Source organism: Heloderma suspectum, chromosome 7 (assembly GCF_057233095.1).
Source record: "Heloderma suspectum isolate Gila_16-S chromosome 7, 16-S_ref, whole genome shotgun sequence".
Taxonomy (NCBI): Eukaryota; Metazoa; Chordata; class Lepidosauria; order Squamata; family Helodermatidae; genus Heloderma; species Heloderma suspectum.
This window is the reverse complement of record NC_139464.1, coordinates 43826960-43899048: the sequence shown is the minus strand read 5'-3', so window position 1 is coordinate 43899048 and position 72089 is coordinate 43826960. Positions and strand designations below refer to the sequence as shown.

Here is a 72089-nt window from a genome sequence, read left to right as displayed (position 1 = left end):
CCCAGAGTATGGGTTGTTGTTGAATCATGGCTTGTTGTTACATGTGAACCCTGCACTATGGTTTAACTATGGGTGGTTAACCACAAACAACCCAGGAAGAGAACCCATGGTTTGTTGTTAAGTTGTGAACTTTGCTAAACCATAGTGCAGGGTTGACATGTAACAACAACCAATGAGTCAACAACAACCCATACCCAACCTGTACTTTGGGCTGTCATTACGTGTGAACCAGGTGACACAGAAAAATGGTGCTGTGAGGGGTTTGGGGTGGAACCACAAAATCCCTAGCAAGTTCTTACACTTCCAGAGAGAGGCCCATTTCATAGTTGGAGACACATGCCTGTATAGATTTCAGGCACACAGTTGTGGGGTCGGGATTAGGAGAATGGTGCATATTGTATGACCAATGTCTGCACCTGTGTAACACTGTATATGCTGGTGCAAAAGGATCTGATGGTCTCATTCCAGTCTCAGAATCTTCAGCCAGGGCTAAATCCTAGTTGTTATAGACATCAGTGGCAGTTCTTCACCATGGTCCCCTCCCCATCCTACTACACAGAGGGAGAATATTGGTTAACTGCACACAACACGCAATTCTGCTCCAACTGCAAAATGACCCTGTCAAAAAATGTGGGCTTTATGGCAGGGTGGTCAAAATGCATACCTAGGTGAGATGGCAAAATGGAATACATTGCCAGAAGTCATTCAGCATCTCACACTTGGTTTTATATGCTGCTATTATACCAACACTGGAGAATTCCCTGAGGGCCAGCTCCAATGCATTCCTCACCCTACTTCTCTTGTCTTCTAAGATGCATGGAGAGAAACAAAGGGGGAAATGGCTGTAATGGTAAAAAGGGCAGATGCAAGTGTGACACTGACACATACAGCTTGTAAACCTGCTTTCTGAGTCATGTGCATCAGACCCTCCTTATATGACAAAGACCCAGGTTATATGATTAACAAAATCATGGTATGCATCTCTTGCTGGACACTGCCACTTCAGTTGGGAGGGGGTGGGCAAATCATATTTTTGAATGCATGGCCCATATATTAAAAACACGCGCGTGCGCGCACACACAACGAACATTCCCATACACACAAAGGAGAATCTTTCTTCCTCGCCTGCTAATTTTCTGTGTGGCAAGGCATCCTCCCCTCCCCTCCCCTCCCCTCCCCTCCCACTGCTTCTTGTTTAAATATGGAGAAGCACTCAAGCAATCAATCCCCAGCCTACAGTTTGAAATGTCGAGTCAAGCAAGAATTCACCACACAATTCTGCTGACTGTGTAGCTCAGCCCAAACACTGGCATACAGGGTTCTTTTCTTCCTCTTCCCTTATATCAACCTTCCCCAACCTGGTGCCCTCCAGATCTGTTGGACTATAACTCCCAGAATCCCACAGCCAGCTCTGTGGGAGGGCACCAGGTTGGGGAAGGCTGCCTCATGAGATGTTTTACAAGAAGCTTACACAGTATGACCACCATGTGGAGATCACTTGAAATCTCTGCACATGGCAAGCAGCGGATGCACAATGGCTCATTACATGAATTAGGTAGTTTTACCATGCACCAATAATTCGTTCATAGGAGGATGCTGAAAAATCACCGGGCTTGCATGAAATCAAAGGCTTTTTAGAAATGGAAGAGACCTTGGAGGTCATCTAGTCCAAACCCTTACTCATTGCAGGAATCTTGCAATCCCAGCATCCCTTGCAGATGGCTGTCCAGCCATGACTTAAATACCTCCAGGAATGGGGAGTCCATCACCTCCCAAGAAAGTCTAGGAACATAGGAAGCTGCCTAATGCTGAGGCAGACCACTCTCAACACGGACTGGCCGTCGCTCTTCAGGATTTCAGGCAGGAGGTTTTCCCACTCTACCTGGAGATGCCAGGGATCGAACCTGGGACCTTCTGCATGCAAAACATAGTTTCTTCCACTGAGCTACGGCTCCCCCCCTTCAATAGTTAGGAAATTTATCCTGTTTAGCATATTGATCTAGAGTACATTAACGGCTGACCATATGGTGACAGTCACCACACTAAGCTATTTAAAGTCACCTCTGTGGGCCAGTTCACATGACACAAGGGTGGTTATTAAACCCAAGGGGCAGGTTTGCACAATCACAGAGGGAAAATAAGCCACAGGGGTTGGATGTGAGCTGCCTGATTAGCATAATTACCAGTGCTGGGAACAAGTTGTTGTGATGTCCAAACGCAGTGAGACAAACTACCCAGCAACCCTAGAACAAGACATGGGTTTCAGGGTGGTCCACTATGGCTTATTAACCACTCTCACATCGTGCGAACTGGGTCTGTAGGTTGATAGTGGTGGTGAGGTATCAACTGGCTCTTAAAGTTTCAACATTGTCCCTGAAATTGGCCTTGAGTAAATGGGGAAAGCTTAAAAAGTCGGAAAGCAAAAAAACCCACTAAAAAGGTTTTTTGTGACATTGCACATAGCAATGGACTTTTTAATCTCATTGTCAGCTGATGAACTACAGTGTTGCCCACAGCTGCAATAATAAGCTGGCACCACACACGTGCCTTTGAGATGGCAATATCTGCCTGCAGTGACTTTGCAGCTCCACTTTCATATGTGGAGGTGTATGTGAAATTATGTGATAGTCTTCAACTGGAGAGCAGGGGAGGGGGAACAAAAGCATGGAGTGGGATGTGCAAACTGAGAATACATCTGCAGTCCTGAAATGTACCCTGACACGGTGCAAAGACTTCACAGGCTAGAGCCAGTAGGTGCTGCCTCCTACCTCTCCATGCCTCCTGCAAAGTAAGAACAAAGATCGCAGTGCTGACTAAGTGGGCCCATGAATGGATCTGGGCCCGAGCAAATGCCCGATCCCGCCAAGCCCTGATGCAGGCCGTGAAGGGGCTTTCTGAGAAATACACACCCACCCACCCCTAAAAAAGGAAGTTACCGTGTCAAAGACAATATGGAAACTGAAGGAAAGTTGCAGCTTGATGAAAAATGGAAATACATTTTGGGGGTCATCCCTTTTTACCTGGGAGCTCAGTAACTCCTAAAATCCAGGAGTTCTATTTCCCCTCCTTTCTCCTTAGATCTGAGACGCAACAGAGGCCTCTGTGGAGATGGGAGTGGGATATGTTAAACGTCTGCGTGGGGAGGGGGGATGTGATGGCTTTTGATTTTCACATCTCTTTATTTTACCTCATGAGTCATATCATCATGTTCTCAGGAGCTGAGTAACTGCCGGGTCTATTTTTACTCTTGTTCAGCAGGCTTCCTTTCCTCAGCTGCTACTGCTGCTGCTGCTGCGCATAAGGATGGTGAGTTGGGGGAACGGGTAGGTTATGAGGGATGAGACTGGGTGGTGATGATGATGCTAACTGGAAAAAAGGGGGGAGCTGAATGTCCCCCCCAGTTAGGAAAAAACAATATGCTAATATCCCAAAGGAACAGGATGTGATGTGACATATGTCATAAATAAACATATATATTGTTATATTTGGGTGGCGTGGGAGGGGGAGATATTCCTTTCCAGTGCTATTTGACACTTTGGAAAAATAAAGAAAGGAAAGCAGGACATTTTTCCCCCTTCCATCAAAACAGGAAAGAGATGGTGTGGGGAGAAGGGGACAGGGAAATATATATTATCAAATGCTCCTCACGGTGGGGAGAAAGAGTGCAATAGTGTCCTGAAGCTCATAAGGGGAGAGGGGATGGTTAAAATTATGCATATCTTTGTACAGAATAAGGTTTTTAATCACTTGCTCATAAAAATACTCAGACATCAGGGCACATTGCAAATCAGAGGAAAATTTGTTTCCCCGGAGTGAGAGATTTACATTTTACCTATCCCTCTTTCACTCTTACATCCATGAGGAGATTTATAGAGCAATCCTATATTGCCATCATGCTGTGAAGGGGGCGGGGGGAGATATGCTGCCACTGTACCAGCTGAATAGTCCCTGTATCCTATAAATTTTCATCCCTGTATGGGAGGGAAAAACACATAACTCAGAACATGGCATGAAAATGGCAAGCATGACCCCAGTGTCCCTGGAAACACCTCCAAAGCCCACCTTGTGCCAGCAAGGACACCCACATAGCCAATAAACTCACAACAATGGGGGCATGCCCACAGCACATCACAAAACACATTGCACATCACAAGATGCACAACATGTCACTACAGCCTTCCCTCGCCCTCTATCAGCCCCAGTGGCTCAGCCACCAATGATTCTGGTACCACCAGTGCCCAGGCAGGTAGAGAATTCCCCTGTGCTCCAAAGACAATGCTAGTAAGGAGCAAAACACATGCAAAGGGAAAGATGGAGAGTGCAAATGCACAGCACACCAGCCACAGAACTCCTTGGGCAGGCAGCCTGCAGAGGGCACACACAGCCTCTTCCAAGGACAGGGGATGACCTCGGGAGGAAAAAGCTTTTTTGTGGCCTGTGGAGAGCCACAAGCCTGCAGAGTAACAAGCCATTGTCAGCAGCTTGAGCACAGTCTCTGGGTGTGGATGCACATTCGCTGTTTGTGAGGGAGGGAGAAAAGGGACTGAGAGAGAACCCAGTGTGGTGCCACCTGTAAGTGCAGCTAGTGCTCATGCCTTCAGCTTCCTCCCCCCATGCGGGGAGGGGAAGACTGCAGTGACTGTTGAATATTTGCACTCCTTCCCTCTTGGAGGTTGCAATGGATTTCAGCGAGTGTTTGTTCAGCTGCGTGCATCTGGGCTGTGATGCACCAAGTCAAAAGTGCCAATGTATGTTTGGCCAGGTATGGGAATGGGTAGAGCAAAGGAGAGCTTACCTGCATCCCCCTGCCCGGGCAGGGGCTGCTTCCTGCTGTTGCGGGGGGCGGGAGATGTTAAAGTAATACAATTCAGTCAAGAGACAATAATCACATATGACAAAGAGGAGGAGGGGAGATATTAAATACATTTGCAGCAGTTATATTTTATGGCCTAGATTCCATCCCCCTTCCCTCCATCCCTTTCTTACTTGTGTAGGTTGTTCTTTCCTAGACCTCCCCGCTGTAGAAGTGGGGTCAAGTGGGCTATTGGATGTTTATGTTTGGCGTCTAAAGGCAAGGAACCTGCAAGGGTTTTAGGCAAAGTGTTAGCAATGTGCACAAGTTCCCATGTGTATTATGGACATTGCCTGTTCATGAACAGTGCTTCCTTTTTGTGTACAGTGCCTTTTCTCTCCATTTTCATCACCAGAATTCCCCTTGGTGAGCTTGAAGTGTGGGGTCAGAGTGGTATGGCCCCATGCGGCACGCCCTGTCATCTGAGCTATGGTCTTCATGCATACTATTTGTATACTGGTGGTGGTGTGCATTGATTCAGTGCTGAGCAATGGAGGCTGGTGGCTCCAGTATCAGTGGGGTAGTGAATCCGTGCCGGGTTTCAGTCAGAACTCTAAAGGAGCTATCCAAGGTGTGACACTGGGGGTTGGACTCAATGATCTTATAGACCCCTTCCAACCCTACTGTTCTATAAACTATCAGCTTCCACTGGTGCCGAGTTACACCATACACCAGCGATAGGCAACATGGTGCCTGTGGGCACAGAGACCCACTTCTTTGGTGCCCACCAAAACACCCTACTGCTCCCAATTTTTATTTTAGAAATATTTTTATATTTTCTTACCGGCACCTTGGATTGCTTTAAAGTGAAGTGGAGGCCTCTAGCTGCTGCCATCTTAATTTCCCATGAATGTGTCTGGGTAGGTTACTTGTCCTTTGTGACTGGCTATCCCTACCCATGGCAGCTAATTTATAGTTGCTCCCAGGACAGTTTCTCAAATTCCCAAATGTGCCCAATCCCTGCCGTACACTATGCTCTGCCATGGTGACATGGGTAGGATGGCCACTGATGTGGGGGCAACTGTTTTTTGGTTTTTTTTTTAATCCTTTCCACTGAAGTCAATGGGAGAGAAATTACTTGTGCTGGGTCCAGGCTGATGGAAAGTTGCACTGTCAACAGGGGTGTGGCCAAGTATAGGATATGGCGTAAATGTGCTCCTCCCCTGTGCCATTCCAGTCCCGCCCACAACTCCTCTTTTTTGCCCAGTGGGACAGGGCAATATTGGTGTATCAGGGCAATTTTGTCATACCAACAGTGTATCTCAAGTTCTGCCAGTTCTGAATCCTATGACCCCTCAGTCTGTGTAACACAAGTATAGGATTGCAGTGCTATACACACCTAGCTGGGAGTAAGTCTCTTGAACTCATAAGGACTTACTTCTGAATAGACATGCATAGGATTGCACTATAAGGCAGCATGGTCAAGTTCATGGATGGTATAGTTGCTCCTTAACACTCATTAACCATGAGCACTCCTGGAGGCTCACAATCAAAAGCTATGAAAGGGTGTGCCTTTTCCATGTTTCCAATGCATTTTTATGGATGAAACAGGAATCCTAACCCACTTTAAACAATTTCCAGAGGAGTAGCATGTTAGTCTGTTGCAGCAAAGTGGACATTGTACACTTCATCAAACACATGAAGTGTTAAACTCAAATTGGCAGATTTATATGAACCTGGTGGGGATGGGGGGAGGACATTCTGCCAATGACATTAAGGAGGCCATTCTTGAACAAAGGAATTTCAGAGACAGTTATCATCACAAAACTGCTGAATTACAATTGATCAAGAGATTCAGCACTATTTCTTGTGGTTTGAAAAAGGACAAAGGATCACACTACATATGCTAATCAGCTCACCATTGCAATGACATCTGTGTTATCAATGGCTGTGAATGGCAACCGTTAAGTTAATAATCACTGTCTGTACTTTTTACATTTTGGTTCCCTCTGGCAACACAGTTTACATTCCCCACCCAGCCAGCATTTGTATATAAATCTGCCAATTTGAAGTTGACACTTCACACATTTGATGGAGACAATGACCAGGTTTGCACCATGACCCTCAGTCCACAGTGGCTTATTTAAACCATGGTGGGTTGCCGGGCCTGCTGCCCACCTTTTGAATATTCAAGCGGGCACCCTGGCTTATATTGATATTGCTGTCACTGATGACTGTGGTACATGCAATCATTTTATAGTCTTTGTTCGTACTGATTTGGCAGGTTGTTGTAGCACTTTATGCTGTACCTTGGAAAACCCCAAACAAAGCCCATGGAAGTGGGACCATCTCTTAGATAGCTGTATGCATATTTTGGTGAGACTGTTAGAAGCACCTATTGAATAGTGCCTATGCTGAGCAATATATTCTCCCAACAACAACAACCACCTTAGTTTTAAATTAGCCTTTTTTAATACTACATAATATATATATATGCACTCTTCAATACATGTTCTTATGTAACCCTTGTGGGAGCGGAGGGATCCTGCAGTTTCCTTTAGGTGTGAAATTGCCTAGACTAAAAGCAGCTTGCAATCTGGTCTAGTCGATTTCACATTTCCCTTGAATTCTGCAGGATTGGGGCAAGCAATTGCCATTAGGAAAACAGAGCAGAGAGCCTTCCTTATTGCTCAGCTGCAAAATATTCTCCCCTATTTGTACAGTTCAAGGCTACTGAACCTGGATGTGGGCTGGTGGCACAACAACACCAAAGGGGAAGTCACTTCTGTTACTCCAGAGATGGCCATCACGCTGCCTCGGATTTGCTTTTACCATTATCTTTGCTTTATTGACAGAGTCTCTCAAGAAAAAAGGAGGAGTGTTGTGGTTGAGCCTTGGAAGGGAAAATAAAGGAAGCCATCCAGGTCAGGTGAATGACAGGGAAGCAAAAGATCCTGATGAGGGCCTAGCAGCTTCTGTCATGCAGCACCTCTCCAACTAGGTGGCATCTTTTGCTCCCACATGCAATGAGAATAGGTTCTTTTCCCCCCTCCTTTAATGCCTGAAAAGACTTTTGAGCCCAAGGCCTCTTTTATCCTTCCAGTTCCTGGAATTCAGCATAAAGGCAGCCTCTATTCAAATGCCAAACACTGTTTAATTCTCTAATCCAACTAATACAATGTCAATACTCACCACTCCATTTCTTCCCTCCTTTAAGGCTAAAATGCAGCCTCTGGGTACAATTCTCCAAGCAGCGTCTAGGCTAATGTGAGTAATGAGGTTCACAAGTGTGGTCTGAATGTCATTCTGATTTCTTAGACAAAGCTGGAACATGACCATTAAAAACCAGTAAATGTGCTGGAGGTATACAACTGATAGGCTGATACCAGGGGTAGGGAACCTGGTGCCCTCCAGATGTTTTGGACTACAGTTCTCATAATCCCTGACTATTGGCCATGCTGGCTGGGACTTACGGAAGTTGTAGTCCAAAATATCTGGCCGTCACCATGTTGTCCATCCCTGAATTATCCTAAAGAACCTTCAGTCATTGCTATCCTTGGATAGTGAATTCGTGACATTAGCATTAGAAATGTATTTGTTTAGAAGATTTATACCTGCAATTGAATTATCCTTAAAGTGGCTTACAGTACATTGTGATAATATACACAAACACATGCACATATACACAAAACCAAAACTCACACAACCCAGCAGTTCTTAGTCCCCTGATTGATGGATGGATGGGACTAGAATGTATAATACCAATACATTAAAAATATAATTAAAAATATTGAGATAGTAATCAATATTAGTTTGGTTGCAAGCCTACCTACAGACCACGTACTGTATCTCATCTAGAAGCACTGAAGGATGTTGGTGTTGTCTCCTATGACAAGGGTGAAGGAATGGATAACAGAATTTGCATTTGTATAGCACAGAAACTGCTTTCATTTTACATCATTTTGGTTTAATGATTGCAATAATCTTGCATGATAAGTCAATATTTATTAAGATTCACATACTGCAGATGGGGAAGGGGACACTGCAAGGACGTGGCCTGGTGAGCTCATGTCAGAGGCAAAATTCAAAGCAGGACCTTCCCCCCCTCTTAGCCCCCGCTACATTCCCTATGGGCTAAAGATGTGCAAGCTAATCCCATATAACCACCCACAAGTGCCCTACACAACTATTATTCCCACTTTTACAAGTGGGAAACTAAGGGTACAATATAAGGTTACACTGAGAGCCGGTGTGGTATAGTGGCTAGAGTGTTGGACTAGGAGTCGGGAGACCCGGGTTCTACCTGCAATTCTAGTCCGGGTTCTAGTCTCCACTCAGCCATGAAACTCACTGGGTGACTTTGGGCCAGTCACAGACTCTCAGCCCAACCCACCTCACAGGGTTGTTGTTGTGAGGATAAAATGGAGAGGAGGAGGATTATGTACACCGCCTTGGGTTCCTTAAGGAGGAAAAAAGGCAGGATATAAATGTAATAAAATAAATAAATAAATATCACTTGCCCCAAAAGCCACATGAAGACATATCCTACATCAGACTAAAGGCTATCTAGTTCAGCCTCCAGCTTCATATAGCAGGCAACCAGATGCCTCTGGGAAGCCCACAAGCAGGGTTTGAGGGCAATGGTCCTCTCCGCAGTTGTTCCCCAGCAACTGGTGCTTCAGAAACATACCGCCTCTGAATCTGGAGGATTCATGTGGCTTGTTTCAGAAGGCAGGGAACTTGAACCCAGGTCTCTCAGAATGCAGGGCCACACTGCTTCTCTTTCCATGCCACCTTTGTTTAGACTTTCAGTGGTTAGGTAATTCATGGATCTCAACTGCAGTAAACTGTCAGCTCCAAAGCACACTGCACACTGGAAGTTGCTCTCATTTGTGTTACATTGCTCATTATAAACTGAGCACTCTCCCTTGCATCAAGTGGCTTAACCCCCAACCCAGCACGTGAACGAAGCACTAGGGAGAGAAGAAAGCGGCCAAAACCTTGATCACAGCTTTCTAGTTACGAAGTAGCCTAGTATGGGATTTTTTCTGGCAGGGACAGAACCATGGTTCTATCATAATGGAAAGAAACAGGAAGCCACTCATAAGCCACAGAACTCATTCCATGGAAGTGGTTTAACAGCACAGTACTCAAACTATCATCCAGCACCCCCTAAGTCAGCCTTCCCCCAATCTGGTGCCCTCCAGATGGGTTGGACTGCAACTCCCATAATTCTGACCTTGTTTAATCTTAAGCAAGGTAGCTCTCTCTCTCTCTTTCTCTCTCTCTCTCTCTCTGACCTGATTTGCATGTAACAAGACACTACCATGGGTGAATTTCCCTGTCTTCATGGCAGCGGACACCATTTTGAATATTAGGGGTGTGGCGGGAGTGCACCGTAGTTTCTTCTTACGTCTGAACCCAGTGAAGGTAGGTTGTTGGGGTGGTTGACAAGCCACCCAGAAACCATGGGTTGTTTTAGGGTTGCGGTGGCTTGTCAACCACCCCAACAACCACTCTCACTGGATTAGCCTGTAAGGAGAAACTACAGCACAAGATTTGACAGTGAAAGACAATCTGTTCCCTTTTTCCCATGTTAAATAAATAGCCACTGAAATCTTAAGGAGTCTTTGAATATTATTTACCTCTGCCGCCAGGCACAGCTGTAGGTGGATGGTCTGTTTCCAAACATCCTTTTCCTCATTGTCTGAAGAATCGGTAGGACTTTGCTGCTCTCTAAAGCCATGCTTCTAAAAATTCCAACCCGCATCATCCACGTGTAAATAAATAACCTTCTTCCCATATTAGCTCCCACGTAATTTGGCCGGATATGGAAAAGACAGTGAGCCAAGGGCTCAAAAACACAACCTGAGATTTCCTACATCCTTGTGGCACAATTGCCACCCTTGTTATTAAGCTAGCCCTGGATTCTGCACATACTCCATTTGATATGCATAAAAGAGACTACGGAGTACCACCCACCAGAGAATGCACAATTCCTTATGGTAACATATAGCTGTGATGGCTGCAGAGACTTGCCTAGACTATTCACAATGCAATCCTATGCATGCCTACCCAGAAGTAAGCCCCACTGAGTTCAATAGGACTTACGCCTTGGTAAGTGTGCAAAGGATCACACCCTAAAGGAACAATAGTGCTATTATTTTGGTCTGTCTAAAATGAGAGGGTTGTTAGCATCTTTTTCTAACATGTTAAAATACTAGTAATATAGCCAATTTGAGGATTGATCTGGTCATATGGTAGCCTAAAAAATTAACAAATGAACCTATATTAATTACATATTCTAAACTTGCCTTAAAGCAGGGTGGGGTGCATTATCAACATGTGTTAAACAGGGGTGCAGCCATTTTTTCACAGAGGTGCAGCCATTTTTTCTCATTACCTTGGGAGTAATTGGTGGGAGGAGGTACATGCAGATGGTAGGCAGGTCCAGAGCCAAAATTGAGTGGGTCTACCCCATTTCTCTCTCTTTGACTACCCATTCTCTCTCTCTTTGAGCTTTTCTACACAAGGCATTTATTGTGCGCTAGAGATTCCTTGCTCACAGTTGTTTACGGGTTCTTTAGACAATGTCATGATCATCCAGTTTCGCTTCTGTATTTAAAGAGCACTTTCCCAGCAAAGAAAATGGGGTATTAGTTTTGAAAGCGAAAGAAAAAGTATTTTCCTGCTTGTGTAACTGCAATATTCCACTATAGCACACTGCCATCTAGAGGTTATGTAGTGGAAAAGCAGGAAAGGAAAAGCTCTTTGTGTAGAGCTTGGATCTTAATTCTGCAATGAAACAGAAAGTAGATACAGTGCTTAACAGCCTCATGTAGAAAAGCTCTCCATCCCTGCCAGCAAGGAGGAACAGATTGCTTGCAGAGGGCTTTCTATATTAGGTCAAGGGCTACATGCAGTCCTAGGGCTCCTTAAGTCAGAAGAGCCACAGACTGCTCACCCCTGTGTTAAAACGGACATCGCCTTGGCTTTCAATTGCACTCACAAGCCCATATTAACAGTAAGGCTGTGATCCCACTGATTTTAACTGGACTTTTAAGTCAACATGCAGAGGATTTTTTTAAATGTATACACTGCTTTCCCATGGGAATGCACAAAACAGTATACAATAAAAATACTAGAACTTATCATAAAAACAAGCATAAACATTTGTGTGTGTGTGTGTGTGTGTGTCAATGTAAAAAGAGGTGTGCAACTGGTTTTTACATCCCTTGAGTCAAAATTATAATTCATTATAAATAAATTATCTCCCTTCTTATGGTCCTTTATCTTTAAACAAACTTGGTCTGGACAGCCTTTCAAATAAAGGACGCCTTCAAAGAGAAGACTGTCCTTTGTCAGCCCTTCAAATGGAGAACTGTCCTCTGTAAGGTAGACCACATGGCCACCCTAACTACGACTTGTTTCTTAACAAGTAGGCTGATGTTTCCCATAGCAATCAACCTCTCCTAAGTTCAGTTAACTTGTCAAGAGATGGCAATGAGAAGGATAATGGCTTTCTCCCACAAGAGGCTTTGGCGATTAGTTGCTCTTTAAGCAGGCTGGACCATTACTCAATGGCAGAGCCCCTGCTTTGCATGCAGAAGGTCCCAGGTTCAATCCCCGGCATCGCCAGGTAGTAGAGCTGGCAAAGATTGAATGAGGCCTTGACAGCCACTGCTGGTATGAGCAGATTAACACGGGCTGGATGGACCAATGGTGTGATTCAGTGTATGGCACTTTATATATTCAAGGAAAAGGCAGCCAAAGTCCCTTATTAATTTATTTAGGGTGCAGTCCTATTGGGATGCCCATCAGCCCCCGAACTCAGAGGCTGAAGGGCATCCTATGCAGAGTGGGAGAAGCACAGAGGCAGTCTTCACCTCTGTGCTCCTCCCGCTCTGAATTTTTGCTAGACGGGCTTTTGCTAGACATTCATCTAGCTGGGGCTCTGCGGAGGAAGAGGGAAAGAGGCTGGGGATCCTTTGTAAGCGGCCTCCCCCGTCCCCTTCCCTCCCACAGAACCACCCCATTTTCCTCCTGATATCACATTTGAGACCTTGGAGAGGTGGCTGGCATGATTCTCTCTATGCTGGCTGTGAGGAGGAGTGGGAGGGGGCGGGGAGCTCGGACTCCAGATCCAAGGTCAGAGTGTTGTCTCTGACCTCGGATCCAGGAATCCAAACTATCCTATCCCCCACCCCAATGCTGTCTAGGGGCCACAGGATTGCTCTTCCCCTTGATATTTAGTAACCATCTACAGATTTCAAAGTGGTGTACACAACACATAAACAACATTAAAGCATAAAAACCAACAGAGAGAATATATCATATCTACATATCTATATAGTGGTAGGCTAAACTACATAGGGAAGGCTTGCATAAACAGATGTCTTCAACATGCACCCCAAAATAAAAAGTGTTGGCACAGGTCTAATCCCCGGGGGAAGATTATTTCACATTGTGAGCACCACTGTGTTAAATAAAGGTAAAGGTAAAGGTGTCCCCAACCAGTCGTGTCCGACTCTAGGGTGCGGTGCTCATCCCCGTTTCTAAGCCGAAGAGCCAGCGCTGTCCGAAGACGCTTCCGTGGTCATGTGGCCGGCATGACTGAACACCGAGGTGCACGGAAAGCTGTTACCTTTCCCGCCGAGGCGGTACCTATTTATCTACTTGCAATTTCTTGCTTTCGAACTGCTAGGTTGGCAGGAGCTGGGACTGAAGACGGGAGCTCACTCTGTCACGCGGCACGCGGGTCTCGAACTGCTGTCCTGCTGACCTTCCGGTCTACAGTTCAGCGTCTTAACCACTAAGCCACCGCGGCCCCTACTGTGTTAAATGGCCTTCTCCAAAAAATGCAGAGCAGATCTCAGGAGTATGTGGCACTACCAGTAAAGCCTCACCAGAGGACCTCAAGGATAGAATGGGTCTATATAAGGTAGAAGACGGTCTCTCAGGTAACCAGGTCCTAAGTTATTTAGGGCTTTATATACCCACAACAAAACCTTAAATCTGGTCTGGTAGCAAATACAAAGCCAGTGCCGATCGCTTCTAGGCTTTCCCCAAGCACCTCTATGCCACCACTGCATTTTCCTGCAAGTTAGTCCCCCACCCACCCCAGATGTTCCCCAGAACAGAGGGACTGGGGATGCACATATGCATGGCAATGTAAATCCCCAAATCCTGAGCTGCACTAGATTACATGAAATCACAATGAAACCTTTCAGGAAATGAATGGCTAAGCCAGACAGCGTTGAAGCCTTAAGAATAAGGACATAGGAAGAGCCATGCTGGATCAGACCAAGGGTCCATCTAGTCCAGCAATCTGTTCACACAGTGGCCAACCAGCTGTCCACCAGGAACCCACAAACAGGACATGAGCACAACAGCACCCTCCCGCTCATGTTCCCCAGCAACTGATGTACATAGGCTCACTGCCTCTGGTACTGGAGGTAGCACATAGCCATCAAGACTAGTAGCCATTGATAGCCTTCTCCTCCAGGAATTTGTCTAACCCACTTTTAAAGCCATCCAACTTAGTGGCTATCACTACATCATGTGGTAGTGAATTACTATGCATGATGTGAAGAAGTACTTCCTTTTATCTGTCCTGAATCTCCCACCAATCAGCTTCATGGGATGACCCCGGGTTCCAGTATTTTGAGAGAGGGAGAAAAATGTCTCCCTATCCACATTCTCCACACCATGCATAATTATGCTCTGCTACATGTGGTAATGATGCTGGGGCAGCACATAGAAAGCAAAGCAACTGCAGTGCCCTAACCAGAATGAAATCCTGATGTTGATGCTTGAGTGCCCGCCACAGATGAGCACAGGCAGGCAGGCCACTTAGCCCAGGATGTCTGTGCCCTGCAAAGGTTCGTTTTTTTCAGTGTGAAGTATTTCTAAATCCCAGAGGTATAAAGCTGAAATTAGAGCATGCTCTATAATCCAACATATGTCTGACTATATCTGTGTGACAGAAAAAGAGAATGGGGAGCCTGTAACATGTGTGAGCTGTCTGGATAAGTGTGTCTGAGTGGGCATATTTGGTTGATAGGATGTTTATGTACCTACCTATATAATCTTATGGTGCTTTTGTTTAAACACAACTGAAGAGGTCCCCTTGGACTAAATAACCCCTCTCTGCAACCACCATAGAATCCATTTCCTCCCAGTCAAAATACTTCTTGTTTCAGCTTTGATTACTTCAAATCCAAAAGGGACGACCAAATGACAACTGTGTAAAGGCTCAAAATAGAAAAAGAAGCTGTTGGCAGCAACCTCCTTTTTTAATGGTGAAGTTTCCTCAAGGCTAGGAGAGGGGTCATCACAGGCTGCCCCTGTGTGAAGACAGTATCTCATTGAACTCCTCCTGAAAAGAACACCTAAATAGTAGCACTCTGGGCAAAAGATCTCCACAAGAGCTACAAGATGGCGTCAAAGGCCATTTTTGCAATATAGCCCTTCGTTGTCCTAGGTCTTGTGTGTAAATCAGGGATCTTGAACCTCTTTCAGCCTGAGGGACAAAGTCAATTGTGGAGAAGCTGGGGTGGGGCGGGAGTGCATTCCACTGCTAGGTGGGAGCAAAGGCAGGGAAAGGATCAAAAACACCAAAAATACCAGAGTATTTTAGCTTAAAGCTCTTCCTGCTAGCAGCTAAGCCTTAGGAAAGGCATTTCAACAGAATGGGGAAAAATGCACAAAACCTGGGAAACCACCAAATGATTGGGCAGTTGGGGGGAAAGGAGAGTTGCCATCTGCGGAACATCAGAGGGCCCGATTAGGGCTCCAGGCAGGCCGGATTCGACCTGCAGGCCTGAGACTCAGGGACAAATGACCTGCAGGAATGAGTGGGAGTGAGCGAGTGCACTGGTTGCTTCCACTTTCAATTAAAAAATCTACAATCATCCTCTTTGTAGGTTGCTAGTGTGATATTCAGACCCAGACACACTAGGTTGTTCAGGAGTTAAACAGCCCAGAGTTAATCCAACAACAAACCATGGGTTAACTCTGGGTTGTTTAACCCCTAAACAGCCCAGAGTGTCCGGGTTCAGACATTACACTAACAACCTACGAACACAGCAATCATAGGTTGTTAATTGAAAGCAGAAGCGATGAGCGCGCTGGAGGCGGCTGGCTCCCACTCATGCCTGGGTTAATTAACCCACAATGGCCCATTATGTGCGAACTGGGTCACTGAGGAAAAAAGCACTCAGGATGAGGTCTACAGAGGGAGGAACAGCAAGGCCACAAATAGTTCCTCTTTAAATAATAAAGTGGCTGGCAGCAACCCAACATGGAAACTGCTTCCGTTTGTGAACCCCTACAGCACTGACATCATGCCCAGCCCCAACTGCAATGCAGAGAGATGCTTTATATGCATGCATCTGTGCAAATTTCACAAATGAGATGTGCACTGGACCACTTCTGAAATGGCAATAACCTGCAGGAAACCCTTAGTGTAACCGCAACTTGAATAATGTGTGTTGACTTGCTCAAGTGTGTTGCACTTTGGGTATCTGAACATACAGTAAGTATTCACAGAATACATCTGACTGTGGGTGATCAAGGCCAGCCTTCCCCATGCTGGCTGGGGATGATAGGTGTTGCAGATCAACACATCTGGAGGGCACCAGGTTGGGAAAGTTAAGTGCTTCTCCCCCCCTCAGTAATCCTAATTCTAATCCTCAGTACTTATTATCAGTCCCTGATCTTTCCACTCCCAATGCCTGCCTCAGCCTTTTAGGGTAGACCAGGAGTGGGCACACCTCAGGCTCATAGTACTGACTTTATCCCCCCCCCCCCCAAGAAAACTGCAAGGTCCACCAACCAGAGCCAGGCGCAAAATAGTGGACAGCAACAGAGGGAGAGATGTACACTTAGAACTGAGGAACAGTGTGCCTCTGAGCATGTGTTTAGCTCAGGAATTTTGTTTTCTGTACCAGCACTGAGTTCACAATCCCTTTGCATAAAGGCCAATTCCTGTTTTTCCCTTCCTTCCAGCAGCCTATTTAAATGGGGGTAGGGAGGGAACGCCTTTTTACTTTTGCTGTAATTAAACATTTGATATCTGAAACCTTTGCCCATCCACTGCAAATCACCCAGAGATCTACCTTCTGCCCACCCCTAAGGTAGACTATTAAGGGTGCAATCCTATGCATGTTTAAACAGAAAAAGGTCCTACAACAATCAGCATTTCCCAGCTAGCAGTGCTGGCTGGGAAATGCTGAGAGTTTTAAGACTTTTTTCTGTCTAAACATGCATAGTATTGCACCTTAAGTCTGCAGTCACGTACATAGTAACCTGGGACTAAGCACTATTGAATCCAATGGGCCTTACATCCAAGTAGACATGCACAAGACTGCACTGTAAATGTAGTTATATAAGTTGTACATAGATAGCAGCTGCTCTGAAAATAGTTGCTCTCAAATATAAAGAAACAGCCAGGAAATAGCCATACTAGGCACTATGAATCTCATACGGAGAAGAGCTATAGCTCACAGCTACAGCATACATTTTTATATGGAAGGTTCCATGTTCATCCCCTGGCATGCCCAGCTTAAAGGATCTAGGCCAGCGGTAGGCAGCTTTCAGAGGTCCAGGGGCCATTTTTGTTCCCTGGACACCCCCCACATGGTCGGAAGGCTGCTCTTTAGCACTAAAAGGGTTAAGTTTAGTTTGTTCTCAAGATACATTTGACCTTTCTAGCGCTCTCTAGCACTTTTCGGTTTAAAAAAAGCAGCTGCGTGATAAGGGGCAGTGGGGGGGGGTACAGAGTTTCAGCTATTGGGCGGTATAGAAATAAATAATTTTAAAAAATATGTCCTGGGGCCACATCTTACCCATCCCTGATCTAGGCAGAAGGGCTGGGAAACACCTCTCCCTCAAGAGCCACGGCTAGTGAGAGCAGATACTACTGGGTTAGATGGATCAATAGTCTTGACTCATTAAAAGGCAGGGATGTTGAGCCTTAGGCTCCTGGGCCAGATCTGGCCTACCTGGGGTCCCAATCTAGGCTTCTGCGGTATGCCAGACAACTACACCCCCTTTCCCCAACTGCCAGTCCTTTGGAGGTTTCCTGGCTTTTGTGCAGTTTTTCCCCCATTCTAAGAAGTTGGAATGCATCCCCTAAGGCCTCCTTACTGGCAGCTTTAAACTACAATATGCTGCTATTTGGGGTATTTTTGCCTTCAGCCCGCCCATCACTGGAATACGGCCCCCACCCCCACCCCAGCATCTCCAAAACTGAATTCAGCCCTTGGGTTGAAAGAAGTTCAACACTGCTGGTATAAGGCAACTTATTTATTTATTTATTCATTCATTCATTCACTCACTCATTCATTCAGTGTATTAGTGGCCCTACAATAAATTGTTCTCAGGGCAATTTACATAATTTCTGAGGATCAGCAGAGAAGGATCTTGGAGTTTTGCCAGATGGGTTTGGGACTTAGGGAAGTGACTAGTGTGATAAGAATCATAAGAACAAGGACCTACTATACCCATCTTTTATCACCCTTCTATACATGGATTCAGAACATAAGTAGAGAAAAGTTAACATCAAACATGGCTCATCTAGGTGGGGAAATTGTGTAGTTAACTTTAATAGAAAACAATGACTTTGTCTTGCTCTCGCCTATTAACTAATTGCCCCTGCTTCCCCCAGCAAATATCTGCTTGCTCAACTTTCCAAAGCTTGGATGTTTATTGCATTGTGGAAATTACTATGCAACGAAATGCCTTCCAGCACTGAAAGTAATGCCAAGTGCCAACCCCCATGCAGATCCTGTTGTAACAACTTTTAGATTTCTTTGGCTCTCTTCTCTGTATGCAGATAGATCAAAGATATTAAAACCTCTCTCTTCCTTCAGAAGCACTGAGGTGGCAGAGCTAAAAGAACACAAATTAATTTTCTCTCTCCCTAAAAAAAAAAAGTCTGAGCTTCAAGTAAGAATATTAGGAGCCAAAAACACAGCACAACCCTGCTCTGATGAGAACGACCCTCCTTCATTCATTTTGTCCTGAAGGAACAGAATTTCCCAGGTTCTCCCCTTTGAAAGCAGGGATGTTTCTACATTCAGTGTGTGTTATTGAAGATTTTAAAAAATCTGGTGAGTACTGAATTGTGCCTTATTTCCCCCCTCTTTGATTCATAGCCAAGAGAGGAGTTTCTCAAGCCCTGTCTCCACCCCTTTCTCTTTCCTTTAAAAGAAGGAACAACTGAGATGCTAGCACCTTATTTTCTCGCAGACTGAAACTGAGACCCAAACTAGCTCTCTCCCTGGTGCTGTCTCTCCTCCCACTGGAGCATACCTTTTTCTTTCTTGCTGAAACAGAGTGCAAGAGAGCAGCAGCTCCAGTCTCGAGACTTAGCAAGACTTACATACGCACAGACACAAGCAGGCTGTTTCACCACAGCCATTTGCTCACCTGTCTGCAAACATAACTCATGCCTCAAACCCTCACTCAACCAAAGCTCTTTGGAAAGAAGCCTCAAACAGAAATTTAACTTAACGAAGATATTCAAGCCAAAGGAAGGGGGAGAAGTGTTTTAAGAAGTCAAACAAGACAGAATGAGGGGCATGGAGACCTCAACTCTTCCCCTATAGTTTTCAATGTTTTGAAGCTTTAAGATTTTGGAGGAGTACTGCAAATAATTTTGCTTTTGTCAGCAGACACTTTTGTCCTTAAAAGAAGAACTGATTTCATGTGGACTGCCACACCAAGGAAAATGTTGAGAAACTTCTCATAGCAAAGTACTTGGGGGGGCGGGATGGAGGAAGAATCCCATTTTGGATGGGGATATTTTCCTTTTTTTTCTTCTTTTACAGTCACCTATGCTTTCTCTCCTCTAAGAACGGAGACACAAAAGTAACCAACCGTTATTTTTTCTTTCTCAGGGCCTTTAAAAGTTATTTTACTTAAGAGTGCACATTATTTTTCAGTGAAGAAAAGTTTGTGGGAAGAAATGAGACAGCACAGAACATCCTGTGTGTGATATACAACACAGACTGTAGGCAGAGACTTTCTCACCTCTGTGCCTGAAGTGTGGGAATCTTACTTTTTTTTTTTTTTTTAAGAAGATTCTCTTTCAATGTGTCTAGAACTTCTGGGGATTGGAGTCGGCATGAATTTCGGAGTGCTCTTTGTGTGTCTCTGGTACCTGCCACTCATCAGCAGCGAGGTGAGTAACTAACTGCATTTTCTTAATAAATGAGAAAAGAAAACATACCTGGTGAATGTCAACACTGTGTTAAAAGTATTCAGCAAGTGAGTGAAAACACTCTGTGTAGGTGGTTATCAGCAATATATGCATGCAAAACAGTCATACGTTTACAGACTCCCCCCCACTTTTTTTTTTAATTAAAAAAGCAAGGTAACTCGAGCAGACCTGTGAAATCACTTACACCCTGACCCCTTTTCCTTAAAAGAAAAGAAAAAAAAACATATGAAGAAATCAGACTCACTAAAAAATAAGTTGCTGAACCCAGTTTTAGGATAACAGCCTTACAATCCTATGCATGTTTTACTTGGATGTCCCAGCAAATTCAGAGCGATTTACTTGCCAGCAAGTGTGAATAAGTATACCCATAATCTTATTAGCAGCCAAATTAAAAAGGCATTCTTGAAAGAGGTTCTGCCCTGGTTTGGGGGTGCTGTCCAAATGTAGCCCCTGCAATCTTTTAATTCCCTCTGGCAACTTATATACAAAAAAGAAGGCTTCCTTTTTACAACTCCCCACCTGGTGCTTAGGCATTGTAGAACCCCCATTATGCCAACCAAGTCTTCCAATTATCCAAGTTCATCTTACACCTCAACATCAGTATGATCCTACGTGAATAACACACTCTCCTGGAGTTCTCATTTGCAAAGCAGCTCCTCTTCCTTGGTGGCTAATGAACTGACATCTTAAGGCTTTTTGAAGACTCTCAAAAGGAAAGAAACTTCTTCCACAAAGCATACCATATCAGATTGTCCCAAAGGTTCGCTGAGATAGGTCTTTGATGAAATCAGACAAACCTTCCTGGGAATTCAGCCCAGCTACCTGCTTGCAAGGAGGATGGGAGAGTCTCTGGTAGTTAATGGAGGGCTCTGCAGTATATTATGATGCCGGCGGGGAGTCAGTCTGAGGGAGTCCTGTCTGAATGGGAAAGCGCAGATAGTTCCCTTTCTCTCTCCCTCCCACGATAAGAGGTCAGACTAAAAGGAGATGGATATTGCAGAGTTTTGGCTGGCAGCTGAATTCCAAACAGGGGTTACTAGCCGAGGATGTAGTTTCCCAGCTGTTCCAACTTGGAACTGCCGCAGGAGGAATCCTGTATCAGTTCCAAACTAATGCCCAAGAGGAAAGAGAGGGACTGCGGCGGGGGGGGGGGGGGAGGCTAGGGAGGACCTCTTAAAGGGCCACTGCTGCTTTATTTCCCTTTGATTTTAGACACTGTGCCTGCCAATCCTACATTAGTTGCATTTGATGCTACAGAGTTTAAACCGAAGCCCTTTGTTTTTGGTGCTATCCTGGAGAAGGGATACTGTCACTTGACCCGCACAACCCTCTCACAATGTATGCTGATGTGGGAAGCAAGGGCTCCAATCCCCATTTCTTAGTAAAAAAAAAAAAAAGCATGGTAAACATTCCAGGCTAATAAATGCAGCATATAAGGCTGTGATCTCAAGCATGTGCTTGATTTCGTCAACCTGCCGAGGTAACTTAAAGGAATCTAATCTATGCATGCAACTATGTGCAGATCTGAAACGGTAAGGAGAAAGCCCAGCAATAGCGGCACAGCAGGTTGTCTGGAAATGTACAGCGAGGACTGAAGCCATCCAAGTCGGGAGACTTTTTTTTCCTTTTTGTTCCTCCTTGCCGGACTCGGGGCATGGGAGAGACTCACATAAACTGTCTGCGATTCCACGCCGCCCTTTTCAAGTAAAAACAGGAGGGCGGGGTGTCAAGGGAGGATTTCATATCAAGCCTTCATTGGTGCCAAGGTGAGGAAGCCAAGGCCGGAATCCTGCCACTGGTGATGCAACAAGAAAACAAAGCCCCCCTGGAGCAGGTGTGGCCCCACCCTGTCTCCCTATTTTAAAGAGCAACCCCTGGGGCGCCACGCCGGATGACTTGGCTTATTATGGACACCATTTGTTTAAAAATAAAGTGCTAGTTCCTCAGGAGGAGGAGAACGTCTGGGAGGGAGCCAAGGTCTGGGAGTCCGCCAAGCCTCAGGTTGTTGTGCCCACAAACCTGGGCAAATAATTCTTCTTTTGTTCTCTGTGGCGCGCGCGCGCCCTCGCGCGAGGGGAAAGGAGGCGGCGAAGGTGCGTCACGCGCGCCTCCCGCCCCGAGGTGGTCGCAGCAACAGAAATCCCTAGGCCCGCCTGCGGCTTACCTAGTCGGAGGAAGAGGAGGGCGCTGCCCAGGCGCTTGTTGGGCCCGCCCTCTGGCTGCTCAGACGGGGCCAGGCTAGGCTCCTTTTCGCTTTCCCTGCGGTTAAACCAAACGAAGGGTTTTCCCGGGGCTGGCGGAGTCTTCACAGGGAGAAGCAGTAGGAAGGCTCTCAGGCTGGTTTCCTTGCACCCCAGCTCCTGGTGAGCGGGTTCTTTCTAATGCTGTGTAGGCCAATACGGGTTGTTGTTGCTATTGCTACTTCCTGTCTTCCCCGCCATACATACACACACGCACCCGCCCTCGGAAGATTCCTGTATTTTAATAGCATCGCGACAGAAATTCAACGGCTGCAGCTTTTCTGAGCGTGGAGGTGTAAGTCCAGGGAAACGTTCTAAGCCTGGCAGGATGGCCGCCTGTGGAAAAACCTGTGAACGTCGTGCCGTTGAGAATATAATTGAGGACCAGTACTAGAGAGTGTTGGATTTGGACTTGGGGAGCCCTGAGTTCAAATTCCTGTTCAGCTATGACGTGCCCTAGGTTAAGCATGGGCAAAAAGTAGATCTCCAGATGTTTTGGGCTTCAGCTCCCAGCATTCCTGGCCATTGGCCATGTGGGCAGGGGTTCCTGGGAGTTGGAAGTACAAAGCATCTGAAAATCTACCTTCTGCCCAGCCCTGCTCTAGGTGACTTTGAGCTCGTCATTACCTCAGCTAACCTATCCAGCAGCTATAAAAGGGGTTATCCTGCCCTAAACTCCTAGGAGGAAGGATGGTATACCCTTATTGGTAAATAAACCCTTACCCATATCATGCTCCAGAACTGTTGCACTTCTATATACCTGCAACTCCAGGATCGCATCCCTGCAAAAGGAGTCTCTCCTAGTGTCTCCTAGTTTGCATTGCAATTATGCAGGCGTTATCTATATGCACATCATAAGCTTTTGTTGGCTGGTACAACACTCTTTTTTGTACTGAGCAGTGACATTTTTAATGCTATAAAATATAAGCACTAAAATTGCAATCCTAACCACACTTACTAGGGAGTAAGCCCCACTGAACAGAGTGAAGCTTGCTTTCTCTGTATCTGAAAGTTAGCTTCTTTTTCCATCCTACCTGATGTGGAGGGTTATGCAGTTCAAAAGCTTGCATAGTGTACTTTTTCAGATGAAACTGATGTAGATAACAATATCATTACACCCACCATCCTACAGCAGGGCTTGTCAGCAGTACACAAAGTCTGCTTCTTAGGATACGCTTTGTTCTCAGGTTTAGATAGCGGAGTACAAAACATGTACGTATAGCATCTATTATAAATGGTGTGTTTATTTAAATTGTAATTTTCTGCTTTAAAATGTGCCTACTACTGTATGCCAAAGAGAAATATGTACGTGTTTTGTACTTGGGTATCTGTACCTGATGAACTTGAGCACACTCCGGGAGAGAGCGGAGGACAGGAAGGCCTGGCGTGCTGTGGTCCATGGGGTCACAAAGAGTCGGACACGACTTAACGACTGAACAACAACGATCTGTACCTGAATTTGTTGTTGTTGTTGTTCAGTCGTTCTGTCACTCATAAATTAATACCGTCTAGGTTAGCTCATGACAAGTGAGAATTTGTCTCACTGTGGGTAATGGGAAGAATAAACACTTAAAATGTTGCCCATTTTCTAATTCTAAGATTGACTCCATTAGATAATTACATAAACTACCAATTCTGCCTCATAGTTATGCAGGTGCTATTTCAGCAGACATCTGTATGAACTCTCAAACACCTGCATGTAGGCACCAAAGTATGTAAGACAGTTAATGGAGATAAGTAAAGGCACAGTGCCTGCCCTGAGGAACATACAGTTGTTCCTGAAACATGATATAACAAGTCAGTCTTGTCCACATCAAAAGACAAAAGATTGGGGTATGCTGTGGAGCAAGGGAAAGGAGAGAAATTCTCAGAATACCAGTGAAACTAAGTTTGTATAGTAAGGCGCACACTATGATGGTTCACCTAAATTAAAGTGAGGTACGGCTGTCTGTGCATCCCATAGACGTGCAGGAATGTCATCCTCTTCAAGGAGAATATATCCACTCACACAAAGGAATGATGCAAACATTGTATACAAGGAGGCTTCTCCAAGCAGGAATAGACACAGCTGCTTAAATCATGTGAGCTCAAAGAACTTGGGGATCTATCTCATGCTATTTCCAGGGGCACAACCATTTCTGAGGCATATATACATCAGGGATTGGTTTTGGCCACCACCATTTCTGATTCCGACTCAATTGCTGTGCAGTTGAGAACCAGCCATCCATGGGATGCAAACCTGAAACCTGCTGGATGGTGGTCGTGGACTCTTAACTGGATGACTCCCATGTGAGATGATGGTTAGAGATTCCTCTAAATTAAAACCAAGTATCTAGATTACGGGTGCTTCCAGACAAGGCTTTTATCATGCCATTGCCCTGTCTCATTCACAGAATTTTACCATGGGTGGGGGTGTCCAGACAATGTCTGCCACTTGTAACCCTCCCACGTTTTCTAACTGCTTCTTCCATTGTTTTTCTGACCGTGGAAAATCCAATAAGGAGAAAAAAAGACAGAATAGATGCATGGTGCCTTCTAGCTAGTAGCACTAGCACCCTTCAATCGGGAAGCACCCTGTATTCTACCTAAACAGTGAAGATGGTTCTTTTGTAGCCTCACTTTCTCCAGTGTAACCAAGGGGACTTTTTCAATCTCTGCTTCATAGACTTACTTAAGGAAGTCCATCCAATGGAGTTGTGCTCCATCACCTACCTCCTGCAGGCCCCAGTGCTCTGCTGTTGCTCATCAGGAGTTCTACTGCTATCTTGCACAGATGGTAACCATAGGGCATCCTTGCATTACTCCAGCTTCCATGTATGGACTACAGTTTCTACTGCACTTCTGTTTCAAGCTACCTTGCCTGTAATGATAGCCACCAGATCCCCCCAGGAACCCACCAGGTGGCACATTGGTTGTAAAACCACAGCAGCATCTCTTCTTTCCTAACAGGGCCCTGTTATGGAGCTTCTCAGTCATTCAGTACCCAACAACTAGTTCTGTGGGTCTTGGCCATCCACTCTCTGCTCTTTTCTTTGGCTTCCTGCTCTGCCACTTGGCTGGTGTATTGGGACAAGGTCTGGGCCCATTCAAGTTGCTCTGTTGGAAGTCTTCCTTCACTCCCTTGCATGGGGCTCTGCAGATCCTAAGATCACTCCTTTTGTTTGCATATGTTGCACAACTAGCAGTCAATAACACTGCAGAGATATGAGGGGATGCAAATGATCTTAAGCACTGAACTAGTGACTCTTCTCCTGAATGGGAGTTTGATGCAATATATTTGAGTGAGGGGTGGATGTGGGGTGTAGGAAACTCCCTTCCATTAAAATGCCCACAAAACTGATTTCCGTTCTTCATTTCAGTATGGCCACAAGAGAGTGGGTGGGTGTGAAGCCTTCCTTCCCCTGGCTGTTTCATTGTTACGCAGGCCATAAAAGGAAGCAGTTGGATATGTGGGCTGCGCTGTGGTTATATACATGTGGCCAATTGTGTTTCTTCCCAAAATAGTAAACATTTTTCTCTCTCTGACAGATCATATAATCTGGGTTTCAAAGGAAATGTTCCCCATGCCATTTGGCCTAATCATACATGGTATAGTCATCAACCTGCATGTACATTGACATGCTTGCACACATGCTGCATTATCACTTCGATCTGAGATTAGGTTGCAGAAATTCCACCTCCCTGGCCCAAGATTCGTCTCCTTCCTGAAGATGGCACCTGCCTGCTAGGAAATCATTGCGTCCTTTCAGCATGGTGAAGGAGTCTTTTGCTCTCTTATAAAAATCAATGGTGTGACCACACTTGGAATACTGTGTACAATTCTGGTCACTGCACCTAAAAAAAGATATTGTAGAGTTGGAAAAAGTGCAGAAAGGGGCAACTAAAATGTTATCATGCAGAGGAGAGTAAGAAACATAGTTTTTACATTTGTGGGTAAGGATTCAGGGTCTTTACCTATCTAATGGCATTTTTCTATGACTACCATGTAGCTTTTCTAAAGGCATTTTTTATGTATGGATGGTAGGAAAAAGTGTTTATTGTTAAGCAAGAGTTCTAAGCCGTGCAGTTTATCCTTAATCCAGATCCTTTGTAATCCCTATTCTAGGGGTTGGTGGATCCCAAAAGAATACTGTATATCTACTGGTAGATCTCTGGGTTATTTGCAGTAGATTAGCAAGGATTTGTGACTTCCAGTTGCTTAGCAATAGCAGCAACAAAATTACTCGTCCCCATCTTAAATTATACTGCTGAAATGAAGAAAACACAGGGTAACTAGGAGTAGCTTTTTATGTGGAAGGACATAAAAAAGTGAGCTCAGTTCTAGTACTCGGAACAAATTCCTGGACTTAGAATTCTTTAATTCTAATTGTATGTGTTTTGCATCAGGCTGTGGTTGGTGGATCTTGGCATTCTAGTAAAAGAACAAAGTCGATCCCACAAGCCTGAAGTCTGCCCACCCCTGCCCTATTCTATTCTGTTCTATACGTGTGTGTATGTGTGTGTGTGTGTGTATATATATATATATATATATATACACACACACACACACACACACATATAGGCAGATGGGTGAAATAATGTTCAAATAGCATTGACAGACATGGGACTAAGTAGATATGACTTTGGTTCATATCAAACCAAATATCAATGTAAATGGTTGTTTTGGATCCAAACTCCTTATCAATGAATGGGAGCAGATAAAGTATCAGAGCAATCAGACTGTGTGAGCAATCCTAAAGTGAGGTGGCATCCAAAATAGAAAAGCAACGTGTACATGTATCTGTCTCTCCATCAGCTGATACATGGGTCCAGGAGAGAATGTTATTATTTCAAGGACCCATCCATGTGCATCATGCTGCTGGGGAAGCCGTCCACTTCACTTTTATTTGCAGTCTGCCACTGCATGAAGGGTGGAGACTGGAGCAGTCGTCTTGTGGTTATCTTGGGTGGTGAGGGGTGAAGATTAGCATGTAAAAGATGAACTAATGCCAGTGGAAGAATCCAAACTGAAGGACTCTTATAAAGACAGCACTTTCAATGGCATTTCTCTGCTTGTGAAGAACAGATTCAAGGTGTAGTTGAGGGGATTCCACTGACTTGTGAGAGGGATGTTCTTTGTCAGGGTTTTAGAAGTGACCACCCACCCACTGCCGGGTGTGGAAACGGAAGGGTTAAAGGCATCTTCCCAGCCACAGAAGCAGCGGCCCTTGGGGTTAAGTCAGCTTGTGTATCTCTTGCTAGGTTCTGCTGGGACTCGTTGATGTTACTCCATGCTGAGGAATGTCACGGTGTTTCCCCACCACCACCCCCAAGCACAATCTTGAGAGAGAAGAAACATCTTTACTATTATTTTTCTGCTTTGCTCTCCCAGTCTTCCAGGTGTTCAGTATACACCCCACCCTGGTACAGCACAGAGACATAACACTTAATCACTCTACGGCACAGATTCCCAAAAAGCTGGTTGAGACCTTGTGGGTGGGCTTCCAGGTTGGTGATACTGATGGTATCAGCTTGGCATGCTGGGCAGATGAAACCCGGGTAGTATTTTCTGGATTACTTTTTGCATAAATCCCGCATAACACGCACACCACACACTTTGTTCTATCATGTTATTTTCCTGTGAGGAAAGGAAATGCATTGGCTTAACTAGAATCCACCCCTTTCCAAAATATAATGGGAAATAGAGTAGCACAAAGGATAGGATGGATTTCAAAACTGGGAGCTGGCCCCTGCTCTAAAGGCTACTGTTCCTGGTAAGCTACCATGTAGGGGGAAAGGAGCCATTGCCATGAAGCAGCCCTTCCCTCAACTTGGTGCCCTGCAGAGGTGTTGGACTACAATTCCCATTACCCCATCAGTGTAGCCCATGGACATACTGGCTGGGGATCATGGGAGTTTTATTCCAACACCTCTGGTGGACACTAGGTTGGGGAAGGCTGCCAGAAGGGAAGGCATTTGCCCTGTCTCTCTTATTGTCTCTTTATCACTTCAGTAATGAGGTGACCCAGGAATTCCATAAACTCTACCAATTTCTTGGAACAGAAAAAGGGGTAGGAGTAGGGAGTTAGGGCCTTTCCTGGAGCTTCTGAATCAGAAGAGTTTCCCTTCTATGGCATTTCCCCTGGCATGAGTTTAGAACTCAGGAGGATATTTAGTGTCCAAATAAAACAGAATGCAGAAATGCACGTGGTGTTCCCCTCTGAGCCATTTATAACTTCTTCCCCTCTGCCCAGTTTCATAATCTGTGAGAATTAAATATAAGTTGTGAGAATTAAATATATTAATCAGAATAATAATGAGGAACCACTGAGTATATACAGAGTTACTATGGAGAACATTCTATAGCTGCAGGGCTCATGCTTTTGATTAGTTTCTCATGGGAACGCCCCAGTGTTCTGCAGCATTTCCACTTTACACGGATCCAGTGAAAAGGCGTGGCTCCCAACTCTTTCCTTGTCCGTTTCATACCTGCAGGGTATTAAACTGGCTGCCTTTCCTTGCCTATTTTCACTACAGCTTGGCAGACTCCATCCTAGGCTAGCGATGGCACTCGAAAGGAGGGGGAATAGCAAATGCAGGTCTGACCCTATCATTAGGCAGAATGAAGTGGCCATTTCAGGCACCTGATTTTGGGTGTCATGAAAGGACAGCAATTTGTTAGTTAATTAACATATTGTTGTATTTTTACTGCCAGGGAGGGGGAGAGGTGCTTGAGGAGATTTTCTGCCTCAGGTGTTAAAATAACTTGGCTGGGCTTTGATATTATGCTGCTTGACTTTGGTGGTGTTGGGGGTGCCATTTGCAGCCTCATGCAGCAAAATGTCTTGGCTGGAGACATGATGGTGTCTTAGGGTTTATGCTTTTTATGGATACCCAGAGGCTGGTGTTCAAGTGGCCTGGCAAAGGCGTGTCTATAGAAAAATTACCTTAAGGCTGAAATAGCAGTAGGCATTGTAGGAGAAAACTTGGCTGAATGGTCCGGAGCTATATAGTTCTCCTAGAACTGGGGAAACAAAAATAATGATTATAATAAATATATGACTGAATTGAATAGAGTAGTTTGCAACAAAGGAGAGAAGACAGATAGTAAAAACTAGTGGTCCCACCTGTCTGGTTTTAAGCAGATCTGTTTTAGTCCCCCATTCCCACCATCTGTTACCCTGTAGAGCTTGTTGTTACTGCAGCCTCAATGCCTGTTATAAGTTTGCAACATAACATGTTTGCTCAAATGAGGAGCAAGAGTTGAGGAGAAAAATATCTCTGGGCAAAATTTTACTTGAGAAGTTGCCATTGCTTTGCAGAGCAGCTGCTCAGGTGTGTAGATCTTCCACTTCTATCATGAGTACAGGTAACTGTACTCAAGTCTTGAATTAGAAACTCAAGGTTCAAAGCTGGGACCTACCTGGTAAGCAACCTAAAGGCCTCTTCAGAAACAGAAGGGAACAGAGATATCCAACATCAGCCCTTGTGACTGGCAGGCAGTCCAAACTTCTGGATTGGCCAGGGCAGATGTAGTTACTAGGAGCACAGCTTCCTGCCAGGGCTGGCTCTGCCATGCAGCAGGGTGAAGTGACCAGTTTCAGGCAGCACCATTGTCAAGGGTGACAGTGTAGCACTCTTATTGGCTGCTTCTGGAAAAACATTGGCATGTGCCATTAAAACAGTCTCCCCCAACCTTGCTGGGAATTATGGGAGTTGCAGTCCAACACATCTGGAGGGTGCCAGATTGGGGAAGGCTGCACTAAAACTTCCCATGCAGCTGGCCTGGGTGAAGGGAGGCAGAAGCTGCAACAGCTACACTGCTGCTGCATTTGGGCAGAGGGGAGGAGGAGCTACATTTGGGCAGAGGGAAAGAGGAGCTGCATACATCAGTGCTGGAAGTGACCTTGGCATGCTTCAAGGGAGACAGCAGGATGTTTGAGAGAGAGAGAGAGAGAGAGAGAGAGAGAGATGGGGCAGTGGGGACAAAATATGCAACACAATTCTGTGCAGATCCACTCAAAAGTAAAGCATTGCGTTCATTTGGACTTTCTCCCAGGTAAATGTGCATATCCCAAGATTGCAGCCTAGAAAGAATAAGGTGGTTGAAGGGAATAAATGAAGAGAGGAGTTTGTGCCTGAATAGTGCAAGATTTTTAAAGCAGGAGTGGGCCGCATGTGGCCCTCTGTAGCATTTTATGTGGCCCACACGCCACTGGCAGGCTCTGCCCAGGTAGGGAGAGAAGAGTTCTGATCAGTACAAGGGAGGGGAAGGGTAATCCAGCCCCCACCCAATCCCAAGGAATCTCCCCCCTCCCCACACTGCTATTAAGTTTAGGGCTGGGGCTGCTGGTGGGCAGGCCCATGTCCCTCTGTGCCCCTCCACCCACATACTCTGTGCCCCCCAGTCACACACATTCACATCTCTCCACACACCTACTTAACTCAGTCTTAGCAGTCCCCGCCCATGTGGCCCCAGGCAGATTATCCACAAGGCAATGGGGCACTCAGAAGTAAAAGGTTGCCCACCCTTGTTTGAAACTGTTGGCTCCAATACGGGGGGCATTTGGGCTCTGCTTAAGATAGTAAAATGCTCTGGAGCAATACCACCTGCTGCCCTCACCTGGTCAGGAGAATGGAACCTCTGCCTGCTATGGCTTAAGAAGCCCTTGGCCCTGGCTCAAGCCCTCCGCTGACACCACTCATTGCAGGGCCCCTGGGCTGGAGAACGCATGTGCCCCGTTTGCTTCCCAGTATTGTCTTCATCCCTGGCAGCCATGTCCATGGGCGATTGCCGAAGAAGTGTGTGTGTTCTTGTACGTGTGTGACTGCTGGCTTGTGTCTAGTGAGCATACAGCACTGCATGCCAGTACATACTGTGCACTGAGGAAACCATGCGATTGGGAAGGGAGATGAGGAGATATAAAAACCACTGGCCTAGGTTTCTGTAGCCTTGCAGCAATGCAAGGCCAGCCCCAAGGCACTTGATAGCTATCCTGGCAAGAGTCTCCTTTGATCTACCAAGCAGTTAAAAGGAGATCATTAACCTGATCCAGACATATAACCTTACCTTCATAGAAGCTGAGCAGAAAATAACTCCTGCTACCCTGCTTGGCCTGTGGACAGGCACCTCCTTCTTGCCATTCCACCTTTCTCCCAGTCACTTCATAGAATAAGGTGGATAAGTGGCTTGTTTGTACTGGGTACCTTTCCTTAATCGGTTTATGAGTGTCTGTTTGTCTGGAATGTGTGTGTACAATTGCCTGCACATGGCACCTCTTCTGAACTGGACTCTGTGACATCCGCTCACCAAGACAATTTGAAGCGAACCAGTGTCCTGCTTGATAAATGCAGTGAGCCCTACATTTCACATGTGAAGCCAGTCTCTAGAGGTGCACACACTTCAGACCTGATCCAAAGCTTGTTTACTAGGAAGCAAGTGAGTCCAAAGGTGCTTACTCATGTGAAAGGGCGCTAGGACTTCAACCTTCAGACCTGCTCCAAAGAGAATAAAGCATCATTGTAGCCCAGGCCTACATGTCCCTCTGTGAGGCAGAGGATAATGAACTTTACAAGCTGGGTGTGTTGACATGCTTTGGTCTACCTGATAACATCTGACAAGAAAAACTTGGCACCTAAACCCACCTCTCTAAACAGGGAGTGGAGCTAATTCCTATAATCAGTTTTTCGGCATGTCGCCCTCCCATGACCTGCTTTTGCAATTCCTCTGGTAGAGCATTGATCCATAAAAGCTTGTCCAGTTTTCCTTCCTCCCCTTCTATCATGGGTGCATATGCCCCCCTCTTCCCAAAGTCACACAGCCCTGCAGCACTTGCCCAGCTCTATTCCATCTCTCCTTCATGTCTTAAGTATCAGGAAGGGCCAGAGGCATCTGTGTCATTGCACTGTTAACTCACAACTGCTTTTCCTGACAGGTGCAACAGTTTCCAAGCAGTCCCAATTTTCAGTTCTAATCTCAAGTTGCAAAAGCCTAGGCTTTGCGAACAGTTCTTTTCCAAATTGAGCACACTGGTACAATTTGAGGGGCATTCGGAGCAGGACAGGGAACATTTTGCTGCTACATCACTCCTCTCAACCCTGTCTGCTCCAGTTGTTCCATATACCACCATTTTCCCACTTGGCAACTCCTGGTTCCTGAGGGAGAGGACCCTGTGGTTTCTGAACATATCCCACTACCAACTTAAAATGGCTTAAGAGTCATTTATTTTTCCCCAGGGAACCTTAGGAACTGCGGTTTTGTGTGCAGTCTGGAGACTTTCAGCAAATAATTCTCAGAAACTCAATTATAATTCCCAGCATACTCTGAGGGGAAGCCATGATGGTTTACTTTAGTTGTGACTGAGGGTTGGCTCTTCATCTCTACGGTGCCCACAGATAACACAAACAAGCCCACAAGTATGCTGCAAATATTCTTATTAACCCAACCCAAGATAAATACAACAGGTTCTTTCCCTCCCCTCCATTACAAAGCTCCATGTCAGTAATCCCTCATTCACCTCAATGCTTCTCCTACAGCTGTTCAAGCAACCTGTCCAACCATCTTGCTCCCATCCTTTTCCACTGCTTTGTGGGCCTACTGTTTATAGACTAATTGATTACATTTATATCCCAGGTTTTCCCCTTCCTAAGGAACTCAAGGTGGTACACATGCTTCTCCCCCCCCCCTACATTTACCCTTTTAATCCTCACAACAACCCCTCGAAGTAGGTTAAGCTGAGAGACAGCAACTGGCCCGAGATCACCCAGTGAGATTCATGGCAGAGGGGGGATTTGAACCTTGGTCTTCCTCATCCTAGTCTGACACTTGGAGCCAAGTTCTTCCACCGCCCTGCTGCTGCCTCCAGCTCCCTACCTGGGCCTCCCACCCTCCTTCTTCATCAGCTTACAGTATGTCATTGCAGGAGAAAACTGGTCTCCGCACAGTTTTTTCTCAGTCAGGAAAGACAAAAGAGAACACAATGGGCCATGAATAAACATTTATGGAGCAGTAATTTTTCCTTATTGTTTCTGCAGTTAAGTTTTAACTAGGGCTGATACAATATAAGACAGTTTGGGTTGGGCTAACTTTGGGGATTGTTATCTTGGATACAGGGGAAAAAAACCCTATTATTAAAGAGAAGGTTGAAATTAACTTACTGTATGTTTTAATTAAAAGAAATGGTGTCACTTGCATAACAGAAGTGATGAAGTTCAGTGGTAGAGCACATGCTTTGCATGCAAAAAGTCTCAGTTTCAAGTTCCTGGAAGGACACCTGCTTGAATCCCTGTTGAGCTGCTGCCAGTCAGTGTAGACCACTGGTGGGGCATCTCAGGTCCAGGGTCCTAATCCAGCCTTCCAGGGTTCCCCAGATGTCCCCCCCTTCCCCCCTTCCCCCCCCAACCACCAATTATTTGTTAGTTTCCTGGCTTTTGTGCATGTTCTTCCCCATTCTAAAAGGTTGAAATGCCTCTCCTAAGGCTTAGTTACTGGCAGGAAGAGCTTTAAGCTACAATATGCTGATATTTTTTGCCCAACCCCTTTTGCCTTTGGACCCACTCACCACTGCAATGCAGCCCCAAGAGCTTCCCTGAAATGGAATTTGGCTCTCAGGCTGAAAGACCTCCTCCACCCCTAGTGTATACAGTACTGAGCTAGTTGATCAATTCTGTGACTCAGTATAAGGCATGTACCTTACCGCCATTTTGCATATGAAATCTCCGATTGGCTGATGAGAGGCTGCCCCATGATGTCTGAACCTGGAAACTATGGGTTAATCATGGGTTAAACAACCCACAGTTAATCCATGGTTTGTTCTTAGGTTAGCTGTGGGTTGTTTAACCCATGATTAACCCATAGTGTCTGGGTTCAGATATGGAGGTTGAGGTTGCATATGCAAAATGGCACACACTGCAGCAAGTCATGAGTTAATTGATTAATTAACCCATGATTTGCTGCCATCACTTGCAAACAACCCCAGAGTGTTTTATTTTGTTGCCAATAGTCGCAATCCACCAGGAAGTTCTCCTGTGCAAGCCTTAACTGAAATGAATGGAAACTGATTGGAAGCACAATCATGTTCTTCCATAACTCCCATTCATTTCAGTTTGGGCTTGTGCAGGAGAACTTCCTGGTGGATTGTACCTGATGTTTTTGAGCATGCTTCAAGTACAACTATCCAGGATAGGAAGCTGAATTACTTCCCCTCGATTCTAACCTTCGTTCTGTCTCCTTTATTTCTTCCTTCCAAAAGACCACCAGAAAGACTATTTTTTAAAAAGGGAGCTGATTCAGTTATTTTTTTTACTGGCTTCATTACAATGAACAACCGATTTCTGCCTCTCCCTCCCAACGCTCAAGATGAGGACTGATTAGTGCATCCCAGTCATCCCCTTGAAGGGTAGCCTTTGGATGTAAAAAATATTAGGACATTTGAAAATGGAAGAGTGAAGATGTCATTTAAGCAACTGTTACAACATTACAGAACATTTAATTAACTTTGCAAACGTTACATTGGTCTATTTTATGACAACAAGAGCACTCTTCACTGCTGCTGTTTGCATCAGAATTTTATATCAACCTCCTACCCCCCAGACAGCTCTCTAGTTACCCCATGTTTCCTCATGCCTCTCCCACAGTGCTGAAAAAGAAAGCTGGCTTGTGATACAGAGCTGAAAACTATGGAGTGGCACAAATCTATACTAGTGGAATGCTATTATAGCCAAAATAATCACAGTCTGCCCTAGAAATGGTTGTATGCTTATGTGTGTTTAACAATGGAATGGCAAACCTGTGGTGGTTTAGTAAATGGATCTTGGAGGATATAGTAGATAATCTCTCCTTGAAAATCTAGATCAGTTGAGCATGTCCATCCACATCTTAATCTCTTTCTTGCCTAATGCTTGCTCTGTAGTTACTGAATACACAAAGTAAGCAATTAGCATTTCTCGTGGGGCTGATCTGGATTCCAATTTTGTGGCATGTGAACTATCTTAGATGTGAATGTGCCACATATGCTGATGTTACACCAAGAGCTGCTCCGTACATGCCATTTGTTCTATACAGTCATCTCTGTGTACACTCCTGTATGCTGAGACACGTGAAATTCACAAGTATCTTATTTTCTCTGTGATTACAAAAGTTTGGGAGCTACCATACTGAGCCTCCAAAGCATATATCACTGTGGCAAAGTAGGCACTCCTGTTGTTTTCACACCCAGTGATATATGTGGTGTATATGTTTCTGCATAGAACAAATAATGTGTGAAGTGGTCCTTAGGGGAAAACCACCTATCAAGCGCAACCACGCATATTAGAGCCCTGAGAAATATATATATATTTTTAGAACAGCATTTTCGAGAGGGGTAATTTAGAATGGAGCAGGTGAGAGGCAACTGTTAACCCTTTCCCACCTGCCATTTCCTCACTCCAAATCTCCACCCAAGTGACTCTCCTCTGCATGAAGCTTCAGCTGTGTGATTACATGAGTTTTGAATTGTGTGGGTGGAGGGAGAGTGGAATGTGGGAAAGTAACTTAGGGAGAGGGCTGGTGTTACTTGGGGTTAAGAAATGACTGGGAGAAAGGGTTACATCCCCGGCTGATAATTCTATGCTCTCAGGCACCCTGCCTTGAAGCTGCCTTAAAAAAAAAAAAAAATCACCAGGATTCATACATGTGCATTTGCATATAAAGTGTAGTTAACTCCTTAGTTAAAGGAACTCTGGAATACAGGTCAATTGACACTGCAGTCCAGCATTTGATAAAATTGTGTGTGTGTGTGTGTGTGTGTATAAAACCAGTATCATCACCAGCCAGCGGACTGGAGGATGCTGGGGGTTGTAGTACAGCCCCCAACCAGGTTGGGCAAGGCTTGGAAGGACAGATACTGAAGCTGAAGCTCAAATATTTTGGCCACCTAATGCGAAGAGAAAACTCTGGAAAAGACCCTGATGCTGGGAAAGACTGAAGGCAAAAGGAGAAGGGGATGGCAGAGGATGAGATGGCTAGATAGCATCACCGATGCAATGAATATGAACTTGAGCATGCTCCGGGAGACAGCGCAGGACAGGAAGGCCTGGCGTGCTATGGTCCATGGGGTCACGAAGAGTCGGACACGACTGAACGACTGAACAGCAACAAGCTTTGTGTGATGCAAGTTGCTATGTTTGGGCTTTCACTGCCAAACAAAAAGAAGTCATGTTGTCAAAGAAGAGTCAACATCCCTTTCCCAGCTTTAGTTTTAATAGTTATCATGGTCTCCATATAATGGTTCAAAATTATAAAATCAGCATAAGGGGAGGAAAAACTGAAGAACATCTTCAAACGTAATTAACTTGATATCAGAGATGCATACATTAAGGCTGAAATACTCAATATCCTTACAAAGGAGTAAGCCCCATTGAACACAGATGGATTTACATAAAACATGCGTAGGATTGTAAAAGGAGTTCCCAGATAACATGTTTGTGAAGCAGTCTCAAGATCTGCCTGTTAGCAAAATGTTCAGAATTCTTGGGTGTGTAATCCCTAAAGGTCACCAGGGTGCTTCCAGATGAAGCTTTTATCATGCAATCGCCTGCCTCATTCATGGAATTTTGCCAAGGGGTGAGGGGTGGGGGTAGACATCTTAATCTTCTGCTTGTAACCCTCCCAGGTTTTCCCATTGCTTCTTCCACCTTTTTTTCTTTCCCCCCAAAACCTGTGAAGGTGGAAAAGACAGAAAAGCTGCACAACGTCTTTTGATTAGTAGGGCTAAGAGCAATCCATCTGGAATCACCCCAAGCGTCATCCTTTTTTTCTTCTGCAGAGATTCTGTCATGGAGAATGGTGGGCCCTTAGAGGTTTCTAATCTCGCGCTTTGGAACACGTGTGCACATTTTGTCCCACTGTTTGGCTGGCTCTACTTCTTCCAGTCCCTTCCCCTGTAATAAATGTAAAGCAGCTCATACAAAACTGGCATATGGCAATACAAAACCTATTTAACACTTAATCTCTCTCTTTATTGTCTGGCAGGGAGACCCCATCCCTGAAGAGATATATGCAATGCTGAGTGACAGCTCGGTGCGCTCCATCAGAGACCTCCAGCAGGTCCTGCGGATAGACTCCGTAGGTAAATCTCCTCAACGATGAATGCTGCTCTTCCTTAAATCCCAGGCAAAAGCAACAGTAAGACAAGAACAAATACATGTGTATGCCACTCAGGCCAGCATCAAGGGTAGGCATGGTTGGGCACCTGCCAAGAGTCCCCTGGCGTTGCTCCTCCTCTTCGCCATTGCACTCTGCTTGTTCACCTGCCTCTCGCTCTGGCTCAGACAATGGTGGTGGTGAGAAGGATGAGCAGTAGATGCCACTGCTGACTTGCTCATTGGCTCTCTGCCTGTCAAGCAAGCAAGTGGTAGCAATGATGCGGATGAGGAGCAACAGCAGCTGATGACAGTGGTGGTGAGGAGGCAGACTCACTGAAGGAGGGGGCGCATTGATGGTATCTTGCTCATCGGCCCACAAAAACCTTGAGCTGGCATTGTGTGCCACCAACAGATATTACTGTTGGTGTTCTCTCCAAAGTAAGTGACTGCTTTGTTCTCTAGATTTAGGGTGGACAATGTAAGACCGCAGGCCATATCTGGGCAGCCAAGGCCCACCCCCACTCCACCCCCATAGCTCACAAAGCAGGTGTGTGGTAATTCACTCACAGGACGGTCATGCAGTACCTAGTACGTAGGTACTAAGTACCTAGTCGTAGCCTATACCGGAAATACCCAGAGGATTCATGGATGTGGAAACTGTGCTTTTGCATGGATATGGAACTGTGCTTTCTACCCAGGAACATTTTGGCATGTAACACCAGAGGTCCTTAGGGAGGTGGTGGAAAGCAGCAAAGCCATGGCTCCTAACCGCTGGAATCTTCATTTTCCTCTTTGTGGTTGCTGAGAAATGTTATCACAACAGTATTCACTAGGAATTGCCAAGGGCAAATCTAGATGAAGGAAATGTTTAATAGGGTGTAATAAAATGTACTGCTGTTATAGATAACATTTTTGAAACACAGCTGAACGTGTAACCTATTGAACAAAGATGTGGTTCACCAGCAAATTTAGGTGTTGCAATATGGCTCTCTACCTAAATGCCTCGGCCTTCTTCCTCTTGACAACTTGCCTGCTTGCCGCTACCTTTTTCTCCTGATTCCCCCTCCCCTTTTCACATCCTGTCTTCTCCCCCATTCCTTCAGAGCTGCCGTAGCATAGCAGCTAAGAGAATGAGCTGTGAACCAAGAAATCCTAGGTTTAAAAATCACCTCAGCCATGAACTCATTCGGTGGGCCTTAGGCAAGCAAACATTCTCTCAGCCTCAGTTCACCAATCTTTGAATAATAAAACTGGTTTACTGTACAATAGGAGTGTTGAACCTTAAGCCTGCAGGCAAGATCTGATTGGCTTAGGATCCCAATCCAGCCCTCTGAAGTTTCCCAGATGGTCACGCTCCTTTCCCCTGACCACCAATTGTTTGGGGGTTTCCTGCTTTTGCAGAGTTTTTTCCCCATTCTAAAAAGATTGAAATGCCTCTCCGAAGGCTTAGTCTCTGGCAGCAGAGCTTTAAACTAAAATAATCTGGTATTTTGGGCTCCGCCCACCATAGGAATGTGGACCTCCAGAACTTCTCTAAAATGGAATTTGGCCCTTGGGCTGAAAGAGTTTCGACAACCCTGCTGTACAAGTTTGTTGTAAGGATTACAGAAGTGCTTTTGGACACTCAGGAAAAATGGTATACAAATGCTAAGGCTGTGGTTCTAAATGTGCTTGCTAGACAGCAAGCCTCACTGAACTCAGGCGGATTTACTTCTGAATAAACTTATTTAGGATTGCAGTGTATGCGTTATTACCTTCAGTCTTACATAAGCAGGCACCACTCTTAGGCTAAGGAAAACCCAATGTGTAAGGCTACTTTAAATCAGGCCTCACATGCAGAATGTTGGGATGTGCCTGCAGGGGGGCAGGAGTGAGGAATATAGGAGCAGGAGAACATAAGACCTCAGTACGCTTCTCCAACTAATTAGCAAATAGGTCTGTTTTAGTGTCCCATCCTGTCCCCTCCCCCCCCCCCGCACTCAAAATTATTACTAACACTAAACAAAAATCTGTTTTTTAGACTTGGGAAGAGGTTTTCAGGAGCCTGGGAATTCCATCAGATTCTGCACTACAAATTAGATGTCCATGATTCATGGTGCAGTTTCTGCCCTGTTGGTTTTTCTACTCCTGATCTCTCTCTCTTGTGGAAAAGGAAGAAATGAGCAACATCAGGCAGCATGGAGATGGTAGATTTACTGCTTGTCTGGATAATGGATCTTTCCTTGGCTGTGTGGTGGCGTTCTGGGGATACCTGCGCATAGGACTGAGGTCACACAGTGGCACTCAGATTGAGGAGATTTTGGCACGTGCAGGAATGTGAGCACGCGTCATGGCCACCGGGTTGGCCCTGGAATGTATTTATAAACGCTTTCTTCGTAAATTCCATTCTACTTCAACCTCTGCTCCCGCCTGTCCTCTCCCCCCGCACCCTGCCTTCTCCCTTGTGTTTGTCTGTTTGTAGCTTTGTAATCTTTGCCGAGACGCTATCTACGGGGGAACAGAATTTCCTGCTTTTGTTTCCTATGCCAGTTGGACCACTGGCACATTCTCAAAAGCATTCCCGCTCCCTTTCAAAATGCCTGTGAGGGGAGGAGGGAAAGAGAGAGGGAGGGCACCAGCTGTGTTCTGCTATTGTTTCCCTTAGAGAAAAGCAGCTAGGCCTCTCCCCACACTTCACTCCCCCCCCCTTTTCTTTTGGACTACACAAGCCACACAATGGTGTGGCTTCCAAAATTAGCAGCACTGGCTTTTCCAAAGTTGGGCCTGCCACCCCCTTCATCAGTAGCTGTACTGCCCTATCAAAGAGAAGGACACCCCTGGGGAAAAGGGGAGGCGGGAGGGGGGGGTGTTGAGTAGAGAACTCTTGTTTTTCAATAGAAGATTTGTTTTGAGTCAACAGCACTGCTATTTTTTCCTTGTCTATTTAACCTTTGCGCAAAAGCAGCCCCCACCCTAGCCTGATAAAATTCCAGAGAATGGGGGATGGAAGAAGGTTGGGGAAGAGCCTGTCAGGCCTTATGGCATGAATAAGTGATACATCTTTGTTCCAGTGATTAATCTTGCGCGTTCCCTCGAGAGATGTGTTGTTTTAAGGCGAATTTGGAACAACTGCTTTTCAAGATAGTTTCAGCCCATATACTGGAGATTACATCTGAAGCCTTTGAGCATCACAGTATCTATTGTGGCCTCACACCCCTCCTGACCATGCCCACATGGAATTAGTTTGGTGATACCTAGTCTGTGCATCTGCCGACCGCATCCCAAACTATGTAGGCAGTGCTGTCTGTATGGAATCTGATGTGGAAAAATTGTGGCTGTGATTCCTTTGGCCTTAAAGATATAGCTAGTCGTGCATTGTGGGAAGCTTGTCTTCATTTTGCCTGTTCTACAGAAAAACACAAGCCTTCAATTCCCTGTTCCTCACAATCCAAATTAATCCCACAGTACTGACATCTGTCCTGCTTCTTATTACAAGTCAAGTAGTTCATAGAAGGAAAGACCTGCAGCTGACGAGAACTATCTTCAAATACTTAAATTCTAGAGGGGCTGTTAGCCCCAGGGACGCCTGGGGAGATGTGACAGGAATGGCTTCATTCATCATTCCCTATGGGAAAACATTGGGGTGTGTTTATAGGGAACTCAACTGAAAGCTGGCAGGAATTTCCATCACTCACAAACTAACCTCAGTGCCTAAAATGTAATATGCTCTCCTGATCCTGTCACCCAGTTGAATGACAGGGAGAGACATTGGTATACACATGTTTAGCATGCAAAAGGCTCCAGGTTCAATCCCTAGGATCTCCACTTAAAAAGGATTAGGTAGCAGGTGATACGAAAGGCCTCTGCCTGAGACTCTGGAGGGCTTCTGCCAGTCAGAGCATTAAAAAACTGGGCGAGATGGATAAATAGAGAACTTCTTACGTCTTCCAAATCTTTTGCTGCACCACTCTTGAATCATGCATCTATCTGTTGGTCATTTTAAAAATGTTTATCCAAAACAGGCCCAGGGAAACTAACAAAACAACAACACTACAGGCAAACCTCATATACAACAATGGCATTAAACAGCAACACTAAAATCCAATATATAGGTAATCATAGGAAAATGTTTAGTCTAGAAAGGATGCAGGCTCTTGTAGGCTTTCCTTAGGAAGGAGATTCAGAGCTGTCCTAGCTTTTGCTTGACAAGTGGATGAAACTTGGAGGATATTGCCTGTAGATGTTAATATGAAGTGGGGTGGATTGTTCATATGAGAGAAGCTGCTTTGTAAGGTACGTTAACTGACTTATAAAGCCCAATATGGCTTGGGACCAGGCTATCTGAAAGACTGCCTTCTTCCATACGAGCCTGCCCAGTCCTTTAGATCTTCTGGAGAAGCCCTTCTTTCAAGACCACCACCATTAGAGATGTGTTTGGAGAGGCGAGAGAGGGCCATTTCGGAGGCCGCTCCCAGGCTGTGGAACTCTCTCCCAGGGGAGGTGAGGTTTGCTCCCTCTTTGTTATCCTTCTAATGGCAGGCAAAGACCGCTTTATTCAAGCAGGCCTGTAAGTGGGTCTGTGGATTGGGTGCTGTTTTTATTCTGTAATTGTTATGTTTTTATTGTATTTTAATGTATTTTATTGTTTTAATCTATTTTAAATTGTTTCTATAAGCCACCTTGAGTGCCATTTTTTCATAGAAAGGCGGGGTATAAATAAATAAATAAATATTAATTCATTCATAGGATTTTCTCATCTCTGCTCAGTCCTTCTGTAAACAGAACCTATTCAATAGGTGCAGGATATATTTTCTCACTCTATGTACAGGTTGTTGAAAAATCTTTGTTGCTCTTTTGGATGGTACAATAGTGGGTGCCTTATTTGGAGGCTTGCAATGCAACCTCTCTGTTGAGTTTTAGTCTACTGTTTACTCTCTGATAACTCCACTCTTCTCCATCTTGTGCAACCCTTTTCAGATCAAGGCAGAGAAGAGCGAGGAATTGTTGGACAACTGTCTAAATAACATGGATAGCATTCCAAAATTCTGAAAAATGTTAATAATTTGGGAGTGAGATATGGTGTGACACTTGTTGTTGTTGTTCAGTCGTTCAGTCGTGTCCGACTCTTCGTGACCCCATGGACCATAGCACGCCAGGCCTTCCTGTCCTGCGCTCTCTCCCGGAGTGTGCTCAGGTTCATATTCATTGCATCCGTGATGCTATCTAGCCATCTCATCCTCTGCCGTCCCCTTCTCCTTTTGCCTTCAGTCTTTCCCAGCATCAGGGTCTTTTCCAGGGAGTTTTCTCTTCGCATTAGGTGGCCAAAATATTGGAGCTTCAGCTTCATTATCTGTCCTTCCAATGAGCAGTCAGGGTTGATTTCCTTTAGGATGGACTGATTTGACCTCCTTGCAGTCCAGGGGACTCGTAAGAGTCTTCTCCAGCACCACAGTTCGAAAGCATCAATTCTTCGGCGCTCAGCCTTCCTTATAGTCCAGCTCTCACAGCCATACATTACTACTGGGAAAACCATAGCTTTGATTAGATGGACCTTTGTTGGCAAGGTGATGTCTCTACTTCTTACTATGCTGTCTAGGTTGGCCATAGCTTTCCTCCCAAGGAGCAAGCGTCTTTTAATTTCATGGCTACAGTCACCGTCTGCGGTGATCTTGGAGCCCAAGAAAGTAAAATCTGTCACTGCTTCCATTTCTTCCCCTTCTATATGCCAGGAAGTGATAGGGCCAGATGACATGATCTTAGTTTTTTTAATGTTGAGTTTCAAACCAGCTTTTGCACTCTCCTCTTTCACCCTCAACAAGAGGCTCTTGAGATCCTCTTCGCTTTCTGCCATTAGGGTGGTATCGTCTGCATATCGGAGGTTGTTGATAATTCTCCCGGCAATCTTAATTCCGACCTCTGATTCATCCAACCCAGCATTTCTCATGATGTACTCTGCATATAAGTTAAATAAGCAGGGTGACAATATGCAGCCTTGTCGTACTCCTTTCCCAATTTTGAACCAATCGGTTGTTCCATGTCTGGTTCTTATATAAAAACATATTTCTTGGAACATTTTCAAGTTAACTTCAAAACATCTTTGGCATGGTGTTTGTGACCAAATCCCATAGGCGTGGTAGTGGGCGTGCCCACTTCCACGCTATGAACTGCCCTATGTTAACCTGAAATGTGTAGCATTTTCCATTTCTACTATTCAAGGCTCTGATGTTAAGGTATGTGTACTCCTAAGGCTGTTTGCTTGAATCTCAGATATTCAGAATTTGGCTTCTGGTACAGAATGTGGATTCCCAACATTCTTACCTTTCTTTAAAAAAAAAAATCCCCACGTAACATATTTCCTTCCTTTCTGGCTATTTGGGGGTACATTTACATAGCCAATTGGAAAAGAATTCCATCATTCAAGGGTTGGAGATTCCTTACCTTTGCATGACTGTCCATCTTTTCCTTGTGGCCTCCAGTTACATTCCTTTACCCATATACCTCTGTTGCTCCAAAGCCTTATTGCTGTGTCTTGGTAGGAATTCCCCCCACCCCTCCAGATTTCAGACGAAATCATGGAGACTGAGCAAGCTTATGCAAAATAAACCAAGTTACATACATTTGGTTGGTCTGTATAATTTATTTTGTGCTGCAGAAATATGGAGATGGGGGGAAGCTGCAGGTCATGGAGGTTTTACTGGAATAGTATAAGCTATCCTGCATGTTCGTTACACTATACTCATTCTAGTTATTAACCCTAGTTGACCTTCCTAATAATTACCCTAAGGAGATACGGTAGTGCTCTACCTGAACCAGTGAATCTCCTTCTTTAGATTCTGTGAATCTTCACATGCTTGCTTTGGTGGTGTAACTTTTACATTGCCTTATTTAACTACATTGTTGTTGTTTTCTCTTGCAGAAGAAGATAGCTCCAGTTCATACCTGAACTCCACCAGAATACATCCTGATCAAAATCCTGTTCCTTTTTCCCGAGGGAGACGAAGTCTTGGTGAGTTGTAGACATGGCATACCTGACCTCTGTGTGCCGAAATTCAGGCACAAGACTGGACTTGTAGATACAGTGGACAATATGAGTGACACTGTGTCTTTCTGTTCAGGTGATATGGAAGGTTTGTCTGTGTGGTCTGTGGTGGCTTTTGGTACCATCACATTAAAGCCAGTGTGATGTAGTAGTAGATGGTGTTAGACTTGGACCAGGAACACCTGAGTTCCAGTACCTTATCATGCATGAAGCTCACTGGGCAACCCTGGGCCAGTCACTACCTTTCTGCTTAACCTATCTCACAGGGTTGTTTTGAGGAAGGGCAGGATACGTACGTGATTAACTAAAGCAAATGCATTTTACATGCAAGTCATTATCTTACATTCCAGTAACTGCTTCCCTGATCTTGGGAATTTAGCTTCTTTGGTCTCTAATTCACTGCCTCTGAGATGGTTAGACATCAGGAATTTTGTACCAAACAACAATAAATCTCAGATTCTGCAGGTGGACAATATAATTTCTTCAATTGGAGTGAATTATACAAAATAGTATTACTTTCTTTTAGTGCAGTAGCACTAATTTTAGGCAGTAGTGCAGAGGTGCAATTACCAGAGTTTGGAAAATGACTCAGGACAGTGCTGAGTGTGGTACCTCCATTCCTTGACTACTACAAGACTTCCCAAGGCCGTGAATAGTTTCGGCTTATGTAAGAGAAATGTCCCAAACGTTTCCAAACTCTTATCCATGAACATGAGGACTTGACATCTGATCTTTTTTTTTGGGGGGGGGGGAATTCTATTGGTAGCCCTACAAGTCAAATACAAGTCACACAAGTCAAATATGTCAGTGCTTAGGCAGAATATAGCCTTGTGCTTCAAAGTTGATTTTGCTAAGAGGTTTTCCTCTTGGACCCTTCCAGGTGGAGAGGAATCTATAGAGGCAGCAGTAATTGCTGAGTGCAAGACGCGGACCGAAGTCTTTGAAATCTCCCGGAGCATGGTGGATCCCACCAATGCCAACTTCCTTGTGTGGCCACCATGTGTGGAAGTCCAGCGGTGCACAGGCTGCTGCAACACACGAAGCATGCAGTGTCGCCCCATGCAGGTTCGTGTGCGACACATCCAGGTAGGACTTGCGTCCCTCTCCACAAGTCTTTATTCTCTCTGTTCAAGTAAATCATCATCATCATCAACATCATCACCACCCTACAGAATTAGTTCTTTTGCAGTCAATAGAGTGCAGTAATTTGGAAACTTTTGGAAATCTAACAAGATAGACCTAGACCCAGTTCACACATCAGCAATTCCTGATTCACCCAGGAATTGCAGGGACGAGCAAAGTGCACAAGCCACAAGCTCTTGGTTTCCACTTTCAAGTAACAACCCAGGAAACAGTTGAGCTTTGTGAAGCTTATGTTGTTTATCTTAATGCTGAAGAGCCGAGTTCTTGCATAGTGCTTTTGATCTGATCTTGCATGTATATTTAACTTACAGAGTGTTCCTATATACATGTATAGGGAGTGTACAGCTGCTCAGAAGTAAGCTGTACTGTGTTCAGTGGGACATACTCCCATGTCAGTGTATATAGGATTGTAGCCAAAGTTACCAGTGGCTTTATTTTGGATGCTCTGGTGAAGAAACAAGCATTCTGTAAAACACTCAGCACTGCGCTATGCAGTGCAAAAGCAACATGCAGGTAGAGACGTAAATCAACCTTAAAACCAGCAGTCTTATGGTAGAACTGGCAGATCTGAATATGCTGACCTACTGGGATCCATTACCACGCTAGCACACCTTCCTCTCCTAGCAAATACTCCAATAAGTCAGAGGATCCTCCTTATAATCCCATCTGGATGTGTTGTAAGCAGGCCAGCTGGCCTCTCAGCCCTGCTAAATATCCAGCCAATAGTGATCGCTATGCTTCCTCCCAGACAATTTTTTAAAAAATATAATGCAAATCCCTTGCTTGACCTATGTGTGAGGGAGAATTCCATGGGCCTTCCATGGGTAAGAAAGCATGGGAGAGGGGAAGATATTACATCATCCATGTGTGGGAAATTCCTTTTTCCAGAAAGCCACACTGAATAGGAGGACAGAATGAAAGGGGGGGTGGGGGGTTGGCAGTAAAGGGAATTGTTTTTGTGGAAAAAAAGCAAATGAGGTCAATGGCTAGCCAGAAAATGTGACCTGGAAATGCTTTCTCTGAAAATAGGGATTCCTATATTGTTAGGTTGGAAACGTGTGTCTAGCCAACACCATGTGTCCTGAAGTGTACAGAGTAGGGCTTTCAAAGAAAGATAAACAGACAGAGAATTGGGCTATTGTTAATTTTCTGGGCAGGATACAGTCCCACACTCTAATCCACTTTTTAAAGTTGCCTTCGTCTAAGCAATAGGAATTCTTCAAGCCATCATCATAACACAAATTTAACCCATTTAACAGCTAGCTGGAGCAATCTGGAATTATTTGCTCCGCAGTTATCTTCTTGCAGTGCATTTGCTGTTTACTTGAGATATAATGTGGCAGGCTGATCTGGGGCAGGTGGGAGGGAGAGTGGCACTGGTGGTGCGTGATGGTCTCTCGCAAAGAGGGTGGCCTCTTGATCTCTTCCAGCTCTATGGGCCCAACACACAGCTTGTGCTTTTTATAGGATCAGCAGTGAGGGAATATCATAAGCAATAAGTAGGAGTACTTTGTGATTCCTAGATCATGGTGTACCTCAAAGTGCACCTTTGCAATTCCCAGATTATTTTAGTAAAATGACCCTGATCGCCCAGACAAGTGAATGTGGTAGCTATGATGAATGGTGCTATGTCTGCATTTTACCCAAAGGCTGTAAAGGACTTTGAAAATGTATCAAAAATTATTTATTTATTACATTGATTAATATAATTTTTTTTCTGTATAAAATATGTAATACCAGCAGCCCTGGTTGAGTGAAGGTTAATTCAGCATGTTTACATATCATGGATTTGTGTTGTTGTTTTTAATCTCTCCTGACAGGTAAACAAGATAGAAATTGTCCGAATGAAGCCATTCTTTAATAAAGCCATTGTGGCCTTGGAGGACCACCTGGAGTGTCGATGTGAGGCAATCGCATCCCGGCTTTTCAGTCGGGCAAATTCACGTGAGCACAGAGGTGAGTACTGTAGAACTGATGTTTATGAGAGTTGGATGGGCATGAAGGGAAACCTGGTGGAAGGAATGTCTGGGAAGGCTTCTAGGAAGAAAAGAAATTTGTTTTTCAATCTCAGTCAGCTGTTGCATACCAGTGTATGTTGTGCTCCCTCCTTTTCTGGCAGGTGGGCCTCCACTGAGCACTGTGGCTTCTCTTCCAGCCAGGGCACGAGCGCAGCGGTTGCTGCCACGAAAAAGGAAGCATCGGAAGTTCAAGCATGTGAACGATAAGAAGGCGCTGAAAGAAATCTACCCAGCATAATAGAGATGCTGGCAGGCAAAAGTGCAAATGTCAGGTAACTGTAACAAATACAACTGATGTGTAGTGCATGCACAGGAACCTCCCTGGGTTGCTTTTACTCTAGGGCCCTCAAGTATTGCTGAGGCATTGCTTTTCCGCAGTCAGCTGGAAGTGGAATTAAGATGACCCATTCCACACAACAATTAATATAATATATTATCCAGCAACACCCTGTGGTTAAGATCTTTCTATAATTACTTATGAGTAAGTCCCACACAACAAATGTCCCCTGCAGTGTTAATTGGAAGCTTCCTCCTTTCAGGTTCCACACCTGTTGTTGCTTCTTTTTCATCATGGCTGGGGGACTCAACATGAGAGTCCCTTAAGTCAGCTTCTGTTCCCTCTGGCAGGGGAGGGGGCTGTTACTGGCTTTCTTTCATTCCCCCCCCCCCCGGTTATTTCCCTTTTACAAAAAGAAAAGAATGGAAGGAAGCCAGTAATTAAAGCTCCATCCATGCAGGGAACAGGAACTGATTAATTAAGGAACAATTAATCCCCCCTCCTATGCTGAAAAGGAAGCACCAATGGGGGCAGAAACTGCAAGGAGAAAACTTTTAATTAAAGGCACAGTAGCTTGTCCATACTGGTGATGCAATTGCATTTTATTGTAAAAACAAATGTCAAAAATCAGGTCTGAAAAATACAACACAAGAATGCAACAGTTTTCTAACAAAGTTGTCTGAATTTACATGGAGGGTAAGGCAATTAATGGCTACAAGTCATAATAGCAATATATTACCTCCAATATTGAACATTATATATCTCTCAATGCCAGCTGCTGGGGAACATGAGTGGGAGAGTGCTATCACACTCTATTCTGCTTGTGGGGTTCGCACAGTGGCCAGCCAGATGCTCCAATGGAAACAGAATACTGGACTACATAGGCCATTGGTCTGGTCCAGCAGGGCTCTTCTTAACTTGTTACGTTCTTGCAGATGGTCCCCAAAATGTTTACAAATAAAGGATGGCAATTCCAGATTAAAAGACTAGTGTAGAAAACCCTGGAATTTAACATGAGAGTGGCAGTATAGATGTCTCCTGAACAAGGAGGTATAATGTGGCATGAGAGGACCCCATACCAACATCATACCAGTGTCATTTGGACATCATGAGCAGACGCTGGCTCTGCTTTGTCTCCCTTTGCTGTGTAGGTTTCATTCCGGCCCACAGCGTAGTACGCGGTATTTCACATTCTTGCCTACTGAAGATGCTCAAGTTAACTTTGCAATCTGCGTTTTATATAAAATGTTACCTGGCAATTTGAGAAAGCTGAGCTCCTCAAGCCCATGTAGATTAATTTGAAACACTGTTCCCTTCTGAGTCACATGGGACTTTACCATTAATTTATCATCATATTAGAAAACCAAAGAATGAGAGGAAGAGACAAGGAATAAATATTTCCTCCACTGGGATTTGTCTATCACGGAAACTGAATTCACAGATCTTTGATTAGACTTAATGGCCCATCACCTGTCCAGGAAGGAAGGCATAATACGTGTAGTGAATACATAGCTCTGTTGATTGGAAAGACCTAATCAAAGGGAAGGAACAAGTCACTAGTCTGTCAGGCTGGCAGCTTAGCTCTTCACTAAAATGGTATAGATTAAACAAAGGAATGGCTTTGATAGAACTTAAATGGAGCATAATATTGCCCATTTCTGTCCAATTCTCCAACCAACACACTCTATTGCCCCTTACTATTCACACTCTTCTTCTTACCACTACAGTGTTTTCCCCCTCAAAAAAAATAAAACCCCAAATTGTGTAGAAACTAAAACAATGGATTTTGAACAATGGATTTAAAAGAATGGATGAGTTTCTGAAAAATAACTACATTTGTAGAAAGGTCCTCTGTAGGAGAAGAGTCTCTGTCAGCTATGACCTTCTTTAGGAGAATGTTGGCCATCGTACAGAGAATAACTAGAATGAAACTGATTTGGCAGGGCAAGGTGCAATCCCAACCCAACTTTTCTCTCTGCTTACCTTCCAGGTTTATTATTTAATATATTTGCTGTATTGCCCCCATGGGGTTCTCAGAGTTTCTCGCCGTCCATCCGCCTCAACGCTACTTTGGACGGCAAATGGTGCTTCCTGATCCCTCGCTTGCTGGACATTCATTCTCCCACCAAAGTTTACCCTTCAAGTTCTCACTTCTTAATTGCATTTCAGCATCCTCCCAAAGGAAGAAGACTGGGGTGGGGAATAAACTGCAAAAGATGCAGCAATTTGGATGGACAATATGCTTCCTGCCACAGCAAATGCAGTGGAAACGTGGCAAAGACTTGTGGTGCCAGTCTCCTTTTGAAAGGCTGTGCGGGAAACAGGAGGATAAGAAAGGTCTTTTCCCTCCTTTTCCTTCTTGTTCCCATCCAGGAGTTAGCTGGGCTCAGGCTGTTTACAGTGGCAGTGGGCACAAGTCAGAGTGACAACCAATGACAGCAAATGCACTAAAGACTTCTAATGTCATGTCTGAATAGATATTTTAATGTGTGTATGCGTATTTTATTTTTAAAACCACTAAACATGCCATGCCTCGGAGAACGAAGCAATGAGAGCAAAATACATGTACCCAAGACTTCCTGCTGTCAACTCAATGGGGTGTGTGGGACAGTGAACAGGAGGGGAGCAGCTGTACTGTAGAGGAACCACTGCTCCCACCCATCCAGGGATCCCCTTGGATCAACGAGGCCTTCTTTGCACATGATTATAAGGCGGGCTAGGGTTATCCTGTTTCCAATCTCCTATATCAGTTGGAATTTGAAATTGTTTGTTTTTTGCATGGGTCACTGTGAGGTTTTGTTAATGGGTTTGCATTCAGTAAAGTGACGATTACAAGCACTGGATAAACTGGGGCTCCTAGCCAGCCTGGTCTGCTACACTTGTGGTTGCTGCTTCCATGGCGGCTAGAATGAGACTTTGCTTTTTAGGAGAAGGGGCTATAACTGTATCACAACATCTTCTTTGAACATGGGCAATCAATGTCACTTCTATACAGGATCTTAAGTACCAGTGTGGACAGAAACCACTGCTTGGGACCATGGAAAGATCACGCTTCTCAGGGTAAACCAGGTGTAGGCAGCTTGAGGCCCTCCAGATGTTTTGGCCTACCACCCCTTTCATACCTCACTATTGGGTATGCTGGCTAGGGCTGATGAGAGACCAAACATCTGAAGGGTTACAGGTTGCCCACCCCTGGAATAAACAGTAGGGCAGCCTTCCCCAATCTGGTTCCCTCTAGATGTTTTGGACTACAACTCTCATTATTCCTGATCATTGGCTGTGCTGGCTGGGGCTGATAGGAGTTGCAGTTCCAAACAGCTAGAGAGCACCAGGTTGGAGAAGGCTGCAGTAGCGGCTTGAATGGGTTGCTGGTATGACTCAGTTATATATGTTATATCATCAGCACAACCCATATCATAAGTGTCCCTTATGTTTATTTATGGCCACTGTTATTGCCAGCCCTCCTTTGGCACAGCAATTAATAGGCAGATGTTCCAGATGCTAAACCATATTAATAACCTCAGGTTAACATCCTGTGATCTGCCAGAAAGGAAGTTGTGCAAAGCCCCCTGACAGCCATAAGAGAATCTATGGTGTGTGCAATGCATCACATAGATTTATTCCAAAATGCCAAGTGATACTGAATATCTTTGCACCTTACCAAGCACTTCTAGTGCTGTTCAACCAGAGTTCCTGGACAAGAATCCAGTGAGTAGCATCCAATAGATGTGGCAGAAGCAAAGAAGGCAAGCAGAATGAATTGGCCCTCATTAACCACTTGTGCTATTTTAATCGTCTATATTTCCCCATTCTCCTACATTTCATCTCTCCAACCCTTAGATTCATTAACCCTTTTAAAGGTTCACAAGCTATTCCAATTCATGAACAAATGCGATTCACATATGCTTTTTGTGACTGGATAGAGTGAAAGAGTGGGCCTACTTTCAGAAATGATTAGAAAAAATAAATAAAAAGGAAAGACGTTCACCTTATCTGAAATAGAAAAGGGACTAATCACCTACATATATCTGAAAGGTTGGTGAGGAGAGTAGAGAAGGATGAAGCAAATGAGGCTTTGTAGGTTTTTCTTTCCATCTACCTCTTTGGCTCCTTTCGTTCACTGTATTATCTTGTTGCAAAACGGGAAAGGCAAAGAAAGCATAGGGTGATAGAGCACATGCTTGGCATGCAGAAGGCCCCAGCTTCGATCCTTGGCTTCTCCAGATAGGGCGAGGAAAGAATACTGCCTGAAACCCTGGAGAGCTCCTGCCAGTAAGTGTTGACAATACTGGGCTAGATGGGCCAATGGTCTGACTCAGTATAAGGCAGCTTCCTGTGTTCTCAGCCCTCCAGATGTGTACTCCTATCATCCCACCATGATGAGAATTGTAGTCCAACACATCTGGAGGGTTCCAGGTTGGGGAAAGTTCAACTAAGGTTTTGGTGGTTTAGCCCCTCCCCATATAATCTCTGCTGCCTGCTTCAGCTGTTTCTCCAGTTCCCATCCTGTAGCTTTAAGCAAGGTAGAATGCACTTTGAAGAGACCTTGACATTTGGAAAGTTTTCCAGCTCTATCCCAAATAGACCAGGTGATCAGATGCAGGGTGGAGCTCAGCAGTTACACCTTCAGTTTCTTAGAAGGTGATTGTACTAGTACACAATCCTGTCTGAGGAGATGAAGCTGTGCTTTGGCAGGGGGTGGGGATGGAGGAAGAGAAGGAATAAGCCCTCTTACAACCACTTAAAAATATAGAAAGCATGCTAAATGCAACCTTAAGTTTAAATTTGCCTGATGTCCTTGTTAGATTCCCCGCCCCCCAATGCTGCAAAACTGGCTCAAACTGTTTTGCTGCCCTAGGTGAAAGTATATCTCTTTTGGTCCATTCACTTACATGGAGTAAAGTAAATCATATTTTCACTCCATTCTCTTGTAGAGAGTGAAGGTAAAGGAGAAATCAGGGTGGTGGGGGGAGAGAGACAATTGTCCCCATACCTCAGATCCTCTTGTCTGAAGGAGATGGGATTATTTTCCCACTTTGCGTTTGGTGTTCCTTGCGTTCAGCTGCCAGATGCAGTTTCTTGTTCTACATATTTCAACCTGGCGCCCACCAGAGGAGCTGGACTAAAACTATCATCCTCAGCAATTGGGCTGTGCTGGCTGAGGATGATGAGAGTTCTCATCCAACTCCTCTGGAGGGTGCCGGGTTGAACTGGGTTGGCCCAGTTTTCTTCTCACAAAGAAGTCCATGGGCTACTAATAATGGGCAACAGCGTGCTTAGTGGCCTCTAGCAAATTACTTGCATTTAGCATTATGGTCAGACTCTGATGGCAAATAAATGAATAAGGATGCAATCCTATGCGTGATTAGACAGAAAAAAAATGTCCTACATGGCTGGCTGGGGCACGCTGGGAGTTGTAGGACATTTTTTCTATCTAAGCATGCATAGGATTGTGCCCTAAACCTAACATGAACAGTTGTGGTCTCTCAATATAGTTCCATGGAGTAGACCAGTACCAGAAGAAGAAACATCCGTTAGAAACAGTTTAGAGACATGGGTCTCCTGTTTACCCACCTTATACCCAAAGCTCCCCCCGCTTTTTTTCTTCTTTTCTTTACAATGTTCCTTGCTATACGATCCTATTCTTTGTCTCAAAAGACCACTTAATTTACTGTATTTTTTTCATTGGTAAGGAGGGTGAAACCTTTCTCTCTTCCCCACTACCACACACATTTTATGTAAAATTAATTTATACTCAGTACTGTATTTAAAGTTGTTTTAAAAAAACTAAAATCAAAACTCCCAATGGCGTTGTGTTTCATTTGTGCTCAGCTCCTTAAAGCAAGATGAAGGAAAGATGTGCAATCTAGAAAGCATGTTTTTACATTTAGGGCTATAATCCTATGCCCATGTACTGGGAAGCAAGCTCTATTGACCTCAGGGGGCTTACTTCTAAGTAGACATGTATAGGATTGTGTAGACATGCATAGGAATGTGGATAGGGAGACATTTTTCTCCCTTTCAAAATACTAGAACTTGGGGCCACCCCATGAAGCTGACTGGTGGGAGATTTCAGGACAGATAAAAGGAAGCACTTCTTCGCACAGTGCATAGTTAAACTGTGGAATTCACTACCATGGGATGTAGCGATGGCCACCAATTTGGATGGCTTTAAAAGGGGGTTAGACAAATTCCTGGAGGAAAAGGGTATCAATGTCTACTAGTCCTGATGGCTATGTGCTACTTCTAGTACCAGAGGCAGTGAGCCTATGTACACCAGTTGCTGGGGAACATGGGTGGGAGGGTGCTGTTGCGCTCATGCCCTGCTTGTGGGTTCCTGGTGGACAGCTGGTTGGCCTCTGTGTGAACAGAATGCTGGACTAGATGGACCCTTGGTCTGATCCAGCAGGGCTCTTATGTTTTATGTTCTTATGGATTATGCTTTAGATGTCATACATTTGTCCATATGTATTGTCATTCAAGTATTCACATGTTCAAATGCAGGGTCCAATGACATGAGAGCCTAACTGTGACAAACAGTATTGTACAATGACAAACAATACTGTTTGTCATTGTACCAGCCAAGCGGATTAGTGATCTCATATAGTACACGGTCATGGTTAGTGATCTCATATAAAGCAGTTTCTATACGCACAAGCCATTGGTACATATGAGAAATTAAGCATTGTACCACTTAAAAACAGGTATATGGTACAGCTAGTTGTAGACAAGTATTGCCTCAGACAGAGTGAGTCATTAAATTTATAACAAGGGATGACTCACTTTTTGCCCCAAAGGATTTCATGAGCAAAGATGACATCCTATTGGTGTGGTGGGTAGAATGGTAATGTGTTTTGAGTGTTCATTTGGTGCCTGGCATCTTATTAAAGTTGGTACAGCCCAGGGGGCAGTGTCTCAGGCTTGTTATTAGTAGACGGGAAAGGAAATCTTGGCTCTGTTATGGACTCGCAAGGAGCCTCAGTGCCTCAGTCTCAAGGCCACATCCATGGAACAGAAGTAATAACAATGACCTTACTACTTCATACAGACTGCGTAGTATTAATAACAATAGTATAACACATAGAGGGTCACTGTAAACAACAAACTGTTTGATTACCTGGGGCATTTACCCTAACATAAACTGGGAACATGCATTTATTGTTTTTGTTAATCCAGGGTAAATGAAGCCACTTTGTATCAACCTCTCTCCAGAGGGTAGGATGTCCGAGATGACACCCAGCAAACCACACTGATTCAACGGTAATACCTCAGTGCAATCTCAACAAATGGTTTCCCCCTTCACCCCAAACGTGCTATCTTCAAGGAACAGTTTTCTAGTGGTGTAGTAAATTCTGAAGTGCAGGCACTCGTCATGACCGTCCCTATAGCCATGCCCTGGAGAAGAGTCCAAAACTTCAGACAGCTGTGTTGATCCATATCAACTAACCAGAGCTAGCAGTGTTCATCTCCACCAGGAGCAGGTCTTTCGTAAAGCTAATGGGTCTTATTTGTCCATTCAAGACCAAGCCCCCCCCCCACACACACACTTTGCATTACAACAGGGATAGCTCACAACAATATATTGTTGCTGGGAAATCCACCCCTGCCGCAGCCACTGACTGGGGAACCAGCCCACTGTGTGGATTGCAACTAAGCTCAGAGGGAACAGGGAAGCCTGACTGGGATGGCAGATGACACCATCTAATCAGAAAGTGCTGGCACTGTGTCCCTGTAAGCCCTGGCTCCATTATACCACTGCAGTTACCAGCATCTGCTGAGGAAATTGGAACCCAGTCTGAAAACAGCTTACAGGTCCCAGAAGTTTGAAAGCCACTGATCTAGGGTGTTTCCACACTGAGGGATCCTAGCGCTAATACTTAAAAGGCACCATACAGTTATTCCATCTTTTCTTCCTTAACTGATTTTTTTCTGATTAAAAAAAAGAAGTAGGGCTGTGCGCTGCTTCAGTCTGAAGTCCGAATAATGAGTCAAAGCGGGCTGCTTCAACGGGGCCTCTGCATGATGTGAGGTGGAGCAGAACAGCAACGAGGCACCCCGAAGCAAAGCAGCTTGTATACGAAGCACCTTGACCCACTCTGTGATTCATTCTGAGCAGCCCAGACAGCCTGGTGTCAAAAGTATCAAGAAGTTCAGCGAGGGGTTGAGGAGGAGGGAGGGGGGAAGGGAGGAGGAGAGAGCGAGCTTTGGTGAATGGAAACTCTAGTTGCCAAATCAGGGCTGCATGTAAGCCAGCAATCTCCAATCAGCGACAGTGGTGGAGGAGAGGGAGGAACACTAAGTAAGTGGAGAAAAACGGCTGTATTTCAGAGACAGAGATCATTCTGGTGATGTTAGTTAGGGATGTGAGAATCCACCCCCATCCGGGTTCTCTGGACACCCGCCCACTCAGCCCCTGCTCTGTTTGCTGGTCCCTCCGCCTCTGCCACGATTGTCTTGTCCTCACAAGCAGGAGACGGCTGGTGGCAGGGGCGTGTGCTGCACCTCCTCCACCAACCAATAGTGCAGCACAAGCCCCCCCCCCCCCCCCGCAGCTAGCTAGCCCTCCTCGTGATCAGGAGACGGCTAACAGTCCTTGACAGCCTAGCAGGCAGGAGGGGGAGGAGGAGGCATGGGGCTGAGAGTTATGGCCACCCAGAGGAAACTGGGGGCCCAGGACAATGGAATTTTCAGCGGGGGCCTGTCACACACAAACATTACAATCGTTTTGAAATTATATATAACCGAAAGACCATAAATCCCATTAAAAAGTCCCAGCTTCTCAGATAACTATAGTGTACATATAATTACCTACAAAATTAAAAAGTGAATATCAAAATATTTCTACCTAATAACTAATTATTAGTACATTTAATCTTTCTTCAATAGGTAATTAAAAATATTTCAGGAAAGGAAAAAAAGGAAAGCTTCCTCCTGTGCAAGCACCGAGTCATTGCTGACTCCTAGAGGGACGCCGCTCTCACTGGCGTTTTCATGGCAGACTGTAGCGGGGTGCTTTGCCAGACCTAACGTTAAAGGGGATTTGGAGGGCAGTGTCCCCTCCATTACTGGGCTGAGTATTTTCATATTTAAATATTTGTTGTTTATCTCTTACAATTTGATAATTTTTTAATGGAAATTTTGGTGAAAAAAATTGTTAAAAATGTACTATTTTTCATTTAGTTAAAATTGTTGGGAGAAAAGATGCATGGCCTCCTCCTCCCCTTACAGCCACCCCTATCCTGGAAGAACTATGCACACAGAGCTTTCAGTAACCACTGCCAGGAAGTATTCCAGAACAAAGTTCTGAGCTGCTTCCTCAACTTGTTTTTTTCAGAAGCCTGGAACAGAATACAATATTAATAGAAAACAACATGAGCTGATAGTTCTGTTCAAAACAAGAAATATAATACTATGCCCTGTACCATTGTAATGCTATGCAGTCAAGAGTGCAAGAGCCATTACATTAATTGTGACTTCAGAGTGAAAATGCATACGATTGAAAGAAGGCCTACGAGGATCACCACATAACCAGCCGCTGTGGAGTAAGGATTATGATCAGAAGTTCTGTTGTAATGGGTGACCTTTATATGAAGAAATGATTGAAAAGTTGCCCTTGAATATTTGGTATAGATAATCACAGGCTTTTTTTAAAGTGTGGCCCAGCCAGCAGAAAAAGGAGGAATTTAGTCAGGAATATGTGTTCTAAGGCAACTCATCAATGATTGGAAGAAAAGGAGGGAACCCATTTCACATACAGGAAAACTGAGGCAGCAGGCAATTGAATTCAGTGCTGAGTATTGGTTACATAATCACAGGGCTTAAAACAATAATTTTGGCCAGCAAATAGAAAACAGGAGGAATTTAGCCAGAAATGTGTGTTCTAAGGTGTTACTTTCCACCACCAAATGAAGGTTAGGGTAAACAAAACAAAACAAAACAAAAACACCAGACTGAGAAGCATTGTATAGCACCACAAAATGGAGGCCAGACATGGGCCTCAATTCATTACTTAAGGCAAGCATAAGGGAGGACAAAAACACTTTTGATTTAAAAGCAGTTCAGACCACCACCCCACCCCAATTTATCCAGAATAGCAGCACAGAGAAAGCAATTTCTTGCAGAGGCCAGTTATCAATGATTAGAAGCAGGGGAGGAGAGGGGGAGCCCATTTCACACACAGGAAAACTGAGGCAGGAGGCAACTAAAGTCAATGCTGAGTTTGAGTTACATAATCACAGGGTTTAAAATAATAATTTTTAAAAACAGCAAATACAAAACAGGAGGAATTTAGCCGGAAATATATGTTCTAAGGCATTACTTTGCACCACCAAAAGAAGAGAAAGGATAAAAACAGACTGCGAAGCATTGTATAGCTCCATAAAATGGAGGAAAGGAAAGGTTTCTCCTGTGTAAGCACTGGGTCATTACTGACCCCTAGAGGGACGCTGCTTTCGTTGGCGTTTTCATGGCAGACTATAGTGGGGTGGTTTGCCATAGCCTTCCCCAGTCGTGACTACCTTTCCCCCAGCAAGCTGGGTACTCATTTTACCAACCTCGGAAGGATGGAGGGCTGAGCCGGCTACCTGAGACCTGGCTTCCGCTGGGATCGAACTCAGGTCGTGGGGAGAGTCTCGGTTGCAATACTGCCCGCCTACCACTCTGCGCGACACGAGGCTCAGTCCCACAAAATGGAGACCAATTACTTAAGGCAAGTATAATGGAAGACAAAAAAGGCCCAGTAAAAATTCCATAGATAAGAGTGTGATTGTATCATGAAAGCCGCTAGACTTAAATCGGGTAGGTAACCTGGTGCCCTCCAGATGTTTCAGACTACAACTCCCGTAAGTCCCAGCCTTCATGGGCAACGGTGTGGGATAGCGGAAGCTGTAGTCTAAAACAACTGGAGGGCACCGGGTTGCTTACCCCTGACTTAGATGATGGTGTCTTAAATGACATCCGTGTGTCGTGGAACCCTCACATGTTGCAGAGGATTCTACACTCCAGTCGCCAGAGCCCACCTTCATGGGATTCACAGGCATCCCTCCTGAACCGAGTCTTCCTACTCATCCCCTTGTAGCTGCACATTGAAGAGGAAGACCAGCAGTGGCTGCAAGTTGTCTTTCGGGTACATTTGTCTCCTATTCCTAAAGGTCTCACTGAGGATAAGTTTGCAAGGAACTCCAGCGTTCCTCCAGTGACCCTGGATATTTCTCAGTCTCATAATATTTCACTACTGTCAAGTTCTTTCTTCTTTCTGCTCTCTGCCTAACTTTTCCAGCAATCACCTTTTCCATCCCATTGCTACTTATAATGCATTGGAAGCATTCCTGAGAATTCCTCTCCCCGTTTTGCTGTTCGTGCTTTTCAAAGGCCTGCAAATATCAACCTCCCTTAGTCATTGTCTAGACAGATGCCGCTTCTCCGAGTTCAGAAGGGCACGTTCTTCCCCTTCCTATGCGCAAGGAAAGTGGCTGCACATACTGACACCTGTGTGCCAGCCAATGCCAGCATGCAGTTAGCACATGGAGAGATGTAAACACGCCTTTTCCTTTGGTAACTTGCTATCCTTCTTGCAATGTAAAGTATTTTGGGGTGGCCTGTTTTTGAATGGGCAATTGAGACCCATTCGTGTGTTTTTTTAAGGCCTGCTCCTAGTAGAGATAAACACTTCTAGAACTGGTTTGCTGATATGGGTCAACACAGCTGCCTGCAATTTTGGACTCTCCTTAGGGGCGTGGCTGTAGGTACTGTCATGATGAGTGACTGCACTTCAAAATTCAGCACTACTCCACTGGTGCCACAGCACAGGATTGGCTTCTTTCTCCATTTGCCGCAGCGTTGCATATCAACATAAGAAGTTGCCTGGTGCTGAATGAGACCATTGGTCCATTTAGCCCAGTATTGTCTACATCTACAGAGTCTCAGCCTGCGGTCTTTGCCAGCCCTGCCTTGAGATTTCAAAGTGGGGCGTTCTGCGTGCAAAGCTCGTGCTCTGCCGCTGCACCACAGCCTTCCCCCTCTATGCGTATGTGCACTGTTCCATGACTGCAACGCCAGGTGATGACTTACTTGTGAGGAAACAGTCAGCACTGATGAAGCACCATGGCAATGTTTTTACATCTCCTCAAAATGGATAGGGTCCGGCTACGTTAGTTGAACCAAGTTCCCACTGACATCAATGGGTCTTATGTTGAGTCACGAGTAACTTGCCCCAGTGACCTCAGTGGGAGCTAAGCTCAACTAACTTAGGGCACAATCCTGTCGGGACAGGTGGCCGCCTCCAGACGCGGAGGCGACCGCCTATCCAGTGCAGAGCAGGGCCAGCGTGGAGGGGATCTTCTCTGAGTGTCAGCCGCCCTGCATTTGTGGCTAGACCGCCGATTTCAGCTGTCTAGCAGTGGGAAGTCGGAGCGGGGGGGCGGAGGCCGGATGATGCATTAGAAGCATCAGAAAGGCACTTCCTCCCGCCCCACCCCCAGGAACGCCCCATTTTTGCTGCTGCGTACTGCTCTTACGAGTGTGAGGCCGATCTGCGCTGCCTATGAGGCAGCATGGGAGGGAGTAGAAGTCGGTCCTCAGGGCTCCGAGGTCTGTTCCTGGGAACCGACCTATCCTATGGCCGTGTAGCCGCTGACTAGCAGCCATAGGATTGCGCCCTTAGTCTAAATCAAACCCAGTAGTTTTGAGTGGAAGCAGTTCATACAGTTCAATAGTGAGCCATCGAGTTACAAGTCATTGGATGATGAATGCATGTGTGAATCAGCCTCAACATGGCTACCCTTCTGGGATTTTCCATGTAAGTTGCTTTTAAAAATGATGGTTCACTTTTCCCCACAAAGACACTGATGGGTTTGCATCTCGTGGTTTAAGATGACTTTAGGAAGAGCAGCCGGGCTCTTAGAAAGGACTGGTGGGGCTACTTGAGAAAAAAAGCTCAATACAGCCCTCCCTAACCTGGTTGCTTCCAGATGTTTTGGACTTCAACTCCCATCAGCCTGAGCCAGCATGGCTAAGAATCAGGAATGCTGGGAGTTGTAGTACAAAACATCTGGAGGGCATCAAGCTCGGGAAGGCTGAAATAATTCCTCCCTGTTGCAGATCAGTAATATCCAATAGAGCCGAAATGGGCAGATGGCGGTCTTGTAGGATCGACTTTGCTTTCTACTAGAACCCTGAGATCGAAACAAAAAAGAAGAAGGGAAAATCGTAGCTACATAGATGTGAATATATCAGTCTCAGGGTAAGGCCTTCTCACTAGCAGCACCGAGGTTGTAGAGATCCCTCCCGCTGGAGGTTCATTCCGGCCTCACTCTACAGGTGTTTTGTCAGAGCCAGCTAAGAGTTGTATTTTGCTGGAGGTTTGCCCTTGAGTGATTCTCTTAAGTGCTCCTTCACCTCACCTCAGCACTGACTGTTCTCTTCCTCTTCCTGTGTGTGTTTTTAGTTGATGTTTTAATATTGTGGTTGCTGGTTTTTATCTTTTACTTTATAAGCTGTTCTGACGGCTTTTGAAGGTGGAAAAATGACCTATAAATGCAACTATTATCTCAGTAATGTAACAACTGTGCAAGGCAGAGGTGAAATTTGAACCAGGGGCCCCATAGTCTCTTAGACTAGATTTATTAAAGCAGTTCAGCAGCCGTCTGGCACAACAATACAGGCCAGCCACCAGTGCTTCACTTGACCACGAGCGGGGGGATTTTACCCCTCTCCACATTCTACGGAACCATGCAGAAGTACTCTCTGCCCTGAAATTTGAAATGGGAAGATTGCTAAGGACCATAAACAGGCTTTTAAGAAGGGAAATGGTCAGGGCCTAAGCTGTGTCCTCTTAGTCATGGGAAGATTAGAAAAATTATTCAGGAAAGCAGCCGAATTTTCTGGTGGGTTGTGTGAAGATAAGGAGTGAGCAGCTGCAAGATATGCTCAGGTTTTTAGAGAAAATGTCTCAAGCCCAAAGGAGCCGAGACGGCAGCAAACCTGTGTCAAGAATGAACTTAAGAACATAAGAAATGCAGTGCTACATCAGAAAAAACGTCTATAGGTATACAGTCTCTGATACTGGAGGTAACATACAGCCATCATGACTAGTAGCCATTGATAGACTCATCCTCCATGAATTTGTCTAACCCCCTTCTAATGCCAGCCAAGTGGGTGGGTATCACTACTTCTCATGGTTGGGGGGTATCACTACCTCTCATAGTAGGTAGAGAATTCCGTAGTTTGACTATGCCAGGATCTCTTTCAGCACGAGCCCCAAATTCAATTTTGAAGAAGCTCTTGGAGGGTCGGGGGGAGATGCACGGATGTTCCTGTGGTGAACGGGACTGAAGGCAAAGGGGGCGTGGCCCCAAATCACAAACAAATACCCCCCCCCCCGCCAGCATGTTTTAGTTTAAAGCTCTTAGGGCCAGTAACTCAGCCTTAGAAGAGGCATTTCAACATTTTAGAATGGGGAAAAACCTGCAAAAGCCAGGAAACTACCAAACAACTGGTGTCCGGGGGGAAAGGGGTGAGGCTAGGGGAAGCATATGTAGCTATTTGGGAAACCCCAGAGAGCCAGATTGGGACCCTGGGAGGGCCAGATTTGGCTTCTGCCCCTGAGGTTTTCCACCCCTGTACTTTGTGTTGTCTGAAGTTCTTCCTTTTATCTGTCCTGGATTGGATTGTCCCCAAATCCCTATAAAATAGGGGGGGGGTTGGTTTCTGGGCCCCTACATCTCTAGCTTCTCCTATTTACCAATGACTTGACCCCTCTATCCCTGGTCCATGTTCCCAGGTCCAGCCCACATATCTGATTTTTTCCAAAGAACTTGCAAGCCTGTGACATCACCAGGCCCTGTCCCATGACATCACTAAACCTTGCCTCATGACATCACCAAGCCCTGCCTCTTGAGTCTCAGGCTTTGGGATGTTGTGGACCTAGCAACTGTGATGTTGGCAGTGCGGGCCTATGGGAGTCCTAGGCAAGGCAGAGGCAAGAGTGTCCTGCAACAAAGTGAGAGCGCATCTAAGAACCTGCTGTGACATTTCTGCGGGTTCTGGGAAGCCATGCTTGGTTTGTGCAAGGAGCTGGCCATCCCAGAAGATGTAGTGCAAGAGCGTGGACTCAAGCATGGCTTCCAGCATGGCAAATGGCCCTGGGTAGTACCGGGCCATATGTGTGCTGCTGCCAGCATTGCTGGTGCTGCATGTGAGACTGAAGCGTGCAGGTGCAAGCCAGCCTGATTGCCACTACTGCAGCTCCTCCTCCTGTTCCTGATGCTTCCTCTTGGCCTGAGAGGAGGCAGAGAAAGGCAAGCTAAGGAGGCAGAGCTCCTGTGGCAGGAGCTGAAGGTCCCACTTTAATAAGTGTCCTGATCTTCTCCGAAGATACGTTTGTTTGTTTATTTTATTGCATTTATATCCCGCCTTTTTCGTCTTGCAAGGAACCCAAGGTGACTTACATTATCCTCCTCCTCTCCATTTTATCCTCACAACAACAACCCTGTGAGGTTGGTCAGGCTGAGAGTCTGTGACTGGCCCAAAGTCACCCAGTGAGCTTCCATGGCCGAGTGGGGACCAGAACCCAGATCTTCCAGCTCCCAGTCTGACACTCTCACCACTACACCACACTGGCTCTCATGTTGAAGGATATCCCACAACCTTCCTGGCAGGACAACCCTGGAGCTGGAGGAGACCTCACAGGAGCAAGGGGAACCTGTTGCTGGTCCTAGTAGTTGTGAGGTTCAGGAGCTGTTGGGGGATGCTGGTAGCCTTCCTGAGACCACCACCAGGAGCGATGTCCCACTCCAGGAGGCTGTGGCATTGGAAGAACCAACGAACCTGGATGGGTCCCATCCATAAGCTCCAGGCCCCCCAGATAACCCCCAGGAACAAAGGTGGCAGCATGTCCAGACAGAAGCCCAGAACCAGAGGTGTGGTGCCTGTCTGGTGACATGTCAAATATCCTTAAGCCCTAGTCATGAGGAGGAAGCATGCTCTGGATTAGAGCCCTAATGACAAGCCAGGAAGGGGTGGGGAAACAATATTCTGCTCAGTTGGAGCCTAGCCCTTGCTTATCTCTCTTACTGAGCTCTGCTGGACAGCTCCCCTCCTAACTGGACACACCTGATACTTGGACCACATGACTGCTCCAAGTAAGGCAGGAATTGACCTTCATGGTAGGGATGGGACAGGGGGGCAGGGGGGCTTTGAATCCAATATCCTACCACACTGGGAATCATGGCATTGTCCCCTGTTTTTAATTCGGGGAATTGCAGGTCCAAGATGAAGTTTGTGGTAGGCCAAGTGTGGGCAATCTGTGGTGCTCCAGATTTTGTTGTATTACAGCTCCTGTCGGCCCTGACCATTGACTGGGATTGATGAGAACTGGAGCACAACAACATCTGCAGGGTGAGAACTTCACCATTCCTGTGGTAGATACTAGCCAACATTGACCAGGCCATAGCTAGACTTCTGGCACCCCTAGAATGAGCAGCTCACTCCCGTGAGGGCTGATGGCTCCGAGTTTTGACTGGTTTTGACTGAAACTCGGAGCAGATTTACCACCCCACTGACATCGGAGCCACCAGCCTCCACTGGCATGCTCCACTCGAAATGTCCAATTGGACAAGGTCTCAGTCAGTTAAACAAAAAGTTTGGAAGCCATTTAATACAGGTACCTGGCAGTGCATAGGTTTATGACTTTGACAGTCAACTCCTTTTTAATTTCAAGTGCTTGTTGTAGTTTTTGGAAAGCTTGTGAGAAATGAAAGACAAACAGAACGCATGTGGAGGTGATTGGGACAATGCGGGCTGAATCCACGAGTTGCCTCAAGCCATTGCAACAATCTGCTAATTCTATACTCCCACCCCCAGATCCTGACTGGCAGCAGCATCTGCTTACCCAGTGCTGAAGTCTGGACTGTGAGTATTTCGAATCCATTTTTACAGCTCCAGCTGCATTTCACAGTGGTAGAAATGACAATTCAAAATGACACTGAGATTTGACAAGACAGGTCCAAAAACTGTTGTGTGGCCAATTTACCCTGGTAGCACCACCAACAAACAAACAAATGTGGAATATCTTGATGTAAATTCTTCCCCTCGCTCTGCCAAATTCTCTCCTCTAAGCAGCACCATTCTTCTGTGATTCCACATGATGATACTTAAGAAAAATGGGTATTATGTTTGCTCACTTTTAGGGAATAACAAATGCAATAGGCCAACACAGTCCGACTGAGAATAAGATTGTAACACAAAAATGAATTACATAAATTGTAAGTCCAATGCAAAGGCAGGTTCATGCTTTAGTTTTGGAAAGGATACAAAAGGTATCCCAGTTTAGCCAGCAAAATATACTTACAGTGCCATCAATCGTGAGCGGTCCTGCTGCAAACCAGGAGTAGGCCCTGATCCACCAGATGAAGATCAACAGTATAGACCAGCCTTCCCCAGCCTGGTGCCCTCTGGATACACTGGACTACAACTCCCATCATTGGTCATGCTGGCTGGGGATCACAGCAGCTGCAGTGCAACACATTTGGAGGGTACTAGGTGGAGAGAAGTCTAGTAGACAATAGTGATCTAGCTGGACCATAGATAGATCATATAAGAAAGCTTCTTGTGTATTTAAATGCTTACGCAACATTCATAATTAACAGTATAGCATGTGTTTTTTGTTCTCTACAACTGGGTACCGCTTTGTTTCAAAAGCTAAAATGAATCAGCTCTCACTTATGCGACGTGACAGAAAAAGCTTTTTACAACTTTACACCTTACTGTTCATCACCAGCCATCATCAACTCATTATGCATCATGAATTCACACATCTTTCCATACATTAGATATGCTAGTTTGGTCACATAACATTCCGTCCAATACTGTCAGTAAAATAAAGGAGAGAAAATTCCATCCAGTATAACCCATCTGTTCAAACACTATATGGAATCTGGTATCTGACAGAGAATTTGAATTCCTGATAACCTCAGGGCTGTTTCTCATGTTACTTTTTGAAGTTGGAGGGTGTAGGGAACAGCAGCTGTGCACTCATACAAGTCTAACACACAACACAGGGAAGACTTAAAAACACACTGATATTTCCTGATTCTTTGGGGGAATAACAAAGATAATATTGTCCTTCTGCCAGCAAGCAAAAACGTTTTTATTCAGGCAGGCCTTTGGCATATAAACTGGTCTGTTGCTGAAGAGGTTTTTATTGGTTGTCTCTGTTTATTTCTTTTATTTTTTATTTTTTATGTTATGTTTTAATTAAGATTATGCATTTCTTTATTTCTTTATTATATTTCTAATCTGCCCAGTAACTACTGTTCTCTTTTGTTAGCTGCCTTGAATGCCATTTTTTGGTGGGAAGGTGAGATATATGTTAACTAAATTAAATCAATGTTTAATTCAAAGAGAAGGAATTAATACATATTGTTAAGCACTCCTCACTTCCCCCAGCTATTGAGACATTTGCTGGCAATATTTCAACATTTTATTTGCTTTAGATGACAGAGAGAGAGAGAGCTCTAAAGAAGTATGGTGTGTTATTTATATCTACACGGATATCTATCTACCTGTCAGGTAAGTTGTTGTTCGGTCGTTAAGTCGTGTCCGACTCTTCATGACGCCATGGACCATAGCATGCCAGGCCTTCGTGTCCTGTGCTTTCTCCCGGAGTGTGCTCAAGTTCATATTCATTGCAATGGTGATGCTATCTAGCCATCTCATCCTCTGCTGTCCCCTTCTGCTTTTGCCTTCAGTCTTTCCCAGCATCAGGGTCTTTCCAGTGAGTTTTCTCTTCGCATTAGGTGGCCAAAATATTTGAGCTTCAGCTTCAGTATCTGTCCTTCCAATGAGCAGTCAGGGTTGACTTCCTTTAGGATGGACTGATTTGACCTCCTTGCACTCCAGGGGACTCGTAAGAGTCTTCTCCAGCACCACAGTTTGAAAACATCAATTCTTCGGCGCTCAGCCTTCCTTATAGTGCAGCTCTCACCGCCATCCATTACTACTGAGAAAACCATAGCTTTGATCAGATGAACCTTTGTCGGCAAGGTGATGTTTCTGCTTCTTACTATGCTGTCTAGGTTTGCCATAGCTTTCCTCCCAAGGAGCAAGCGTCTTAATTTCATGGCTACAGTCACCGTCTGCGGTGATCTTGGAGCCCAAGAAAGTAAAATCTGTCACTGCTTCCATTTCTTCCCCTTCTATATGCCAGGAAGTGATGGGGCCAGATGCCATGATCTTCGTTTTTTTAATGTTGAGTTTCAAACCAGCTTTTGCACTCTCCACATTCACCCTCAACAAGAGGCTCTTTAGATCCTCTTCGCTTTCTGCCATTAGGGTGGTATCGTCTGCATATCGGAGGTTGTTGATAATTCTCCCAGCAATCTTAATTCCGACCTGTGATTCATCCAACCTGGCGTTTCTCATTATGTACTCTGCATCATGTACATCACTTCAGCTCTATTCAGGCATTCAGGTCCCACTAGATTCCAGTCACATGAGGGGGAATGTGAGGCTGCGGTCACTATCCCTGATGGCCCAGCCCTGCCACCTTCCTTGAGATGGAGGGAGAAACTCTGAATTGGAAAGCCGATCTATACAGATAGGCTTCCCCTGTGATTTAGAACACTGTACAATCAGAAACCTAGGCAGCTGCCTTATACTGAGTCAGACTATGGGTCCATCTAGCCCAGTATTGTCGACACTGACTGGCAACGGCTCTCCAGGATTTCAGGCAAGAGATGCCAGGGTATCTCTTCAGTTAGCTTGGGGCCTTCTGCATGCAAAACAGGTGCTCTATCATTGAGCTATGGCCTATCCATGTGCAGCAGGCTCCTTGCTTTAGACCATCCCTCTCCACTGGGCCAGTTTGTACAACACGGCAGCCCATCATGGGTTAATTTACTCGCAAGGAGCTGTGGTGTATGCCAGCTGCCATTATGAATGTGCAAGCCCCGCCCAGAGGTTGCTGTGGCTTGTTGTCCTCTGAACCTGGGTGGTGTGGTGTGGGTTATTGGAGGGTTAAATAACTCTCACATAACCCTAAAACAGATCATGGGTTATGTGTTGTTTAACCTGCCAGTAACCCCCACAGCCTGGGTGCGGATGACACGACAAGCCACAGCAACCCCCAGTCATTAGGATTGTGCATTGCTTCAGTGGTGAATCCAAATCCCAAAGAGAATCGGGGTGCTTTGGGAGTGTCTCAGTGCAATTGGAAGCAAATCAGACCAGCAGTGAAGTGGTCTGAAGTGAAGCGAGTCACCAGCTAAGTGCCTCTGTCTGCCTCGGAGATTCAGAGCTGTTCTGATGCCTTCTGAAGCCCAGACAGCCTGTCTCCAAAATGTATCAACTTGAGAAAGATCAGGGAGGGGGAGAGGAGGAGGAAGGAGGGGGGAGGGGAGAGGAAAAGGAGGAGGGAGGGAGCTTTGGTGAACAGCAACTCTAGTTGCCAAATTAGGGCTGAAAGTAACCCAGCAGTTTCCAGTGACAGCGGTGGTGATTGCAGGGAGGGGGGATACTAGATATATTGGAGAAAAAAGCCTGCGTTTGTTTCATTGTTTGTGAGAGAGCTGGTGGTTACAGTTAGAGACAGCTGTGTTGGTTAGTTGGCTAGATCTGTATGTGTGTGTGTTGTACTGCAACTTCGTTCTTATTCTTTCCCACCCAGCCCTTTTCAATTCAACTATTCCCTTTCTTTCTTTTCTAGATAATTTATTTAAAAAAACCAAAAACATTGGTTTCCTCTTTTCCTTTGCCGTGTTCTTTGCCCCCCTCCCCCAGCCTTCTGAATTATTCAACCATTCTTATTAGTTTTCTCTTTCCTTTGTTCTTTCATTCTTTCTTTCTTTTTAGATTCTTTAAAAAAAGAAGACAAAATTAAGAAGTAGTTTCAGTTTCCTTGCCTTGTCTTGTTCTTTGGCTCTCCCCCCGCCCTTCTCAATTCAACTCTTTCTTTGTAGTTTTCCCCGTCTTTCTTGCTAGATCATTTTTCATATATATACATACAAGGGACCGCAGTAGCTTAGTGGTTAAGATGCTGAACTGCAGACTGGAGGGTCAGCAGGTCAGCAGTTCGAGACCCGAGTGCTGCGTGACCGAGTGAGCTCCCGTCTTCAGTCCCAGCTCCTGCCAACCTAGCAGTTGGAAAGCAAGAAATTTCAAGTAGATAAATAGGTACTGCTTCGGCGGGAAAGGTGACGGCATTCCGTGCACCTCGGTGTTCAGTCATGGCGGCCACATGGCCATGGAAGCGTCTTCGGACAGCGCTGGCTCTTCGGCTTAGAAATGGAGATGAGCACCGGCCCCTAGAGTCGGACACGACTGGTTGGAGACGCCTTTACCTTTTATAATTTTATGCACCTTTTGTTTTCGCATAATATAATTGTTCCTTTGGTCCACTGATTTTTTGCCTTCTAGTATATATATATACTTCCTTTCCTTGTTCTTGGCTCCTCCCCCCAGCCCCTCCCTATATTCCTCCCCTTCCTGTTTTTTAACTCTATATCTTTTCCCTAAAACAAAACAAATTAAAACCCCTTTTTTTTGCTTGTAGGTAGTTTCTGTATTTGCTTTTCTTTTGCTCTTGTGTGTCTTCCTGTGTGTTTCTCTGTGTGTGCTTGCGTTGTGGTCAAGCAAAGCACTACACACGTCCACATTTCAAAATACAGTGGGCAAAGCACTTCACATATAACATCTATTATTTAAATAATATTATACTGTGTGGCAAAGCAAGCCCAATATGGGGCATCTTTGGGGTCTTGGCATTGGGGCTGCCCATTGCCCAGATTTCATGCACTTCTGTGCAACCAGTGAATTCTTTGGTTTGAGAGTTTGCCAGCCTGTTTTCCTAGGGAATGTATGTTATTCCATTCAGCCAAAAAGAGCTGAATAGGAAAGGGGAGAGGGGTTATTTGCACTTCAAAGAAACCTTCAGCAGAGATTAGGCAGTAATCTCTTCCTAATCACCGCTTAAACACCTACAGTCAGGACCAGAAATATTGGAACAAGGATAACTGTTTTGGCAGTTGGCCTCTGTACACCACCACACTGAAGTTAAAAGGAAACACACCCAGATGAGAGCGAAGTCAGGACTTTCAGCTGTAATTCAAGGGGTTTGACAAAAGTGGGGCACTACCCATTCAGGAAGGACAGCCAGTGGCATACACACACACCCATTGTTGGTGGCTCATAAGTAATGGAACAAATGGCTGACAAGCAGCTGCATGGCCAGGTGTGGCCTGTTTCCTGCATGCCCCATGACCAATCAAGCAGATAAAAGGCCTGGAGGTGGTTCTGAGTGTTACCTTTGCATTTGGTAGCTGTTCACTGGAACTCCCAACATGAGGTCCAAAGAGGTGTCCATGAGAGTGAAGGAGGCTATAATTAGGCTGAGGAAACAAAATAAACCCATCAGAGAGATAGCAAAAACAGTGGGAGTGGCCAATACAACAGTTTGGAACATCCTGACAAAGAAGGAATTAACTGGCAAGCTCAGCAACAGCAAAACGCCTGGAAGCCCATGGAAGACAACTAAAGTGGATGACCGCAGAATTCTGCTCATGGTGAAGAGGAACCCTTTCACAACATCTAGCCAGGTCAAGAACGCTCTTGCGGAGGTAGGCATGTCACTGTCAACATCTACAGTCAAGAGACGGCTTTATGAATGTAAATACAGAGGCTTCACAACAAGGTGTTCTTGAGCTGGTAACGCTCAAGAACAGACAGGCTAGATTAGCCTTTGCCAGCAAACACCTAAAAAAGCCTGCCCAGTTCTGGAATAAGATTATTTGGACTGATGAAACCAAGATTAACTTTGACCAGAATGATGGGAAGAGAAAAGTATGGAGAAGGAAAGGAACAGCTCATGATTGAAAGCATACTACATCATCTGTCAAACATGGTGGAGGCAGTGTTATGGCATGGGCATGTGTGGCTGCCAATGGAACCGGGTCACTGGTGTTTATTGATGACCTGACGGCTGATAAAAGCAGCAGGATGAATTCTGAAGTATATAGGGCTATACTTTCTGCTCAGATTCAGCCGAATGCTGCCAAACTGATAGGACGCCGCTTCATATTGCAGATGGATAATGACCCAAAACATACAGCAAAAGCTACCCAAGAGTTTCTCAAGGCAAAGAGGTGGGATGTTCTTCAATGGCCAAGTCAGTCATCTGATCAACCCAATAGAGCATGCTTTTCACTTACTGAAGACAAGACTGAAGGCAGAAAGACCAACAAACAAGCAGCAGCTGAAGGCAGCTGCAGTAAAGGCCTGGCAAAGCATCTCGAGGGAAGACACTCAGCATTTGGTCATATCCATGGGTTCCAGACTTCAGGCAGTCATTGACTGCAAAGGATTTTCATCCAGGTATTAAAGGCGATCCTTAAGTTTGAAATGATGTTGGTTTGTTCCATAACTTATGAGCCACCACCGATGGGTGTGTGTGTATGCCACTGGTTGTACTTCTTGAATGGGTAGTGACCAACTTTTGTCAAACCCCCTGAATTACAGCTGAAAGTCCTGACTTCGCTCCCATCTGGGTGTGTTTCCTTTCAACTTCAATGTGGTGGTGTACAGAGGCCAACTGCCAAACCAGTCATCCTTGTTCCAATATTTCTGGCCCTGACTGTAACTTCTCTTATTATTATCCTTTTATGACCTTTGGTTTGAGTTTCTGAGAACAGCACATTTTATCTGTGACTAACACAAAAATTACTGAGCCAAACTGTCTGAATGTTGGCAGGTGGAATCCCCTGCATAGGGGCTGATAGGTCCCCAAATTTCATGCACTTCTATGGAAACAGTGAAAAGTTACAGCTCTCAGCTTTGAGAGTTTTTGTTGAGAAGATCAAATTCCACCTGTGCCTAGCACAAAAACTACTGGGCTAAACTGTCTGAAATTTGGCTGGTGGAGTTTCCCCGCCCCCACATGGGGGTGACACAACCCCACATTTCATATATTTATCATGAAAACTGACAATGCTATGGCCATTTCTGTTTTCCAAAGCAGGTCAATGGGAAAACCTCAAATCTGAATAATTCGGATATCTGAATTCGGATCAGGTCCAAATTGGTCCGAAGCAAAGTGGGGCTGCTTTGGAAGGTCCAAACCAGCATCCGAATCGAGGTGGGGGCGGTCTGTGCACAGCCCTAATAATCATAATGGCAGGCGGCACGGTGCCCTGAGGTTGAATTAACCCATAGTGGGCTGTCATGTCATCCGAATGTCAGGGGCGCCCTAGCTGCCTCTTGCAGTCCCCACCAATAGCCAACTCA

The 72089-nt window shown here is 45.2% G+C and overlaps 1 protein-coding gene across 2 annotated transcripts; it reads left to right on the top strand.

Moving 5' to 3' along the window:
- The first annotated feature begins 19028 nt into the window (after window positions 1-19028).
- Window positions 19029-51774, top strand: PDGFB (platelet derived growth factor subunit B). Of its 2 annotated transcripts, none has more exons than XM_084809875.1 (7): window positions 19029-19979; window positions 37248-37344; window positions 44256-44345; window positions 45259-45464; window positions 47342-47477; window positions 47641-47811; window positions 49807-51774. In XM_084809875.1, exons 1-6 carry the CDS (start codon window positions 19890-19892, stop codon window positions 47775-47777), a joined length of 756 nt encoding a protein of 251 aa, XP_084666001.1. In that variant the 5' UTR covers window positions 19029-19889; the 3' UTR covers window positions 47778-47811; window positions 49807-51774. The 2 variants fall into 2 exon arrangements, with proteins under 2 accessions (XP_084666001.1, XP_084666002.1); XM_084809876.1 differs by having other exon boundaries at window positions 47677-47811; window positions 49807-51772.
- The last annotated feature ends 20315 nt before the right edge of the window (window positions 51775-72089 follow it).

Coding starts and splice junctions, on each gene's coding strand:
- PDGFB (XM_084809875.1), top strand. CDS start 19,890: ATGTGTCTAGAACTTCTGGGGATTGGAGTCGGCATGAATTTCGGAGTG. Junction 37,345..44,255: donor CCTGCGGATAGACTCCGTAG/GTAAATCTCCTC, acceptor TTTCTCTTGCAG/AAGAAGATAGCTCCAGTTCA. Junction 44,346..45,258: donor CCGAGGGAGACGAAGTCTTG/GTGAGTTGTAGA, acceptor GGACCCTTCCAG/GTGGAGAGGAATCTATAGAG.